Source organism: Crassostrea angulata, chromosome 5, assembly GCF_025612915.1.
Source record: "Crassostrea angulata isolate pt1a10 chromosome 5, ASM2561291v2, whole genome shotgun sequence".
Lineage (NCBI taxonomy): Eukaryota > Metazoa > Mollusca > Bivalvia > Ostreida > Ostreidae > Magallana > Magallana angulata.
Genome location: NC_069115.1, coordinates 35,027,778 through 35,099,866, shown reverse-complemented (window position 1 = coordinate 35,099,866; position 72,089 = coordinate 35,027,778). Strand labels below are relative to the sequence as shown.

The 72,089-nt window shown below is 31.1% G+C and overlaps 2 protein-coding genes across 2 annotated transcripts; both read left to right on the top strand.

Annotated features, from left to right (window-relative positions):
• The first annotated feature begins 45,439 nt into the window (after positions 1–45,439).
• LOC128183015 (ankyrin repeat domain-containing protein 17-like) lies at positions 45,440–49,255 on the top strand. Its single transcript, XM_052851799.1, has one exon. The coding sequence runs from the start codon at positions 45,475–45,477 to the stop codon at positions 47,707–47,709; it is 2,235 nt and encodes a 744-aa protein (XP_052707759.1). The 5' UTR covers positions 45,440–45,474; the 3' UTR covers positions 47,710–49,255.
• A 6,163-nt stretch (positions 49,256–55,418) lies between these two features.
• Positions 55,419–57,935, top strand: LOC128183016 (multiple epidermal growth factor-like domains protein 10). Its single transcript, XM_052851800.1, has 4 exons — positions 55,419–55,550; positions 57,223–57,284; positions 57,368–57,505; positions 57,734–57,935. Exons 1-4 carry the CDS (start codon positions 55,465–55,467, stop codon positions 57,907–57,909), a joined length of 462 nt encoding a protein of 153 aa, XP_052707760.1. The 5' UTR covers positions 55,419–55,464; the 3' UTR covers positions 57,910–57,935.
• The last annotated feature ends 14,154 nt before the right edge of the window (positions 57,936–72,089 follow it).

Below are 72,089 nucleotides of genomic sequence, written 5' to 3'. Positions count from 1 at the left end.
TCGTTTTTTACAATTTAGAAAATACAATCATACTGACTATTAGTAGGAACATGACATTACCTTCCATTACATTACCTTAAATGAAAAAATATATAATTTATGATTAGAAAAAAAGGCAATACATACAACAATGTCTTTATCCTTTGGAAATATTTCGTCATTAATATTTCTCCTCCCTGGTGTTTTCAGAATAGTTTCCATCAACTATATCAAAACATATTTGTCAAATATTTAAAGGAATACACTCACTCTAACCAATATGTTTTTGTATTAATGAGAGAGATTATGAGCAAGCTTAAATACCCCTCTCTCATAAATTCTTTACCAATAATACACGCTATACATAACCGGGAATGCATTAACATACGAAATAACAATTCATGTATTAATAAAGCAAAACTACTGGTAAAGAAGTAACATCATATTTATGGAAAATATTGTGCCCTTCCTAATTATTAATAAAGTATCCTCAAATTCTGTCCAGCGGTTTAAGATGATACGGAATTGCCCTGACTGTCCATCAATAGATAGATAACAATAAAAGGCCAAGAGTAATCGTTTAAGAAACCCCGGGAAAATAATGAAATCGACATAGTCTTTGCAGTATGCACCTCGACACAGTGTGTCCCTGTTTCTTACAAAGCGTAAGATACAGTCCAGCTCTCAAAATTAGTTTGTTTATCGTAATTATATTTTTCAATTGATTTCAAGTCCATGTATTTATGCATGAATGACAAAATTAAAATTAAAATGCATGTGTCATCTTTCATTTTATCAAGCTAAAGCGCCAGATACACATGTACCCCTGCATCTAAAAAAAAAAGTCAAGACTAAATCTAGTAAAAGATGTATTTAAATAAATCAATGCAAACAAAAATCACATCACAACCTACATTTTATCTTGACTACAAAGTAGCATCGATTTTTTTTTGCAAACTCCATGCTGAGAATAAACATACTCTTCCGGAGTAACAAAATTAACATTTTTATTGAAAGTTAAAAAATTAAAAATATCATTTTCTACATTTAATCACCTATCTAGAAAAATGAAATGGTTAAGTAAGATTTTTTTCTTTTATTAATCAAAATGGATCATGAAAGAAAACCAAAAAACACAAAAAAACAGGTCATCATTAATTTCACTGAGTTAGGATGTCAAATAAACACCCGTCCCCAAAATGTGAAAAACTAGTTTATGGTTACTTTCCTCATAACTGATTAATATAAAAAAATCAATATGACAAAATGAATAGATAAAAACAAATCAAATGAAGATGGTTATGGTACGTAGTACCCATGAAAACAATATTTTGAAATATTTTCTAAAATAGTCAAAGTAATGGCTAAATATTTTGTAAAAGTTAATTTTAATCCATTATCTAATAAAATATTATAAATCATACATATCAATCACTCATAGCATAAACAATTAAGGTACAGATGATTTTGATTATTTCAAAAGCTACATTTGAATTTAATTCGCGTGATTTTTGTACAATTTAGCCTTCTATCATTGCAAAATGTGCAACTTGTGTTTCTTTCATAGAAAAGACCTCACATTTGGTCTCAACTACATGTATCCCTAATGTTTAGACTTTATACCCAATAAATTTCAATGTCATATCAAAACGTCAAAGGTTAACTATTATGACGTTATCTAGGATTTTTATTGATTTTTCCCTCCGTCAAATATACTTAAACCTCAATTTATCGAAAATCAATGGTTAAACGAGCGCTAGTTTTACAATATGTTACATCAGAAGTTACCTTAAATTGCCAGTAATAATTCATTTCAGTGTCTTTTTAGTAACAAAAAGATCTGCTGTATAAAAGGCAGCACATTTATTTGTAATATCTTGAATGGTAACTTATTGGCAAAGCAAATCATAACGATCACCATTTTATTTTACTCTACACTCGATAGAAGTTCAGATGGTAGGTTTAGGGTGATGTAGGCAAAAAATTGCCAGGTCGTTTTTTTCATATTTGAAATATTTATGGATTATATTCAAAAGAACAAATTGTTAAATTTTCAGAAAAATTGAATGAGATAATACAATTAACATATCTGTTTTATACTACCTTAAACATTTATCTAAAGACATATACATATTTAGAGAGCCACATATGTAGTTAACTCCAGATAATTTCTGTAATATTTCTGATTCAGCAAAAATCAGCTCATAGTCTGATGAGTTTCGAATCTTTGTTCTAAGACAATATATTTTAAGATCAAATATCACATTAAACATATGTATCTACAAACTATATAAAATTTCAGCCTTAAATGAACATCTTCCTTTTACTGGAATTCTTTGTTTTATTTATACAGATAAGAATTGAAGGGTTTTTTTTTATCATTGTCAGATTAATTTAAGTGCCCACAGTTTAAAAATACGAGATCATAAAATACCATTTTTCGCCATTTCAGCGAAAACGACTCGTTTTCAAGCAGCTTTTCTGTAAGAAAACATTGAGCGATTGCTTGAACAAACAAAATTTTTTGACCAAAGATGGCTTTCTCTAATACTTATAAGTGACAAAAAGTTCGTCCTTGTTCAATTATCTTTATTTCCAATTCAAGATAAGAAAAGAAAAATGTAAATTGTTGACTGATTTTGGTCAGTTCATAAAAAAGTGTCACTTCTGACGTCATCAGATACTGCCAGTGAGTACATATTAATCAAATGAATAGGTGATAGATGTAGACATATTTTACGTCTACTTTTCTAAAAAGTAACACAACAAATTAATGTACCTAAAACACTTTAAAGGGGCATAGTCACAATTTTGGCCAAATTCTGTTTTTCTGTTTTTATTATAAACAATGCTTTAGGAATGCATTTCTAATAATAAAATGAAATTTGAGAGTCAGTCGTAGAGCTATAAGCAAGATACACTGCTCACAATTCTTTGACATGTAAACAAGGCTCGTGCCCTGTTCTTGTTTACATCTGTTCAATATACCAGTAAAAAATTTATTCAAGCTGCTCCGTTTTTATTCTTGTTCACTTTAGGCATAAATCAACAGTTTCTAATGTTTAATAAATTCATTTTAGGTCAAAAACTCGAATTTTCGTAAGCTCTGTAACTCGCATATAACTGAACGAATGACACTCAAACGGTTGCCTATTAAAGGTGACTTTTTCAAGCAATATAAATACTAAAATCGGAATTTTTTTCTAACTAAAGTCGTTACCACGCCTCTTTAGAGAAATGGCGAATTATGGGGGCCAAACTTGACTACTAACACAAACATTGTAAATAGTTCTTTACATTTAAAATTGGTTATAGTTTTGTGATTTACAAAATTGGAAAATCAAGAAGCATGGGTCGGTAAAGACTAATATTCTGTTTTAAGCATCATTTACATGTTATTCAAAATGAAATACATTGACAAAAGCTATCATTCACAGTTGTCCAGCTTTTCTCGTAACTATTTTTGCAGAATTATATAGTCTTGATTGCGTTAAACCAGGTAATTTAGTTAGTGATTAAAAAAAAGATCACATGTAATAGGGGACTGTGGTTTTAAGTTAACAATGGTGACATTACTCTCACCACACAATACAGAAAATCGAACAACATCAGATGTCCTAGCTGAGTTATCATTTCAGATCTTTGAAGTTTATTGAGTAACATATTCATTATACCAAAGTGTTCATATCAGATCTGCTCTTCAGTTAAAATTCGTGCAAATAATTTTTTTATTACCATCACAATCAGAAAAATCAGAAGGGTGTGTGCAATTAATACAGGGTGGTCAATTATCTACTGTATCTAATTTCAGTCCGTCTGCTTTTTAAATAACCTGTTTCTTCAGGTATTTATCATTTAGCCCAACTCGCAGGGAATGATTTGATATGATGGCCCGACCAACTTGGGAACTTTATGTCTAAAATAAGATATAAAGTCAACATGAATGTTGTTAAAGACAACAAACAATAATGAATTTGTATAAAGACAGGTTATAATGTATAAAGATCAATAAAGAGAAATGAATAATCAAACACAATCTAATAAATACAATTATCCCATGTGTTCCAGAGCGTGCAAATCGGTCTAATAATTTAATGATATATAAATATATAATACAAACTAAACAAAACACATTGCTACAGGTTTTTTAATGAATGTGTTTTCATTGCTTGACGTGTAGTAGTTTAAGGGTTTTTCATATACCATCTAGTAGCTGCAATATTTGAAAAATAGACAGTACGTGAGGAAACACAGAAATATTATAATGACTTACCAATTACCAAAGATTTAGGTCACATGCAGGGGCAAAAACACCTGGCATCGACTTTGTATCGTCACAGTAATGTCCTGTTGTTGGCTATCGCCTTACACTTCATATACGTATCAACTTAGGAGTTAGGACGTTAGTTCTCCCTTTTTTTTTTTTAAAAAATATTCCCTTTATATCTCAAACCGAGTGTTTTTATATTGAACAGGTTCAATTTCGTGCAATGTAAAATTAAAACCGATAGCGACAAATTCCGGCTTCTGGTTGCATACGTCGAGTAGGGACCCTTTTTAAGTTTAAAATAATCTGTTTTGTGATATCAGACAAAGTAAAAGGACAGGGGAACGGACGCAGTGCAGTTCAAAATATTTAAATGTATATAACTCCTTGACTTTTTTAGCTTATCAGTTATAATTACAAATAGTGCGATTAGATGTTTAATTGAAGCAAAATCAGAATTTCACTTACCTTTTCTTTTTGCATCTCTTTGATGTTTTGTCCATTCAAATCCAAAACTTTTGCATTTATTTGATTGAACATTTCATATATCTGCATCAAAAAATTGAAGTGAACGATGTAAACACAAAACAAATTGAACCAATTCATCAGTATATTAAACATTTTTAGAGGTTCAAAATTGATAATAAACAATAAATGGATACTTAATATATACGAAACATTCAGGAAGGGTGTACAGTGACGTAACAAACTTTATACAGCATGTCCCGTACGTCAGTTTTACGCGGCAAATTTTTCTCATCTCTACAGACTGTTTTAAATCAAACAATATGAAAATACACCTGGTCAATAAACTATTGTTTCAGTGATTTTTACTTTTGATGCAATTACCACATTTTTTAAAAATATGTGGTATATATTTCTTATATAGGAATATTGATAACCAGATTTTCAAAATCTCAGTTATGAGATTATCTCTAAATGATTATATGTAATTGTTGTAATTGATTTCTTCAGACGAATTTTTAAAACTCAAAATTAAATTTTTAATGTTAATGTCTATTAAATGTAATAATTTTTGCCAATCAAGGCAATCTAAATCATTAACTATAAATGTAGAATGTCCAACGTGTTTTGCAATGACTAACCAAATACGTTGATCATGAGTTCTATATTCTAACGTCTATGTTTCCAGATATTGCTATTAGTGTTCCCAGTCCTGCATTTGTCACACATCCCCAAAACATGGCACTTAATATTATATCCTCATATATACAACCGGTTCATTTCTGTCTGAGTTTCATAAGAAACATTACTTTTCTTCAATTGATTTTCAAATGCTTGCATCACTGAATATGACACCATAGGTCAAGATAGATTATAGTCTGTCGCAAATTATTGCTTCCATCACTTTAGACGAATATTGATAAACATGCATTCATATACCTATGAATGAAATACAATTGAAATCGATAAAAGGGAAAATACTCAAAACATCTATATTGACACGTTTTCAGTTTTCACGAATTTGGAATCTTGAATCTCGTATTTCGAATCTTGAATTTTGAATCTCAAATTTCGTACAAAGGTGATTATGATTATCGAAATATTAAAGGGGAAAATGGTGAAAGCAACAACTCGAGACATATCATAAAGCATGAACAATATTGTGTATTCAGTAAATATCGTCATCAAATCCAAAGCAATTGCTATTTCATAAATTATTTTTTTAAAACGTCATCGACCCTTTTTCTGTTTGAGTCTAAGGACAATTTTAAAATTACTCATAAAATTCACCCGCCTGACAATCGATTACATGAATAACCAACGATTATATATAGAAAACATTATACACAAAAGATGGTAACTAAAGGTGATTGTTAAAGAAAACAACACGGTACAAGGATTTAGTTTTTAATTAATTACAACACTCACATACGAGGGCAATTAAAATTTGTGGACATGGTAACTCTCTGCATGTAACTCTGCGGAGGTCAAATAACAAACAAATGACAACTACAGTAGATTTTAATACCATTTTTGAATCTGCATTCATTGCATGCTCATACCGTTTTGTCAATTTAAGGAAAATTTCCAATAGTTTCATATTTGAATGTTTTAATATTACTAGTTTAAAATTCAGAGGAGATATCTTTGTTAATTAACTAGTCTGCGGTGTATTACTTAAAAAAATGATTGCAAAAAAAAAAAGGACTGCAAAAAAAAGGACGTTGGGCGACATCAATGGTTTGCCGTAACAGGTATGAACATTGATTAAATGCGAACAATATCCTTAATCAGTGCAATCAGCTATGAAAGAATGTGCATATGAAAAAAAAAGGAATCTTAAGAATTAATGAAATGAAAATCCCCAAAAGCTTTAATTCAAAAGTAAAGAGATTTAGAACGATCAATGTCAAAAGATATCAAAAGTACATATATTTACATTTACTAGCAAATTTCAATTTCAATGCAAACACGGAAGAAAAATGTGATTTTCAAGCTTTTTTAAAGATGACGATAATTATACAATTATTTGAAATAGAATAATTTTTCATCACATGTTTATCTCAATATGTGATGGATATCACTTGTGTAATAAATTTTTGATATAATAATTACACTGTGAATTCTTACTCAAGATAACGTCAGAATTAAATATCAATTTTAGGCGCTTGGTTGACGTAGAATGAAAAAAAGTACAAAAATAATTCAGTTGAAAAGTGGAGTTTTAAATGTGAAGCATTTTTAGTGCTGTTTTAGTTAAGGAATGAATTCAATATTTATTTGTTTTATACGATATAAAATGGTTTGGAACAGTTTACGCTTTATAAACCGCGAAGTGAATTCATCGCTTATAATTTAATTATTTTACTCTTCTTGTATAAAAGATAAAAAACCCGGTTATTTGACATTTAAAATGACGTAAACTTATACAAAATTCAAACGTACCGTCAGGCGTATTGATCCGTTTTTGACGTTATTCTTACTATGACGTAAGCAACATTCTTAATACGATATAAAATAAAATTTTAGCCAATCACAAAGCGCGTTACAACCAGAATTAAATAATATAAAAGTATGTCTGAAAATGAAACATTTTTGTTATCTTCAAAGAATTTTTTTACTGCGTACAGTTGTTGACGTCCATGCAGTTAATATGCTGTGTGGCTCCCACGCAAAGGCCCGCCAAAAGAAATCATACAAGTCGTTGGATAAAAATCATAAACCATGGCAAATCATGAAAGATCATATACAAATTAAATTGAGACAAAAATAACATTCAACAATTGTTTCTACTCTAACCTTAATGAATACATTTGATTTCCAAACAGTATTCGTCATTATGTTAAGAAAAAAAAGAAAAGATGACGTGCCACTTTTTTTTTTTCTTCATTTTCATCGTTGATTTGTGTAATACAATAATAAAAATGGATCGTTAACTTTTAAGAAAGTAACACCGTGTTGTCATTTTACCAGTTTCTAATAAAAACATACCGTTTTCTCTCCATTCGCATCTCACGAATTCCTAGAGTATGTGGTTTGCGCATGTGCAATGATATAACAGTACGCCACAGATCGAAGATGTGTGCCTGGATTACATTTTATTTTGTTTTGTATTGGATGTTCCTAACTAGTGCAATGGTTGTCATATTTTATTTTCGAAACGTATTTCTATAATAATCTTTTTGTCTAATGTAACGTGTTCGCATGAATGAAATTATAACTGAAATAGTGTGCTCGGCCTTACATAGGGAATGCGTAGCGATAACCATAACAATAGAAATAGAAATTTATAAGGCGATAGTCGAAGATAAAGGGAAAATAATGTGCGTTAATTAATTCAATGCAGCTTGGACGATTTTCATTTATAACCTAATCTTTGCAAACCGTAGAAAACGGAACTCTGATAGCAAAAACGGTCAAAACTTGCCACTTACATGTATATCTCATATTGAAAAGACATTAGGTTCATCGAACCATCATCTTTTCTGATAATGATGGTATAAAAGCAGACCATCGGATTTCGACGAAGTCGATAATACTTTTCTGAGCCGAGTCATTGAACTTATCAATAACGATTGGATAAAAAGTGTCGATCGTATCGGCAACAAACAATCGGACTTTGGCGCTGATCATCAGACCTTTGCACGACCATCGGACTTTGCCGTGACCATCGGATTTTGGATCTTAAATGGATATAGAATAGCTAATGATTTGTGATAGTATATACTTTTTAACTAACGAAGTGTCACGAGACCTGGCAAGGGATAGCATATAATTCAACGAGATGGATGAAAATCATATACAAATGCAAACCATGAGAGATTGCTTTTTTTGCATGTTTAACCCCTTCTTCTCGGTAATATGATCTCTTTTATGTATTATTATATAAATAGTGCCTGTTTGGGAGGGTAACAGTTGAAATTGACACCCCGATAAAACCATTGTCAACCGACGCGAAGCGGAGGTTAACAATGGTTTTCGAGGGGTGTCAATTTCAACTGTTATCCTCCAAAACAGGTACTATTTATTTTGTTATACTGAATGTCTTAATTTTAAAGAAAATATCACTGCTTTTTAAATAGGAATAACGTAAATTCTGAGGCGAACCGTACGTGCATGATTTTCGCGCATGTAACAATTCGTGATGTTACCCGTTGCTAAGTGCGTTGCTAATGCTGAGGGTAATCAGATTTCAGTATTTAAAATGAAAGTATAACAAAAGTGTAAGCTACACTTCATGATAACAATAAGATGATAAATAATACCCAATAATAACGTTGCAAACATTATTACTTTCTAACATTCGTTTATCAAATAACAAAAGATATTTCGAGTCAAACTCGAAGATTATTTCGAACGCTAAATATTAATCCTGATATGCATTTAAGCAACATTACCGACATTTACATTACATTTATTTGATATTTAATATTCCTTAACTCTTATTATATAAATGATTTTTGTACAGAACACCAAGAAATGGTTAAAAAAAGGAATTCAAACCTCTACGATCAAACGTAAATTGGGTTTTCCATCTCCATTTATGTTTTCATTCGTTTGGATTTTGGAAAACATTTCATCCCTCTACAATAAAATCATTTTTAATTTACGTATTTTCAGAAAAATTTTTGGTGAAATTTTAGCAAGTAAGGGACAGAAGAAGCAAAGAGCAAGCTCCTTCTAGATATCAAAGAGTTCACCTAAAATGGCCCAACTAACTTTTTCGATGGGTTATAAAAAGTTTTGTGCCATTAAAATAGTATCTCTCTTTTGTTAGGCTCTCTAAATAATCAATCATAAATGTGAGGCCGTGAACTTTAAGAACTTCATTATGATTAAAATCATCACTTAATTAAATACTGAGTGACTGTTATTGAATAAAAAATGTTAATGATGTTCTAATATGTACTTTCTATCACCCTACGGTACATGTAGTGATTTTTAACAATTATTCTTATTATTAGTTGTATCTTGACAAGTAGTTTTGGTAACGAATCATTGTTTTCTATAAATTTAAAATAGTTGTTATTATCCTAAATGTGTAAACAATTTTACCTTTGTAAAAAATATATATTTTTTAGAAAGCATGACGTTGAAATGCTATACACGCTATAAAAAAACTTAATTGTTGTGTTACTAATAAAGTTGCGTTTCATTTTTGTCTTGTTTTGTTCGTACTCGTACATAGGTCAAATTTTTGTTTTTAAAATAATAATACACTGTTTTCTTCTCCTCTTCTCACAATATTCTTACTAGAAAGGAGTTGGCCTCCACTCATTTTCATAAATCAGTATGTCGGCGGCACTTGATATACCAGTATTCAAAAGGATGCATTACTGTTATGACAGGAGCTATTTTCTATATTGATTAAAGTTTTCGATCTTTGAAACTCAATTAAATTCAGCATTGCTAATGTAAATATTTATGTTACTTCTAAAAGCAAATAACAAAACATCAAATGCGTGGTCCGCATTTTCATTGTATTTGGTGTAAACTATAGCGTATATAACTTTATAACAAGTCCGCAGAATAAACGATGCAGAACTATAATCAAATATCAAAATCTAAAACTGCTGTTTTAGGAATCAAACATTACCTCAATATTGTCGGACAATGAAAATAATGTGGGGCAGATGGTGTTGAGCACATCCCTTTTTCTGATCCATTCACACCAGTTAAAGGTATTAGCGTGTCCAATAGAATTGAATGACAACTTTTGCATGATACTATTGTGTACCTACATAAAAAAAACGGTGTAATAAATTCATTCAGGGGCAATAACTACTAGAAGGGGGCCTCAGATTTATCGATATAAAAAGAATTCTCCAATTGTACTATAGGCATTGGTAAAATTTCCATGACTTTATATCTTATTGTTTTAGAGGAGTAGCGATAACAGGCATTTCATACACAAGGGGCAATAACTTTGTAAATATTCAAAGGTATGAGCCAAAGGGCTATATTTCAAAATGTTTAAGATGACCTTCTACATCCATGCGTATTTCCTCTCCACCACACTAACAAAAGAAATCTAAAAACTCGTTAATTGAAATGTAGCCAAATGACTTTGATCTTTGACCTTTATTTCATTTTGCTTGGATAAGGCAGACGGATTGTATTTCAAGTGGTACAAAGTCTCAATGATAATAAATAAAAAGGTTTGGGGTGATTTAATGGAAATTTAAATACATTTCGGGGCAATGACTACTATAAAAGGGGGCCTCAAATCCTTTCGGTATGAGTTAATTAAAGACCCCTCTTCTTGTACTGAAGACAATGGTAAAAGTTTAGATTCTTTATCTCTTATGGTTTCAAATGAGTAGCGATAAAAAGCTTTCCGTACACAAGGGTAATAACTTTGCAAGTACGGGGAGTAATCAAGCAAAGGGTTATTTCGTACTATAATTGTAATGGTCAAAAACATGATAAAAAAATGATTCAATATTTCTAAAAATAAAAAAAAGATGTCCCTGGAAAATAAGAGAAAAAATATAAACATTAGAATTACAAATTATTCAAGCAAATCACATTGTTTTTTATTAAACTAAGAAACTTTGCTAGCTTCCTTATTTTTTTTGAAATCTTACATGTAAGTTTTTTAACATTAAACGAATTGACATTGTTATGCATAACTGGTTTTGTATAATAATGTAAACTTATTCATATTCCAAGACCTTTAAAAGATCGTGAAGTGGGTTAACTTATATCATTGAGTTTTTGTTTTGTCATTTTGTTTAAAAGATCATGTCCAATCAATTCAAATGAACATGCTAATTTTAATTGTTTCATTTTAAGAAATTCTTTAAAAATATTCTGATGAGATACCAATCAGCATGAAAGCTGTAACACATCTGGAAACACCCTCAGGTAGTGTAAATTAAACGTTGTGAAAATCATGACCCTCTGGGGTAGAGTGGGCCACAATGGGTAGATTATTTTTTCATAGGAATATATACAGTAAATATTTGAAAAATCTTTTTCTCACGAACTATTTGGCCAGGACTTTTTTTGTCAATTAGAATTAGCGATCTTTGTGACGAAATTGGTCATGAATTCAGCATTGCTATTGTCAACATATATTTTACAGGTAAATAACAATACTTTAAATGCGTTTTCAGCCTTTTTTAGTATTTGATGTAAACGTTAGCGTTTATAACTTTCTCTCCAGACCGCAGAAAAGATGGCGCAGAGCAATAATCACATTTCAAAAAAATAAAAATAAATAAAATTGCTGTTTTAAGAATCAGACATTACCTTAATGCTATAGTACATGTACAATGTTATGCAAATCGTGTAGAGCATAACCCAGTACACGATCCAGTCACAACAGTGACAGGTATTGGCGTTTTCAGTCGAATTGAATGACCACCTCTGCATTTTGATATTTTGTACCTAAAAAATAAACGCATCAGTCTATATTAAGTTGGTACAAATACACCTTGTTTTGTTAATATCCTACATTGCAACAAAATCGAAATGCTGTATTTCTTTCGCTCCCATGACATATGAAGTAGAAATAATACAAACGTAATCCTTGTTGCTGTTGCAAGAATGCCGGGCTATCTTTGACTAAAACGTGTCACGCGATTAATCCCATGGAACGTTCCTGTACATTTAATTTCGACAGAGGTAGATTTTTTTAAATATCGGAAATACCCTAGAAATTACATTTTGTGATTGTCTTCTTTATATCTGTTGATCTGAAGATAAAGGCAACGACATTGTGTCCGAAACTTTTTTAAAATTTTGTTCCATTTAATACACAATATAGGTTTTGTCCCCTGCGAAATACGAACTTTATTTTCATATACATGCATTTCAGTCTGCCTTTTCCTGATTTTACATGAAATGATTAGTCATACATGAAAAAAAAACATTTGTTAAAGCTATTTCAATACTAATTTCATTCTACATAATTTTGGTAAAAAATTCTTTTTATTTCACTTTCTCGTGATAAGTTGTCATAATTTCCTGACGTTAAGAAGCTAAGGAAACAAAGTCAAGAATTATTAAAGCAAATCCCTTGTATGTGATTATACCAAGAAACTATGCTATCGTTTCGAAATGAAAAGTTTCTTCTACATATACGGTAAACGAATTGACATTATGTTTGCATAACTGTTTTTGTGTAATAATAAAAACTCATTCATATTTTAAGACATATAAGAGTTCATTAAAGTGGTTTAAATTTTAGCACTCAATTTCATTCTGATACAGGAATATTCAATGAATGGGAAAATTGGTGTATTGCTATTTTTATAGTTGAAAACAATAAATTTATTGATTTTGTTTAAAAGACCATGCTAAATTAAATTTATTGGACATTTTGATTTACATTGTTTTATTGTTAAAAGATCGCCTTTAGCAAATGAAAATTTACTGCGCTACTCGATTTTTGAATATAAAAGGACATTCAAGAATATATAAATGATCATTTGAAAGAATTCGGAATATCCGTTTTTACATTAAACGACTTAATTATCCTTTTTTTTATAGTATACACACTTTCCGTTAAAGACTAAGACGGCATATTTTAATAACTGTTTGATTGTCATGGAAAATTTGCAATCAAAATTATTTGACAATCTTTTTAATGCACATCCACAGAATTCACATTTTTTAACAAATTGTTACAACTTAACGCTTACTTATTTTTGATGAATAGTATGAAAAAGATGAAAATCAAGTGGTACTAACTATCTGCTTTCACCCTCGAGTTTGACTAACCAGCTTACACTTTGGTTGACGTCCAGTTGAAATGAGACACACATGATACTTTCCTGGGTGTTTTTAAATGAAAATATTGCATTTTTATTTCAACAAAAAACGTATGTCTGCCAAAATAATATTTTCATTTGAATTGCAACATTGAATCCCCGTGAGCTTGTTAAATGTTGTAGATTTTAACGAGATGCATTTTTTTCAATTGTGGTTTATAAACATAAACGCACATAAAAAGTTCAATCGTATGAGTACAATTTTAATGGAGCAAAAAAACACAATATGAAAATGTCTACCGATAAATCAACGGTAACCCTCCTTACCATATTTCCCTACTTGATTGAAAAAAGGGCTTCATCTTTGCTGTACGATGCAAACAACAAAGGGAAAATTACTCTAACTGCTTAACTTTTCTGTTTTATCTAACCATGTAAGTTTATTGTCTATTGCTAATTAAACTATTAATCACTGGCATAAATGAACCTAAGCCATGAACAAATAATAACTCAATCTATATAAACTAACATTGTGCATTTTTATTTCATTTAATGCATTTAAATGAAACACCGACAATGGTGCTACGGTAACATTAAAACAGAAACTGTCTGTTTAAAAAATACCTGTAAAGGTATTTACATGCCGTTCATAATCTTCTTTCGGTTTGCTTTGGAATTTAGACGGGTATATTTAGATTTAACAATACAATTTATAATGTTCCTGTATTACGTGTTTACAAATTAGAACACATTTTCTATTAACCACAAATATACAAAATCATATAAACCAAGTGTAAAAGCAAAGATATTATTTTTTTTGGGGATTACCGATTTTAATTCTGAACGTAACAGTTTTGCTTTCACTTTCGTTTTGAATATAGATAATGAATTATTTTTTAAATCAATTAATTATTGTTTAAACACGATCTCATTAACGCGGTAGGAGTTGTGGCTTATACAATAGACACTCTTCGTGTTTTCAGTTTAATGAAATTGGCATTTACCTTCGATTTCCAGTCGAACTGTTGTCTTCCGGTTAGTTTTATTTTGCTTTCAAAATAGCCGTGGGTTTTTTTTGGAAAAGAAATGTGGTGTCTTTATTTTTAGCTTTTTGCAATGTCAAACAGTGCACGGGTCAATGTCTAGTAATGATAAAGATAATGATAACCATAACAAGAACATCACCTGCATACATGTCTTTTTTTGAAGAGAAGTCTTTTAGACACAATTATTGTTGTCCCAATTGTAAATATTATGGGTTCAAGCGTTAGTAACCCAGCGTAGTCCGTAAAATAGTGAATGCTGGTTTTATCAAAAAATGGTCGTCTGTTGCACATTGTTACATTGTTACACAATATTACACCTAAAAACGTTATAATATATAACCATCAAAAGAATCATGAGAGGTCCAATGTGAGAAATAAATTGTTAAATTGTGTATAGTTAATAGCACATTTAAATACTCTGAATGTTTTGAATTGGTATATCACTAAACAAGGAAGTTGATTATCTACGGATAATACAATACGTTTAGAGGTTTCGTAATACTTGAACAATGCGTCATATTTTAAAACGAGCAGTAATGGAATAAATTGAGGATATAAAATCTGGAAATCATTGATTTATTAAAATGCGTTTTCAGGAAATCATTTTAAATCGTATTGATTAATGCGATTTAACCATTTTTATATCAAATGCATTAAAAAACATGTTTGTAATTTTGATTATCTTCACCCTCGGGATGAAAATCGCCTTTCTTTCAACGGAACTTAAATGCTCTGGGTAAGTAACAGTTTATTAACTTCCAACACATTATCTCCGTAAACATCATCTTCGTTAATAATTTTCATTGAATTATTCACAATAATAGTGACCTTTATCAACGTCTCTGTCCTATAAACTGCCACCCGTGACCAAGTCTGTATGTAAATTAAATCATGATATTACATGTATATCTTCCTTGATTTGGCCTAACATTATTTATACAAAAAGTTGAAAAATAAAATAAAAAAATATATATATTGATCTGGTGCATGTGCATGGCATACAGTTTTTAAAAGTGATAATGCATATAATTAAAGCAATACGACGAGCACATTTCGTATAAATTTATGTTTGCATACTTTTATTAGAGAAGCTATTTAGATGACCGAATTGAAAAAGTTACAGATATGTTGTAAAGTAGAACAAATGGTTGGTTATATGTATTTTTAAGAAGTGAGTTTACCATTCTTTTGTTGACATTCAAAGAAGATTTTTAAAAAAAACTATTATCTCGTTTTGTTTCCATGCAAACAAAAAATGAAAAGGCAGTTTATATAACTTTATAGGTATGTCTATTTTGAATGAAAGGTTATTACATATCACTTTATTTGATGATGCTTTTAGTCCTTAAACCGTCAGAATTGTTCACTTATTTAGGAGCTCGTAACCTAGGCCCTGGCCAAGGTGTAGCCCAAATGATGAAAATCAAAGATATTACAATATCCACTAGATTAGATTTTCTTTTGCTAAGTGAAGTGCATGCTAACGTTGACATATGGTTCTGGGACCGCCCTGATGTTCCCAATGGGGAAAAATGTTTTAAATATGTATTTCCTTAAATTTGTTTTATGGTGTATTGAGTGTTTAAGCCGTCAAAACCCACAAGTATTTAGGAAAACCCACTGGCGTCCCGGAGCGGTTGTACCTAATAAAATCCATGTTTATTTACCTTAAGAATGGCTTGATTACTCTTGATTTGATCTCCAAAATTTATTCAGTTGATTATCTCTTTAAAGTTTTTGGACGACCATTTGTACATATATATGTACAATGGTTGAATTTTTAAACCCTTACCTCATATAAAGATACAAGTACATTGGTTGATTTGATAGGTATCATTTTTGTAATTCTCTTCAAATCCATTTACAATTTGTCTTTTACTTTTTGTTGATGAGATCTCAACTCCAAATCATATATGATGGCTAATCATGTCCCCATGTAATTGAGATAATTGCCAAAGGTCATTATCAAATTACATCATATTTCATTCAAATTACATCATATTTCATTGTAACAATAAAATTTGACTTCAATAGTCTGTTAACGAATCAATATATAAACTTGTATAATAACAACAATAAAGCGCTCATCGATCTACAATCATCGCTATAGCTAATTTCTGTTGACTGGTAACATATATGTTTAATGTGTATACGAGAATATTTATATGCACATTCAGTGTACTGAAAAATGAATGCATACTTGTGTTGTTACATGTTATATCATGCTATGAATATTAAACTGGACATTATTGAATTGGTTCGTACAGAAATGAGACACAGTGACCTCAAAACATAACCCACTGGTTCATTTTTAATCTGGAGTCGATATTTTTTTTTTTTCAAATTCATAGCGAGGTCAATTTTTTTTAATATAAATTACACCTTAGCAAACCGTAAAACAATAGAAGAGATATTAGATTTAATCAACTAATGAATACGTTGATTATTTCATAGGTACATGTAAGTTATATTATGTTTTAGCGACTAAGTAAGGCTTTGGTCATTTTGCTCTCCGCTCCGTTATAGGAAAACATTTAATCATGAAAAAGTGACAATAACAAACCATGAACCATCTCAAAAGTCTATAAAACAAAATACAAATTCAAAGCAGAGAAACACGGACCTCCAAATAGATAGAGGTAGGATCAGGTGCCTAGGAGGAGTGAGCATCCTTTGCTGACCGGTCACACCCGCCGCGAGCTCCTTGTCACAATTGGGGAAGTCATAATCGAGGTAAATGTCAAAATCGGGAAAATGTCATAAAAGGAAAAAACGAAACGTTGATGATTTGCTTTGTTTGTGATGGTCAAAATACAAACCTTGAGCCAATATGGATCATCATTATATTGGAGGTAGGATCAGGTGCCTAGTAGGAGAGAGCATCCTCTGCTGACCGGTCACACCCACCGTGTGCTCTTTGTCGTAATCGACATAAAAAAACCGGAAAAGTCCGTAGACAATGATCTTACTACATGTATAACTGTTCTTATAACAAAACCATGCTAATTATAAACGGGGTAAAATTTACGTCCGTATTGATTTTTTGATGTTTATTAAATTTTGTACATACACAATATCTTAAGGGTGTTGTTTACTCAGGGTTTGAGTTCTCGAATTCGAATTGTTAGAAAGTTCAATGTCATGAGTAAAATTTGTTCTAGACACAAAAAGTGTCTGTGAAATGAATTATTATTGACATAACATTCGATATTTCTACTATATTATGGAATTATGCCAAAACAAAAATAAACTTTTAGCCAAACAGAGGAAATTCGGACTAAATTTTGCAGATTTTGTTTTCTGCTAAAACATTTTTGGAAGTACTCTAATATTAAAAGTTAAGGTTTTATATTGTAGTCTATATAATTTTGCATATTTTCTGGTAGTTTTACCTCATTTATTCATTATAATAACCGTATGGCATGATTTTAAAAAATATTGAAATATACTTAAAAACGAAAAAAGACACTATATCTCAAAATTTTGATCATTGACCTCATATAAATTATATGTCACCAGAATAAGATCAATATAAGTAGTTTAATACTATAAATGTTTTTGTATTATCATCATTCAATTTTTTGTAAAATTGGATCAAAAATGGGTAGGAATTTGAAAAGTGATAGAGGAAATTCGGACTGGAATATTTATAAAAATTGTGAAGGAAACTTACTGCTATGTATGTATTTAGTGTCAGTGCCATTCATAAATTGTATTTCATTTTCAAAAGTGTTGAGCAATTTGTATTATTTTCACAATTAAGAAAATCTCAATCATAGTGTAAAATTTTAAGTGATTTTCCTTTAATTTTCCAAAAATATACAATGGCCATTAACTCAAAAAGTAGGTCATTGACCTACTTTTTTGAAAATGAAAAATAACACTACAATAAAAGGTCTATAACACACAATAGTTGGTTTTTCATTATCATCAGTGGAATTTTTTTTTCATTCTGAGTAAACGTCATCCTTAAGAGCATGTCTACGAGAAAACCATGCAAAAAGTGATGGGAGCAAGGTTCTGTGATCAACTTCATATTTTGTGTGTAACAGTTTGCATCTATATGAATTAATTTGCCACAATTTTTTTTTTTGATGTGGTCAGTCTAAACTTGGTTCTGCAGCACTGTTACTAAAAATAGCATTTTGACCCTTTTAAGAATAAAATTTTGTATAATTCACCAAATTATTGAAAAGAATTCTGAGTTTAGTGTAAATACGAATTTAAAAAGTCATTTAGAGTTAACACTAACAAGATACACTTATGTAATTTATTTTGTGAGAATTCCCATATATTTTTTATGTTAAGTGCAGATAGGTCACGAATCTGGCATGTTTCCAACTTTTTGTAAAATTGTAAAAATATACATTTTTTAAATGCTTAAAAGTCAGTAAATGGCACTTTAAATTCACTAAATCTAGTTATAAAAGGGCATTTATCTTTACAATATATCAAAAATCTGTCTTTGGACTCTCAATAATATTGCAAATATATTGTCTAAAAGTTGGACATTTTTCTACTTTTATAACTCTCCAGAATCTGTAGTTTGGCGTTAGCTTTACATTGTCACATGTATATTATAGGGAAACAACCTGACATATTCGCGAGCCAAACAATATATTTTACTGAACTAAAGGATTGCTTCAACACATTTCAGGTTTTTTTTTTAAATCAATGCCATTAAAACACGAGAAATCATGGGGAAATGGGAATTTGAATATACATGTAAGCTGAAGTGGACTTATTTGCCAGCGCTACACATTAAGACAAGCAGAGTGCCCATTAGAAACACGAATGAATAATTACAGGGGCAAAACTACAAAATTCAAAGTACTGAAGTAATTAAAGCCAGGCTCTTTTGGTGTGTAATTTTACATATTGTTTACTACAGATTGACTCTCTCTCTCTCTCTCTCTCTCTCTCTCTCTCTCTCTCTCTCTCTCTCTCTCTCTCTCTCTCTCTAATTCGATAAACATAGTGATACATGTATTAATCTTTTCATTTTTTTATACTTGAACTGGTGATCTTTTAATTCAAGAAGTAGGACCAAATTTCAAAGCCCCCCCCCCCCCCTCCCCCGCCAAAAAAAAACAAAACCCCAAAACCAAACAACTCCCCCCCCCCCCCGCCCCCCCCCCCCCCCCAAAAAAAAAACCAAGCAAACAAAAAAAATCAAAAGGATCACCTCCATGAAAAAAAAAATGATTAAACATATCTTTTTTTGAATTTTAACAGACGATTTTTTAAAATGTAGAAGTGGTGTGGAACCAATTGCCAATGAATGTCCATCACATTAAATGATCATAGATAGAGATCATAGATAGATAGATAGATAGATAGATAGATAGATAGATAGATAGATAGATAGATAGATAGATAGATAGATAGATAGATAGATAGATAGATAGATAGATAGATAGATAGATAGATAGATAGATAGATAGATAGATAGATAGATAGATAGATAGATAGATAGATAGATAGATAGATAGATAGATAGATAGATAGATAGATAGATAGATAGATAGATAGATAGATAGATAGATAGATAGATAGATAGATAGATAGATAGATAGATAGATAGATAGATAGATAGATAGATAGATAGATTTGGTAATTATTTTTGTCCGACAGTATAAAGGATTGAACTTTTATTGTTTGAGGGGTAGAGGGACCTGATATCAAGCCTGAAAATTTTTTAATAAAAAATATGATACATCATAAATTACACTTAAAATTTGTAAATATCAGCAGAATATCAGCGTTATATAATATAGAGACACATTTTATTAATATTTCGTTTTTTTCAATTTTTTTAATCACAAGACAATAAGAGAGTGAAAAAATTTTGACTTTTTTATTAGACTGCTTCATAACTCTGGGACCAGGTCTTCTTATGATGGATTATAATTAAATAACATCCCAAAAAACAATCCCACAAAAACAAGTTATGATGTCTGTATTAATATTTGGGATAACTTTTTTATACCGGTAGTTTATGCTTATATTTATATGCGGTTTTCGCAGGTTGAGATCCCCGAGGGAAAGGGTAACCTAACACCTCGTTTTTTCCTTTACAACTATATTTTAATTTTAAGAAAAGGTACACACTTTAATTTTTTTCCAAGAGGAGATAAACTGCTAATAGAGAGGTAGGGAGTGGAGCTCTTTATTAATTTCAGATGTACTTACTGTGTTACATTCTCAAGAACTTAAAAAACCCTGACCCCTCCCGGTCATTTCAAGATTCCAAGAAGTCTAACCATAACATCTGAAGGGTAGTTTTTAGATGGCCAGTGAAATGTACACGTATAGAAATGTGATGTCTATTGTAACAGAATCCGATGATAACGATGAAAAATTGCACGAGGCATTCCTAGTGAATTCCAAATTATTTCAACATAGAAAGAATAATCTTAGCGTGACCAGGCTACGCTCAGGTCAAACCGGGTCCGTAGGACATCTGTCATTTTCAACATACCTCATTATAAATTAAATCTTTGTAAAAAAAAATCAGTTCTTGTTTTTGTGGATTTTTTCGAGTAAAATATGATAATCTGTGAAGGAGATTATCTTGGAAAACTTCCCCTTCATCTTATTTAATTGCACTTCAATCACAAGTTTGTATATTTTGATTAAAATTCGTCCAAATGTGCTGCTTACTTATATCGGGACAGAAAATAACACTTTATAGACTAGATACAAGTCTCCATCAAACTTCAATATGTGATATAGTGAATAACACTAACAAGATTGGCAATTTTTGTGCAATTAAAATCATTCAATATCATAACATATATCAACAACACTCACAACATTTCTCAATACTTAGCCTGAACTTGAACTTGTATTAATAGCTTTGTCAACATTCTGACTAGTTTACCTTCTCTACAGAAGAGCGCAACAGGGGAGACAATTCTAACAGTAGTAATGAAATGCAAATGTAATGAATGAGAATTCTTTGAGAAACAATGATAACAACTATTTTTTTTTAATTAAAAGCAAAATAGGGTGTTTTTTCATGTTTAATAACAAATATTGACTTCAGTGGATTAAAATCGCTTGTAAAATAAAATTTCAAAAACCAAAACTTTTTTATTTATTTGAAAATGGGATGTTTTTGTTAATTTATTACTTTTTAGTCCTTGAGAGTCCAAAGATGGATTTTATATATTTGTAACAATACATCAAACAGTTTCTTATGAACACAAAATTTCAAAAAATAATGCTCCATTTTCAGAGAAATTCTTTCTGAAAATTGACAAAAATGTATAATTATCATTTCTTGGCATCCTGCCAATATTTTCACCCTTGGGACTTCATGGTGTAAATAGAAATATGAAAAAAATATGCAACAATAAAAGGTTTGAACTTCCTCTATAAAAATATAGTCTTATTTTTTTCAAATATTGTTTATACATTTTGTAATTAATAACTGAACTTGACAATTTTTCTCTTAACTTTTCTGGATTTTAGAGGCTTATTAACCAGAATGCAATACTGGTCGTTACTATAAATAGAAACATCCAGTGCAAAAACAAACATCATATATCTGACTCTAGATGGGTATCCTTTAAATCTATGATAAAATTATGTTCATTCTTGAGACTTGCTGCCGCAGCTTTTTTTCCATATTTGCATGGTTTCCCGTAGACATGCTCTTAATATTTGGTTGGTAAGATTTCCTTTGGATTTTGCATGACTCTATTTGGAAAGTTTAAATTTTGTTGTCTATCTATTTTGGTATATTTTGGTTGTCAATGGATTGTACAACAGGCTGTCTCTATTTTTGTCGTACTGCTAATAACTTGCTTTTAAGGCAATTTTGTTTTCTTTTTTATGGATATTTGGTTTCCGTTTCCAGTTTTTTCACGTTTGTTTGCTAACTTGAAAGTACAAACACCTACTAATGAGAATGAGTCCTATCTATACTTATAAATGAAAACATTTTGCAAATAAACTACAGAATGTCTGAATCAGAGGCACTGTTTACACATATGGTATTTCAACACGTGTAAGATGATAGTCATACAGTATATGATTAGTAATTATTGAGAAACTGATTAAAATACATTTTTCTTTTCGATAAACTACTCCGAAACATAACATGAGATCTTGATGAGATCTGATGATGTGTTTTGGAAATTCTGAATCAATAAGACTTTGTCTCAAAATATGTACTTGAAATGATAATTACATGTATAATGAACAGTTAACACTGTGCCGAATAATTATGCAAGTGCCAAGGTGGCATTTTTGCACCCGCTTGAAAATTATCCGGTACAGTGTTACATGTAATTATATAAAATGTGAATATATTTAACGGATATTTTTTTTTAAAATATGCATATGAATTAAAATTTGGCAAATGTTGAAATAATAGAGTAGGCCAAATCGTTTCTTAAATGGCGAGTTTAATTCTGGTGTAAATAGCTTTCCAGATGATGCACACTTTTAGGTAAATGTAACAAAGAACGTAGACAGTGTATGTAACATCATAGCGAAAAGTGTAGGGGCGAGATTTAATAAGGCATCGGGCAACTGTGGTGGCAGGGGATAGTTTCGAAGGAAAGACGTGTCAAAATGTTTAAATAAAGGGAGAACCTGAGGTTTGGCTGGTTATTTGATGGGTATGAATTGCTAGAATATTTATTGCATTCATTTTGTGGATAGAAGAGCTCATGTCAATTTCATTTATATTTAACACTTTAATACTGGTGGCTGTTCATCAGATATGGAATGAAAATGCGAAACTGTGGCCAAAATTTTCACTTTCGGTTTTGTGCCTGAAAAGTAGGGTGGGTTCAGAACATGAAATGTCACTCGAAAAGAAGGTGGTTGACCCCCTATCAATTGGTGATTATTTGCATGGTATGATCCTATGGTAGTTTATGGCAGTTGCTTGGGGCTGGAGCGTGGTGCTGGACCCGTGAAAATGTGAAAAAAGGGAAATTTTTTAGAAAATTATGAGACCGTCCCTGGCTATTCTATATAGTGCTATATGTAAGTTGTACTTGTTTTATTCTGAAATATTTTAAAAATTCTCAAGAGTTGGGACCATGTGTCCCCTGCATGCAAACCAATTTTAGCAATTTTAAAAATTCACTGAAAAATTAAATCACATATATGAGCACTATCTGCCTCACATTTCCTCGACCAAAAAAAACCACTATCCCCTGCCACCTGTCTTGGATCAGTCAATGTTTGTTTAAAATAAAATAAATAAGCATGTTCTCTATTTAAATTATTTACATTTTTGGATTAATGACAGTTTGTTAGTGAACCTGATATATCAATTTGTGCACAATGAAAAAATAGTGTTGACAAATCTACAGTATAATATATGAAACCTAGTGTCTAAATAAGGCCTAAAACAAAGTTGTGTGTTTAGGATAACCCGACCTAACCTAGAAAAATGCCCCGATCCTACCATTTTTAGATGTCTATTTTTATCCGATTGTGAATTTTATATTATTTCTATTAAAAAATCTGTTTTTAGATATGACACAAACAAACATTCTTAGGATTCATGCAGAAAAAAAAATATGATAAAATTAAAAAAAATCCCTACCTACCTAACCTAATTTTTTCATCGTGTTACCCTAAACACACAGCTTTTTTTATAGGCCTAAATGATATACATAAATGCATCGGACGTTATAAAGGCCCTATTTTTCTTTTATGTAGGGGGTGGGTATTTTATTTATGAGCAAAATATAAAACGTATGCATGGTGCCTATGGTGTGGATATACGTTTTAAAACGGCGACTATGCATGTGGGGGAGGGGGGTGTGCTTGGACCGATAAACAATGTTTTTGAAATTTTAGATACAGAAAACTTTTTTCGGGACAGTGTTAACAATTAATGTGAAATAAGATACTAGGATATATGAAGTCCAAAAAAGGTAGACATCTTGTTTTAATTTATTTGTTTAAATGGCATATTTGGATAACTTTGTTTATCAGAAAGGTCACTTTAATCTTCGGTTCGGGTGGGTTTATAAACACTTACATAATATATATTACACAGATTTTGTAAAAAAAAAAATAAAATAAAATAAAAATCATCACAAATTAAACCCATTGATGTGTTAAGTGCTTTTTCCTGCGCTTGTGCGTTCTATCGTTCATTGAATGAGTTTGAGTATACATCTGTTGGTACATGCTCATTTGCCTCGACAATAACTAAATTAAACCTTCATATGTCATCATCAATACGTGCATGAAGACATGAAACAACATATTTTTGGCAGATAGCTACAAGTAATCTTTCCGTAATTTCGATGGTCGATACAACGACCTTGTCGGTAAATCTTCCGCTTGATTGCATGCTGTCTGACGTTTTTTATACTTATTGTTAGACCATAATTAATCACCTAATTGTCTAATTTGACTTTTCCGTTTTTCCCGACTACGACAAAGAAAAAAACACGCTGCTTATAGCCGGTCAGCAGAAGACGCTAATCCTAGCCTCCATTGCACCTGATCCTTCCTCTGATATTTTAGACGGCCGTAATTGCTCTGCTTCAGTTTTGTATTTTACCGTCGGACTTTTTATTTTCAACAGTGTTTTTTATCACCACATGTCATTCAAAAAGGCAATCAAAATGATTAACATTATTTAATCTTTAATTTCTGAATTTAAGTTTAATTCACGATCTCTGCATGTCCTTAATCCTTTTAAATTTGAAAGGTCAAAGAAATAAAAATAAAAGCTGTTTTGGCCTCTAAAACAACAGAAACTTTATAGTTAAAAAGAAACAATTGTATATAACAAAAAGGCTTGACCTTTAAAACCTGTATTGGTTTCTGTCTTTAGAAAAAGCATATCAATTTCCGTCCAACTTCTTGATTAAATGCCACTTACTCTTACATGTAGGTGTTACATGTAGTTCTCATAATGTAAAGTGGTTTTGTAACTTTAATTTCAGTTTACAATTGATAATACGATGCCTTTTTATTTGAATGCGTTTACTTACAATCAAGGACATATTAGCAACTATCAAAAGTATCGCGTGACGCGATTTTAAAGGTCGAATATCTTTTGACTCTTTGCGACAAATAATACACGTCGCTTTAGTTTTTCAAACAGAAATAACAGGAAAAGTGATATTTGTAGATGTAGATTTTTAAGTGGCGTTCGAACTTTACCAACATTCAAGGTACATTTATTTGAACTCTTTTCCGTATTAACATCTGCATCTTCTGTATAAAGGGAGGTACCTGATGATAGAATGGCAAGAGGACGAAAAACTCTAACTGACCCACCCAAACCATAATCTATAAACTTCTTCCTGTATTATTGGCTTAAGAAATTTCACCTATTTACACGTTCTTTGCAAAGAAAGAACTGCATCTACTTTGCATTACTTCTCACACAGTTCTACGATTTCTTATTGATGTTCTGGATGTTTTTTTACGTAGCATCTGTCCTGAGTACAAAGCGTGCTTACACTAGAGTATAGTTCTGGTTGATTTTTTTTTTACATTTAGTGAATCATACATTTTTTCCATAGATATCTCTAATTCAAAGAGCAACTGTGCATCTAAGGAAGAACATCGAAAAATAAGATACAAAATGCACAATTCTGAAAAAAAGTGTTTTTAAGGGCCATTTCTAATTCAAAAAAAAAGATAGAATCGAACCAGGGCACAAACACATCAAGTGTGACAAAGCCAGGGCTTAAATCCATTGAGCTATCCAGGACTTCCAATTAAAGATTTTAATAAAAGCCACTAATATTCAAATCAGTTTCCGAAATATTTTTTCGGTTTTTTGCAAAATTCGACGAAAGGACCGGTGTTCCCTTAAAAAATATATATGATTTCTTTAGGGGCAGACCGGCCCTGAAGGAAAATAGGCCAAAAACCATGCAAATATAGACCATTTTATTGAGACTAAGGTTATTTTGGCCAACTTTGAAGATTAGTAATAAAATTGCAATAGCAATATAATAGGTTCAAATTGATCACGTAATTGTCTACGGACTTTTCATGATTACGATAAAGAGCACACGGCGGGTGTGACCGGTCAGCAGAGGATGCTCACTCCTCCTTGGCACCTGATCCTACCTCTATCTTTTCAGAGATCTGTGTTGCTCTGCTTTGAATTTGTAATTCGTTTTATGGATTTTTGAGATGGTTGACAGTTTGTAATTGTCATTTTTAATTACTCTAAGATATTTGTTTCCATGGTAAAATGGTTAGTTTTTTACCCTGCTCCGTTTTACAAAAAATCATTTTTAACACGTGTTTTAGTAATGTGTATCTATTTATAATTATGTTCTTAGCATATTGTAATGGAGTGTAATTAAAGCATAATCATAATTTCAAAGCTTAAAAAGTTGTTATTCATGATATTTTCCCCTTCGTATTTTTGTTGTCCCCCGCTGCAACGCGGAGATGGGACATAGAAATGCCGGGCGTCCGTCCGTGTGTCCGTGCGTCCATGTGTCCGTCTGTCACACTTTTTTGTAAGCGCTCTCATGCCTACAAATTTTGACGGATTTTCATTAAATTTATATCAAATGTTTATACCACTATTACCTTGGTCAAGTTCGAAAATCAGCATTGGTCGATACTTTTTGTTGGAGTTATGGGACTTTGCAATAATGACTCTGTTTTATCCAAAAATTGACCTTGTAAGCGCTCTCATGCCTACAAATTTTGGCGGATTTTCATTAAATTTATATCAAATGTTTTTACCACTATTACATGTACCTTGGTCAAGTTCGAAAATCAGCATTGGTCAATACCTTTTGTTGGAGTTATGGAACTTTGCAATAATGACTCTGTTTTATCAAAAAATTGACCTTGTAAGCGCTCTCATGCCTACAAATTTTGACAGATTTTCAATACATTTATACCAAATGTTTATATTACTAATACTTCGGTCATGTTCGAAAATCAGCATTGGTCGATACTTTTTGTTGGAGTTATGGGACTTTGACCACAATAATGACTCTGTTTTATCCAAAAATTGACCTTGTAAGCGCTCTCATGCCTACAAATTTTGACGGATTTTCAATAAATTTATACCAAATGTTTATATTACTATTACTTCGGTCATGTTCGAAAATCAGCATTGGTCAATACTTTTTGTTGGAGTTATGGGACTTTCACCACAATAATGACTCCGTTTTATCCAAAAATTGACCTTGTTAGCGCTCTCATGCCTACAAATTTTGACAGATTTTCAATAAATTTATACCAAATGTTTATATTACTAATATTTTGGTCCAGTTCGAAAATCAGCATTGGTCGATACTTTTTGTTGGAGTTATGGGACTTTGACCACAATAATGACTCCGTTTTATCCCAAAATTCACCTTGTTAGCGCTCTCATGCCTACAGATTTTGACGGATTTACATGAAATTTATACCAAATGTTTATATCACTAATACCTTGGTCAAGTTCCTAAATCAGCCTTGGTCGATACTAGTATAGATCTACTGCTTGACCGGCGGGGGACCCAGGAATTCTATTCTTGTTCTCTGTTATTTTTCTCGGGACAGGTTATAATTATTAGATACATAGATACATTTCTTTGATCTTGCTTGATTAATATACATTGCAATCGAGAAATGAGTGTTAAATAACAGTATTCAATTTTTCAAAAACTGAAACAGTATTGATTAAATTCTCTTAGACAAAATGTATCAGTGTCACATGGCCAAAAATGCTCAACGCTAAGGGCTTTTTATAATGCAAGCCGTTTCCCTCGTCTCTTTCAATCAGATTAAAATTTTCACAAAAACTGAAAAAAGTGATAATTTAATGGACAAAAAACTAGTGATCACAACTGATTTATCTGACGGCCAGCTGGCCACCACGTAATTATGTTGGTGGCCGCAACATAAAATGTAGAATTACCTGTAACAATGTTCTGGGGTTTTGACTTTTTGTTCATTTTTATGCAAATGCACAGTTTTCGAACCTGCTAAATTAGTTTAAAGCATCAATTTTATTCATCTGTATGCAGAACAGTTTTATTTAATAAAGTTTCTGTAGTACATACACAACTCAACGTACTGAACGTACTTATGCTAAATCGAGGTTTAGACAGAATGATACCTAATGTATATTTTTTGAATGATCAGTATTTCAACACTACATGTATTTGTTATTTTTATTGTAAAATCATCATTAAAAAGATGTGGAAAAAAGCCGAGGCATAAAACCACTTATATCTATTTGAAAAATCCCCCGTTCTTTTTTATTTAAAATAACGCTGTGAAATGATGTCACTGTATTTAAGACAAAGTTTGAAATAATTACTAATTAAAATTTTACAGTCCATAATGCTTCGATCAAACCATCGGAAATGATAAATACTCTCTAATGTGTGCGTATATATGAGCCAATTTTACAGGATAATGCGTAAATTTAACACTTTTAAGTGTAAAATGTACAGATTAAAGTGTGAATTTTACACTTCAAAGTGTAAAATTTACTGATTAAGTGTAAAATTAACAGATTAAAGTGTACAATTTAAAGATTAAAGTGTGAATTTTACACATTAAAGTGTGAAATTTACAGATTCAAGTGTAAAATTTACCGATTAAAGTGTGAAATTTTCAGATTAAAGTGTGAAATTTTCAGATTAAAGTGTAAAAAATTCATATTAAAGTGTAAATTTTACACTTTAAAGTGTGAATTTTACAGATTAAAGTGTAAATTTTACAGATTAAAGTGTAAATATTACAGATTTAAGTGTAAAATGTACAGATTAAAGTGTGAATTTTACCTTTAAAAGTCTCAAATGTACAAATAAAAGGGTAAATTTTACACTTTAAAGTGTGAATTTAACAGATTAAAGTGTAAATTTTACAGTTCAATGTGTGAATTTTACAGATCAAAGTGTGAATTTTACACTTTAAACTCTGAATTTTACAGATGAAAGTGTAAAATTTACAGATTAAAGTGTGAATTTTACACTTTAAAGTGTGAATTTAACAGATTAAAGTGTAAATTTTACAGATAGAAGTGAATTTTACAGATGAAAGTGTAAAATTTACCGATTAAAGTGTAAAATTTGCAGATTAAAGTGTTAAATTTACAGATTAAAGTGTAATTTTTACATTTTAAAGTGTGAATTTTACAGATTAAAGTGTGAATTTTACAGATAAAAGTGTAAATTTTACACTTTTAAGTGTAAATTTTACAGATTAAAGTGTGAATTTTACAGATTAAAGTGTAAATTTTACACTTTTAAGTGTACATTTTACAGATTAAAGTGTGAATTTTACATATTAAAGTGTAAAATTTACAGATTTAAGTGTACATTTTACACTTTAAAGTGTGAATTTTACAGATTCAAGTGTAAATATTACAGATTCAAGTGTAAATATTACAGATTGAAAGTGTAAAATGTACACTTTAAAGTGTAGAAAATACAAAAAATGTGAAACGTATATGTAGCACTAATACGCTTCCGTAGGTAACAGTTTTGAATATAAAATACATTGTTATATTCAGTAGTGTATTCTCATTATATAACTCTATATTGACGAATATTCAATAGTCGTAATATAAGCTTGTCCGAAAAATGTTGACCGGTCAATATTTGTTTTTGTTTAATATTGACCGGCTAGGAATTATACGTAGAGGATATTCTCTCTATTTCTATTAGTTGTGTCAGATTTGTTGATTTGTAAACGGTGACGTAAATAACTCATCGAGTGTTATCAGTCAAGTCAATTACACAACGGACGACACACAATACGACAGATTGCTATCATAACGAATATAGGATTATAGCGAGTTTCTGTGAAGTGAAATCAGGTTGAACATCTGTAATTTAATTCCTATTGGCGGCATAAAATCACCAGTTGCCGTTTGATGGCGACGATATTTTGGAAATGAACTTAGCGCTAAATGGAATTCGTGAATCCTATGTTGAGCTGAGGAAACTACGGCGATCTGTCTTCAAATACTTCCTTTAAAAGTTTGATTTGCTTCTTTATATAACAAAACAAACGATGACTGTGTTTTCGGGCAACATTGATTATATCCCCTGAGGGACGAAATATTACCCAATGCGAGGTCTATAATCCTATTTTCGTTCTTAGAGGAGTTAATTATTTGATTTATAGTACTATATATTGTACCATATATTTATACTCATATTTAAAACAAATCATAATAACAAAAATAGTTAACATTACTTTTTTTTACGTAATTCGGGGAAAGCTGCTTTATTCTCAGAGACCTATTTTATATCAATGTTTTAATAATATAACTTATTTGCTCTTAAGTTAAATATACTTTATTCAACTGACCTTGAATATTCAGATATGGTAAACTAAGTGCCAGAAAAAAATCATAAACGCATTTATCTCAACACCGAGAAAACCTTTATTTATAAAAATCATGATTATATTTCTGATTTTGCACATGAAATATGTTTACCGTTTGTATGTTACTGAACATTTTGTTTTTTCCTGCATATGTTAGAAAAACAAACGCTCTTTTGGATAAATGAAAAAGTGAGTTGTAAAAAAAATAATACATACATGTATTTTACTTTGATGCTAAAGATATTGATTAGTGAAAACTATAATGCTATAAATTTAAAGTTTAAAAACTATAAATGACGCTTTTTTACTTTTATATCAACTTGATTTTTTAGGTTAATTAATTTCTTTAATTACAGTTTTAAAGGCTGCTGCTCCGGGTACGTTTGGGATGAAGTAATAGGAAAGTGTTCAAGTAAGAAACAATAAACTGCAGGAAGGTTATTGAAAAAGTTTAACTAAATACGTTTTGTTGAAGGTTGTCTTAAATATGTTTGGATCGTTGTTTTTAAGGCCTTCACATATTATTCCAGATGTTTTAATGGTGTTAAAAATGCTATAACAAAGTTCAATTAATTGCAACTAGTTTAGATAAATCTTCCTTTTAAGATACCTTTAAATCATAATGTAGGGTTTAAAATATATACTATATATATAGTACCAGCATGTCATGTCCTGAAATCGACGATGCAAAAACATATAGCGAACAGGGGCAACTATGAAAATGTTTGTGACAGGACAGTACTATACAGTTCAACATTAAGACAAACTGAAATAAATCTGAAACTGTATGTTGTAAGGGCGACCTTTAAACTAAAGGGTTAACCTAGTACTGATACAAATATAAATATGGGTTTGGTTAGACTACATGAACAACTATATTTCACCCTTTCATAAGGAAGTTTAGAATTTCCCGCTGGATGATAGGTATTCCCCTTCTTATATTTAGCATTATTCATGTACCTGTACCTTGTAATACCTTGTATTAACAGGGATTTAAGGAAGATAAGTCCATTGCTATATATACAAATTTATTTTACTTCTGTAGAATGTACCATAGGCTATTTCGCAAAGGACTGTGAATTACGATGTCCATATCCAAGTTATGGAGAAGAATGCCAAGAGATTTGCAATTGTCCTAAAGTAACCTGCAATTTTGTTTCAGGTTGTTCTAAAAGTATAAGTTCAGGTATGAAACTCTTCAGTTATCAATCATAATAGAGACACCATTCTTGCAAAAAAAAAAACTTACATGTAGGTTATGATATCGATTGAGCATGTTTTATTATGCTGCCGTTAATTTTAATCTTTAAAAAATGCAAGCCGAGCAAGTTTTCTTTTGTGTGGTCTGTATCCATAATCCATTAGTCAACCCTTTATTTATAAACACTACCTAATGTATCAATAGAAATTGAGTTTTCTTTATGCATTATTTTGTAAAAATTATGACTAACTTCAGCAGCTGTTATTTTTTGCATAAATAATCAAAAATCAATTAATTTGCAAATCTCTGATATACGAGATATGACCAGTTAATCTGCAAAACAAAAGTATCCCATCTTGAAATTTGAAGGACGAGTGACATGTATCAGTACAATACGGGTACCTGATATGCAGTTTAATGCACACAATTGACTAAGTTCAACAACTGGTATTTTTCGCAAAAATAAACAAACAAAAAAATCCAAGTTATATACTAATCTCTGATATATGTTAAATTGATCGGGCCCGCCCGCCCGCCTTTTTTACCTTTCAACAACTGGATGTTTCTAATGGAAAATCCGGTTAAAAATTGAGACTTTGAAACTAAATTTAAATGCAAATGGGCAGTCAATTTTTTTTCAGTTAGGTTTCTTTTTTCTTTAGAAGAAAAAACATTTACAATTCCACGTACCACATTTAATGCAACGAGTTTGCATTTGACGACTGTTCCTTTTGGGTTACTCGAGGAAGATGATACAGACAATAATATTCGTATTCCGTATAAATTGCTTTTTGTAACAACGTTCCCTTTGTGCATCATCTTTGGAATTGTCATTGTTTGTTTATCGTTTCAAAAATATCGAAACAGAAGAGACATTGACACCATGTACATTGAAAACAGCACACCAGCACATCAAAATGTTACTCATGTCTACGATGTTTGCACTGAGGAAACCGAACATGAACGACGACAAAGTCAGAGGGACAACTCACCGACGACTACAAGTGAAAACATTTATTTAACTGTTGTAGAAAGAGGGGATTCAAATGTTTATGATTAGAGTTATTCTGTAACATGGTTAGATTGCTTGCCAATGACTTAAATATTAAAAAAAAATAATCATGCACTGTGGATTTGTCATAGTTTGATATGATCCAATATTCGTGGATTTCTCTGAAGAGCAGATCAAAACGACATGTCGAATAAAACAAGAAACATAGCAATATTAATTTTATGAATCTTAAATACTCAAGATCATTTTGTACTATGAGCATCCTATATAGCAGAATACAAATTTCAGTTCAAAAGTTTACATTGAGAACAACCAAACAAATGTGTGTGGGTGTGTTTGTTTCTTTATTAAATTGTCTTTGAAGGAAATTTTTAAAGTGTACATATTTTACAAAGATATCGTGAGCGTCATATATTCGCTAATGATAAATGGATGTGGACCATATTTCCACTTGGTAATCTTTTAAAAAGAAAAAAATTACATCGAAATAAAATTATTGCGTCATAGCTCAAATTGTAAAAGATAAACATATCATCATATCTTTAAGAAAAGAACAGAAAATGAAATTTAGATAAATCATTGCCAATATTTTCCATAAATTATGAATAATGGAATAGGTCTGTTAAAGAAAAAAAGCATTATTTAATTTTGCTGGAATGGTAAACAGAAAATGCCAAATTTTAATCACACTGTGGTTTGATTTGTCAATTGAGGAGTTTAACATATAGGACGGAGATGTTGAAGGAATTCAGAGAATGAACATTTTACGTCGGAGTATGTCTGATTGAGTCTTGGATAAGTCGTTTATGGTGCTAAAAATAGGTGTTTATTTGGTATGAATGTGTCAATGAGTTAAATACAATGACTTTTTGTTTATGTAGCTGCAATCTGCCGTTCTGATACGCTAACATCTGAAACAGCCCACTTAGAAGTCACGTCCAAACGACCTTTCGATAAGCCATTCAAATTATGGCTAGCAGAACTCTGCCAGCAGATGATTCCCCATAAATCCGTGCGGTTATATATACATTTATCCAAGATGGCTGCTCCGTGTAAAGAGACGTACACTCAAAAAAAAAAAAACAACAACTTATAGTTTATGCAACATGTGCATTATATTTGAGTTCACATTATCCAGACAAATAAAGATTAACATTACCAACCAAGTATCCTTTGGTTTGAGACAACTGGGACCAAAACATAATCCAAGCTTTGAGGTAAATTCTTCTGGGTCGCATGTTGAGTGACGTTGTTGATACTTTTTGTTCGACCATAAATACTCACCTAATTGTCTAAGTAATATTTCGCTTAATCGATTACGACAAAGAGCACACAGCGGATGTGACTGGTTAGTTTGGGAACCTCAAACCTCAATGGCACCTTGTCTAATCTCTAATTGTTTTAAGAGGTAAGTGTCCTCAGACCCTGTTTTGTATTTCCTCTGAACTTTTTATTCTATACACTGTTTGAATTCGTCATCGCCACTTGTCACCCTTAATTACTAGTAACTTCTTGGATCAATAATGTCCACATAAACGTCATTAATATTCAATGAATACCAATATTTGGTCATAATTTTGAATTCTGTGGTATACACTGTATTGTACTTGAGAAATGTGTGAACGTAGGTCTTATGTAGTAATTATTGAGTCGAACAATATGTTCATTCTGGGTCACTATGTTAAACAATCTACATAATGGACACGAGAAGAAAATAACAAACTAGGTTTCAATCAATTCATCATCATTCATTTTATAAATCGTACTTCACTTTTTTAAAAAACAAAACTGTAATATCAGATTAGTACCATGTGCATATCTCACCGGAAAATGTTAAACAAATATTGGTAATTAAATTATGCATCAATTTAGACCGAATTTTAATCAGATATCACTATGAAATACATGTATCTTGAGATCACTTTTTTTAACAAAACTGTAATATCAGATTAGTATCATGTGCATATCTCACCGGAAAATGTTAAACATTGGTAATTAAATTATGCATCAATTTAGACCGAATTTTAATCAGATATCACTATGAAATACATGTATCTTGAGATTACATACTAAAAAAATCTAAACTAACTTGAATTCTTTTGAATAAATCATAGATAATATTGAAATATAATATTTAAAAAAAATCAAATTATATGCATTTATATTCCTTTTACATATAAGAGCAAATAAAGTTAACGTTACTATGGGTAAAAATTAAGTTTAATAGCACAAGTATTAGATTTTAATTTTTCAAATTTCGCTTGGAAATGTTCCCTCAACTAAAGAGTCTGCAGTCCGAAGTCCGCTGTTGAATGTCTGGGTTCCGTAAATGTTCAGTAAGTCATTTAATGTTTGACAAAGAATAAAAACTGATCATGATTGCATATAAAGAAAGAAAATCTATCTATCCATCTATCAACATTCTGAGGTTCATGTTTTCCAATGAAGGGTTGTGAATCTAGTGCGGTGCCAAATTAATCATATAGTTATTAGGGTAGGGGCTTTTAATGCAAGGTGCGGTCATTTAGTGTTATTGAATATAAAGTATACATGAAGGAACTTGGACTGAGTTTCGGGGGGGGGGGGGGGGGGGGTAATGGAGTTATCTTCCCTTACTTCTTTATAATGGAGTAATCTTCCTTTGCTTCTTACATGTGTAGTAGTTAATCAGTAACGATACACGATATTGTGTCAAACCACATTACAGTATATAATACTGTAGAATCATTAGATTTCGTGGTGGCTCAATTTTTGTGGAATTCGTGGGTACCTCTCATTAACACTGTGGCACGAATTTACATCCTCAACGAATTAATTAATTAGAGTAATAGTCACAATTCCTTTGTAGGTTTAAAAGAATACACGCAATTACGTCCCCACGAACCTGTAAAGTTTAAGCAATCCACAAAAATTGGCCCCACCATATTTAATGATTCCACAGTATCCAAGATCATTAATTATGATCTTAATATTATAAAGGTGGTCTCATAAAAATGGTGCTTCATTAAGGTGTTGTCTAGTCTCGGTGAGCTTCATATGGGTCTCTTGTTTTATACTGAAGTCAATACAAGGTCGAGATCTTCGAAGAATTGGGCATAATGCTTGGCTGCTGTTTGTCGGTCGGTCAGTCCACCAACACTTTCCGTTAATTTTCTTCGCAGAGGATAAACATATTGAAATGAAATGTTGTACATGTATACAGGTTAATCATGATACATGTAATATCTAGGTCAAATTTGATATTTGGTAAGATCGAGCGGCGTTCGAAAAAGTTATGCCCCTTGGACGTAGATAATTCCAGTCATTTTGCAGTTTCCGCTCACTTACGTCACACAGGATGCACATGTTGTAATGAAATTTGGAATACAGCTTTGTTCTGATATTATCTAGGTCAAGTTTAATTTTAGGTTCAATTGACCACTTTTTGGCAAAGTTGAACGCCCTGGTATTTTGGAGGGTGGGGGTAATCTTTACAATTTGTTTAGTAATATCTACACGCACACGCACACACACACACACATACACACACACACACAGGCTGTTTCAAAATTGCATAAACTGCTGGCAGAAATTGATTCTAATCTAGATCTCTGAATTTCATCAAAAAGGAGTTGACAGTTGTTACTCAGGTGAGCAATATGGCTTGTTGTTTTATCTGCGGATTGAGTTTTTCTTAGTTGCTTGTCCACTTAAAACGTGGCATTAACTAATTTTTATTTGATTGTGCTAAACAATATTATTTATCGTATGGATAATTTCCTCACAAAAGCAAAGACATTTCTACTTGTTTAATTTTAACTTAAAATGATTTCAAGATATATCAAATCTGTTTTTTCGTTGGTCGTTAAAGATAGTCGAGTTTTTGAATGCTTGTTAATTTCCCAGTACTTAAAAAAGACGAATTCAGGCGCTTTATTTCCTTATATATGTTGATTGTATTTAACAACGGCGGAAACATTTCATCTTCTACTTCTATTCAACATTTGCGTATCAAATCATAATTTTGTTGTATTTTGTAAACTACATAACTGCTTTTATTTAATAAATAAAAGATACACTATTTAATCAAGTTGAAAAAAGCCAGCTAAGGAAATTAAAATGTCCTTATTTTGAAACATAAAATGTTCAATGCAAAGATTATGCTACATGTACAAAGTTTTATAGATTTATCACCTTCTCAGTATTGCAGTACTCAGTATCTAATAACGAACATTCTTTACAGTAACATTACAAATTTTCAAGCAAAATCTTATACACGATCCATATTTTACTCCCGTCACCAAAAAAATCCTAGATTATTAAACTTAAACTAGTGGGTTTTGTTTTTTTACTACAAAAAAACCCCACATGTCTCCCCTTCTCCTCAAGAATTGTAATATGGGGCAACTTTAATAAGTGAAAAAAAATGATGTCAGCTATATTTGCTATATCATCCATATATGATACAAGTCATTATTGTAAGGAATATATTCATGATAATTGACCCCGAGATCCAAAAAGGTCAAAGTCAAAAAGTTTAGTTTGGTTCGCTTTTTTGCTAGATCATCAAACTACGTTTGAAGTTTAAAGTCTCTCTGTCAAAGAATTTTGAAGTAATGGTCTGAAATTTTTTTTTCTTAATTTGACCTTGAGTTAAGAAAAGGGTCAATGTAAAAAAATAACAACAGTATGTCTCATGGTATTTTAGTTCTTTGTTTACAGTTTGAAGACCTTCTGTCTAAGTATATTTAGAAGTTGAACAATAGAGTGTTTTTTCTAATTTGACCTTAAATAAGAGTTTAAGGTCAAGGTCAAAAATGTTGGTTGGGTTCAGCTGGATTATAAACCATCTATCTATGATACAAGTTAAAAGTCTGTTTGTTGAAGGACTGTTGAGTTATGGTCCAGACAATAATTTTTATAAAACGCTTGATCTTGAAAAATAAAGTAAGTCTAGGTCAAAAATGTTGGTGACGTGCACTACATCTCAATACCACCTAACTATGTTTGAAGTTTGAAGTCTTAATGACAAAGGGCATTTAAGTTACGGCATGGACAAATTTGGATGAAAAAGATTAGAAGAAAAAGAAGAATAAGAAAGTCTACAAAAACAATTATATGTCTCTCCTTTGATATATACCGGGTGTATATATATATATATATATATATATATATATATATATATATATATATATATATATATATATATATATATATATATATATATACATACAAAAACGTCTGAAGATTGAATGAAAGCGCTAACGTTTTACTCTGTGTTGTCTTTCGTTTTTCAAATTTTCTATATATATATATATATATATATATATATATATATATATATATATATATATATATATATATATATATATATATATATATAATATTAAGATGTTAGTGACATTTTATGTCAGGTTAATTCCATTTCTATTTCCATTTGTTAATCTCCGAATCGCAATTTTGATAAATCACTTTTATCACAAAGAAAGCAATAACTTTTGTAGATAATTGTTTAACAACATGTACACTTTTATTTTTTAAATTACAAATAAGATACAAATGATTCCGTGTAGGTAGATTGACTAGGAATGAAAAAAAGTTACTAATCGCGAAATCAATGCTAAACTTTGGAAGAGAATATTGATTCCACGAAATTGTTAAAATTTTGCTGACCAAAAAATAAAGCAAACAGTCCAACAATGAATAAAAACCTTTCAACGTTCGCAAGGTTCTATACAACAACACTTGAAATAACTAGAACAGCATGACATATATAACCGCACATAAGAGGAAAACTATTCTTAGTTTTTATGGATTGTGAAAACTACTTAAGGAGTATCGGGGGAGAATGTTTCAAACAATGAGAGTTAGATTTATGAATAAAGTATGTGCTTAATATAGATATAAAATAAATTGACCGGATATTTTGCATTTTTATAATGCACAAATTTTGGTCTTGTCTGAATCATTGAGCAATTGACTGAAGCTCTGCACATTGCTAAACCCGTTATCGGCTATTCGGTCGTTATTTTACATTCATACAACTGAGTAAATTGTTGCAAATGATCACCGTGAAGATATAAAAACTGTTAAGTAAAATGTTCACATGCCCGATAGGAAAGTAAGTTTAAACTTTCATTTTCCCAAAATCATTTTACTTCCACGGGCAATCGGACAACCGTTAATCTCTCTCTCTCTCTCTCTCTCTCTCTCTCTCTCTCTCTCTCTCTCCATATATATATATATATATATATATATATATATATATATATATATATATATATATATATATATATATATATATATATATATATATATATATATATATATTTAAACACTCAATTATATTCGTTATTATTGATTTCTCAACATTTTAATGTTTATTCTTAAAAATTGGGAATTGTACAAGTATTTGTTATTGAACAAAAAGAGTATATCTTTGAGGAAAACATTCAAACTGGTAACATAAAATAGTTAGTTTCAATTATACAAGTATATTTGTTGACTTTTCCTGCCTTTTATATGTTTACTTCCTCTAAAATATGTTTTATCAAAAGACATTGTAGCAAAGAATAATTTGTTCTTTCTCTTGGTTAAAATCATCATGATATACAATCAACGTTTTTCCGTATGTGTTGAAAAATGGTAAACGTTAAGGAAATTATCGTTTATTTGGGGTTTTTTTTAACACGTTTACACTTAGTTAGTTTGTATATAACCACATTAAATTTTTAATCTTTGAATAGGAAACGGTTTCCTCTTAAATAGATACATGTTCCTTACATGTATATCATTGTCAACAGTTAAAATACAGCTCATAATTCATTAATTAATTTTAGATTTTTAATTCATAATAAACCAGGAATTTCAAATTTAACGCACGAAAGATGAAAACCAAGATATTATTTTAAAACTTGACACTTGATATTCGCTTAGTTATGCAGGTGATGGTTTTGAATTCTAAGAGCATGTCCAAGCATAATCATGACATGCAACTCAAGCTCTTGATTTTTGTTTCTGTCTGTCTTTAAGGTGCACAAACAAAATTATGAAACTGAATTAAACTACAATTTGTAAGCTGACATATTTCTGTTAAGAAATTATTGATGAATTGTAATCAGCTAAAATAAATAAACCTTTTAAGTTGCATATTGTCATTGTGCTGGACGTTGTATGCTACTTGCACTTTCTGATTTCAATGTTTGTATTAGATTTGATAGCTTGTTCAAGATCTTGATTCCAAAAGCCGCCACTGGCTGATTTTAGAAATTACGGGAATGTTTAATTCATTAGAAAGTGCTGCTGCTTTTATGAAATCTATAGATTGAATTAATAAATACGTAAAATATTAAGCGAAGGTCATATAAATTTCCACCTGAACTCATTTCTTTGATATTTATCCTAATAAAAGAAGATCCTTATACAAAGTAGCAGCGCTTTACAGAATGTACCAGAAAAGTATAATTTAATTATCGTTTAATTTTTAATTCAATCAAGGGTATGACATTGCAATATTTAAATTTGTTTATGACCTCCAATCGGGAGAACTATCAACACAAGTCACGTGACTGTTAACTCAGGGGACCACACTGTCATACAAAGTAGTATTTACTTTACTCTTTCATTCTATATTACATTTACATCATGATAAAATAACTTTACGTAAATATTTTGTAATAACAGATCCATAGTTTTATAAACGATTAAATCCGCTGATATTTTCATAGTAAGCCTTAACAGTGCTGCGCGATAAAAGACTCCACTTTTAAAACGTTTCATTGAGGTATGAAGCCTTTAATATTATTGGTCAGGACTGCATCACGCAGTAATCACATGATCATGATATCATTTGGATTTCGTCTCATTACAAATGACATAAAATTAAGCAGTGGTAAAGAGGTCATAACGTTCAAAGGCACACCTATGTAAGTACTATAGTTTTTTTTTAATTTAAACATTTAAACGGGAAACAAACTAAACTGTTTTTGTTCAACACATTCTCATCATGAACATGGCTTAAAAAGGCATTGTTTGTCATATTTTTCGTTACCCGTGTCTATTTCAACAACCGATATGTATATATATATATAACGCTTAAATTCATGTTAAAAAATAAATAAAAATTAGGACTCCTTGCAGAGCTTGCTCTTTAAATTCTGAACAGGGCTTTTATGTAACGAATGCTAAGGGCTTTATATCCGCGTGCTATAACTAAAATAGCGTACGTGTATTTATCATATACCCATCAATTTAACTCTTTCCCTCATACTGTCTGATTTCTACTTGGTGTTGAAATCATGGAAAAAAGTACAATGCAATTCAATAAAAAGACACTTTTTTTACAGGTAGGTAAATATAATTTAAGGGGATTTAGAATGTCTCTATCGAAAGACGTATCTACCCAGGAAACTACAAATTTTGCTCGTGTAGAAAGGATTATCTTGGGTCCCTGCACAGATGTATTGCGCGCTGTTCTCACAAAGGATACAACTCCACCTAGCTTGATTAAAAAAGTTAAAACTTATATTGATCTCAACAAAAAACCAACTATAAGCAAGCAACAAGAAAAGCTAATAAACCAAGGAAATTACTTTGAATTCGACATTACATTGCTATACTTACTGTTTCGAAATATATCTTCTATCAAACCACATTCAAAGCAGTGGGGAAACGAGCCCGATCTGTCAGATAGAAGTGTATCAGCAAACATAGAAAGGATTCGCAGTATAAGAAATGATTACTTCCATAAAAGGCACCCTTCCATCTCCAAATCAGATTTTGAACGGGAATGGAAAAACATTTTTCGAATTGTAAAGGAGTTAGGACGTCCTCTTGGATCCTCCACTGATTTCCTGGACGCTATGACAGAAATAAAGATGTGCTCAATGGACCCTGAAGTAGAACAAAGCTATATACAAAAACTTGGAATAGTTGAAAATCTAAAAGAGGATGTAAACATTTTGAAAGGTAAAACACTTTTACAGAGACACATCAATTTGCATTGTTACACTTATTTAATATGATATCTAATTATCCCTTTATTGTCAAATCTAATATATAAATATTAAGCCAGAAAATTGAATTTATAACGCACTAAAATGTAAAGAGTTTACTCTATTATCTTTATTTGTTTACTCTTTTATCTTTAGTTATTTCCTAAAACAAAATACGAATCATATTTTTATCAAGATATGTAATATATCGGTATATCGTTTTATGAAAAGAAAACTTAACCCACTACTCAAATACACTCTCTCATCAGATACAGTATTATTGTCGTTCTTATCATTTCAAAATTGAGAACGTTGCTTGCAACGCGATCGGTAAAGTAATATATTTACATGTAAATTACAGTAATTTGTTTTTGAAATGTCGTATTAACTACTTCTATATTTTTATCCTGCATTTATAACATACATTTAATCTATTATCAATGATTGTTTTGCAGAAGAATTAATACAGGTGAAAAACAAATGCGTTCAAACGCCTTCGATAGGTAAGTAAATGGAAAACAAATGAGTACAAATAAAAACAAAATTGAATAAATACGAAGGGAGAGCAGTCTACACCTCATTTATGAACTACATTTATATTTTGATACACTGTAAAGCCGTTAGGTCATGTTGTAAGGTAAGAAGACAGAATGTGCATTTTGCGCCAATGCTTCGATTTAATCAATTTAGCATTTGGAGAAGTGGACCTCTTCTAAAAGAACTACATCAATGTACAAACAATCAACTTTTCGTTTATTAAACTGCAAGAATACCCGTACGCTTTAAACAATATTTTTCAACATGTTTGCGTTATATCACTGGATTTAACTTGAAAAAAAATCACGCAGATTCATATTCAAAAAGTATGACGCTTTAAGGTTTTGTCAGCACGTATTTTTTATTCTCCACATTTTGTATATGTACAACTAGTAGAATTACATGAAATGCATAAAGAATGACGTAATGCGCCTAGTATTTGATAATTCTCAAGTTGCATGTACTCGTTTAAACGATTAACCTCTTTTATGTTGTTTTATGAGATTTTTATCTGTTAGTTTGATTTTTTGCTCAGCTTTTTATATGTTAAAAAATATTTTCTTTCTTATATATATCTTAATACACATATTTGCCAACCACTAGGAAAATAGTTGCTGTCCTCATATAATTGGTGTTAGTGTTGAGAATAATTTCGTCAAAATTCTTTCCTCTCTGTCAAGGTTAACATACTTTTACGTAGTGCGTTTGAAGGCTGATCTCATGAGGTCTTAGGTAATACCACCTTCTCTCTACTTTTGTCTTCAATGAAGCAAATTACTGTCTGTGCGTTTCCCTCGGTTTATTATGTGCAAATTCTTTGAAAAAAGGACTTTGAACTTTTCATTCTTGCACGTTTACTCACTTTGTCTGCAAGCTACTTTCATAAGAAATACAAAGGATATGTTTAAACTTTAAAATAGTAAACAAAAGTTACAAATTAAATTAGTCATTAATAACGCTGAAGAAGTAACAAGTATGTGCTAATTAATAATTATTTCATGTTTTACAACTGTTGGAAAATAATACAAAGCAACTCGTTAGTTGTATTTTTCTGCTGACTTTTTATTTAATTCAAATATGAGGCAAAGAAAATATAATTGATCCGGAATACCCCCAAAAAATTGATGTAAATATTCTAAATTGGTTGAATCGAAAATAAAATGTTATTATAGTCCAATAAAGAACAAGCTAGAACCCAAGCCCCCAGTTTATTTTTCCTCGGGAAAAATTTATTTTACTTAGTTTCATTAAAGAACTTATAGTACATGTAACACAATCATTGATTTAAAAAAAAAACTATGATCAATGATTGTTAAAAATTCAAACAAAAAGCGCTTAAAACGAACAATATATACGCATAATACAATAAAGTGTAAACCAGACACGAAGATATATATCAATCTCAAAAAGAAGCATTTGAATTAAATATCATGTGCGTGACTATTTAACCCCTGAAAATTCATGAATGCATTAAAATTTACTCTTAAAGTTTAATAAAACAAATTATTGAATAAATTTTTATTTGTAAATATAAATTTGAACGCTGTAAAATTAAGATAGATAATGATAAATAATGCACATGTATAAATATTTAAAGGATATAAAAAAATTATTTCAGAGCTGCACGAAAATGAAATTTCCAAATGGAAAGAAGATGAAAGTGTTTTTCTTGAAACACACAATTTTCCAGCTATGCTAGAACAAGTAAAAAAACAATCGTTTGTGACGATTGTTGGTGTGCCGGGCTCGGGAAAAACAGTCACTGCCCGCCACATCGCACTTATACTCCAGACAGAAGGGTATGAAATTTTACCAACAAGAGAAATACGAAACATTGAAACTTTTTGCAATCCAGAAATACCACAAGTTTTTGTTATTGATGATGTGGTTGGAGTTTTTGGATTAAACGCCGGAGAGGTTGATGTAATGTTAAAGTACAAAGATTTACTTGAAAATCCGTCCCATTTAAAAACCAAAACTCTTATGACTTGTCGAGAGGCGATTTACAGAAATGAAAGGTCTTTAAACTCGTTTTTGTTTAAAAAAGAGAAAGTCATTATGCTGCACAGTGACGAAAATGCATTAAATGATAAAGACAAATTTGATTTATTTGAAAAGTACAAACTAGACAAATATATGTTATCTTCAGTCGATCTATCATCGGTATCAAACATGTTTCCCTACTTATGCAAACTGTTTTCGAGGGAAAAAGAATTCCTAAGATATGGACCAAAATTCTTTATGTGTCCATTGTCTTGCATTTTAAGGGAACTAAATGAAATGCGAACAGAGAACAAAATACAATATGCTTCGTTGGTTCTGCTAATGGCATCAGGCAGCATACTCTCAGAAAAAATTGTAGACAACATTGACAGTGAGAATTCGAATTTTAATGAAATGAAATGTCAATTTCTCAGACGATGTAAAGTAAAGCATAACACGGATAACTTTGAAATAATTGACGCTTTGTCCGAAATGGAGGAAACATACACAAAAAAGCGGGGAAATAAGTTCACCTTTATTCACAACACCATGTTTGAAATTGTTGCATATCATTTTGGACTTAAATATCCGGAGTTAATTTTGCAGTATTTGAATGCTGATTACATTGCTCATAACATCAAAGTAGAAACCATTGGTATAAATAATGAAAAAGCACACGAAGACCAAACCTTCCAAGAAGGAAGTGCAAAACAAGAAAGTGTTGTTGACTTAAATATAAAATTGGACGAATCCTATTATAAATTGCTTGCTGAACGTTTATTTCGAGACGTAGAGAATGGGGAGTTGCATGCTGTTTTCGAGAATGAAGCGTTGAAAAACTCGTCCGTTGTTTCCCATTTTATCAGTGTTATGAACCAAAGGTCATATTCAGATTTGTATTCCATATATCTTTCACAACTGAAAGAAAATTTCAAAATAAGTAGACATGAACTTGCAAGAGCTTGTGTTCGTGATAGTAATCATGTTTACATCCATATGCTTCTATTAAACGAAAGAACCACACGATCAAATTATAAAAACGATGTCAGGGCAATTAGCTGGGTAATTTATCATGGCCATTATAAAATTTTGAAGTTTATAATAGAAAATATTATGAAAGAAAAAGGAGAAATAACAGACCTTTTTCAAAATTCTTTTAATAAAAAGCGCCGACGTCATTCAGTAAGTGAGGGTGACACTGACAAGAGTGCAGTATCTGATGATGCAAGCGTTTTAAACCGTAAATCGGAAATCCCTTTTCGCATAATAAGGAGAGCTAGTGACACAAGAAGTGAACCGATGACTGAAGAGCAATGTCGCCTGCTTTGTCTTGGTTGTTACAGTGGTGATCTAAATACCGTACAATTATTACTGGAATACATTCAAGATGATGCTATTAACAAGGAAGAAACACACTGGAATATCAAACCGCTGGTAATTGCGTGTAAATTAGGGCATTCAGACATTGTCAATATATTGTTAAATGCTGGCGCAAATGTAAATCAGAATGATGCAACGCATACACCTTTAACAGCTGCATGTGAAAATGGGCATTATGATGTTGTGAGAGAGCTGATTAAAGCACGGGCTGATGTCAATAAAAAATATATGCATAAAACACCACTTACATCAGCATGTTACATGGGACATTTAAATGTAGTTAAAGGGTTGTTAAAAGCAGAAGCTGATATCAACTTAACTGATGAAAACTCAACGCCATTGGCAGCTGCTTTAAAGAAAGGTCATTTGAGTGTTGTTGAAGTGTTAATTAACGCAATGTTCAACGTCGATCTAAAGGCAGACGGTAAAACAGCTTTAACAACTGCATGCTGCAAATGTAGTTTAAGTGTTGTAAAAGAGTTAGTAAATGCAGGGATTGATGTAAATCAAAGAGACAAATATAAAACACCACTTAATATTGCATGTTTCAGTGGACAACTTGATATTGTGAAAGAGTTGATAAAATCAGGGGCAAATGTTAATCTGAACGATTTATCCTATACTCCACTAGCCGCCTCATGCGACAAAGGGCATATAAGTGTAGTTGAGGAGTTGATAAAAGCCGGCGCCAACATCAATGTCAACTACAGATACAACACACCACTAAGAACTGCCTGTTATAGGGGACATTTGAGTGTTGTCCGTGTGTTGTTAAAAGCGGGAGCTGTTGTCAATCAAAGAGAAAGAGATAAAACACCATTAACAACAGCATGTTATAGGGGACATTTGAACGTAGTAAAGGAACTGATAATTGAGGGCGCTAATGTCAATATGCATGTTACATGTGACAAAATATCAGTTATATCTGTGTGTAAAAATGAACATTTGAGTAAAAACCCACACATGGTTAAAGCGTTGGCTGATATTAATCTCAAAAGAGTGTTCAAAACCCCATTAACAGCAGCATCATATATGGGACATTTGCATGTAGTTCAGGAGTTGATAAAAGCGGGGGCTGATGTTAATCTTAACACACCAATAACAGCAGCATCTTACATGGGGCATTTGGATATAGTCAAGGAGTTGTTTAAAGCAGGAGCCGAAATCAATTTGAGTGATGAAAATTCAACACCACTGGCAGCTTCATATAAACAAGGTCATTTGAGTATTGGCGAAGTGTTAATAAACGCAATGTTCAATGTCGATCTAAAGGCAGAAGGTAAAAGAGCTTTAACAACTGCATGCTGCAAAGGTAGTTTAAGTGTTGTGAAAGAGTTGATAAAAGCAGGAACTGATGTCAATCAAAGAGATAGACATAAAACACCACTAAATATTGCATGTTACAATGGTCAAACAGACATTGTAAAGGAATTAATAAAGGCAGGGGCAAATGTGAATCTGAATGATTTATCTCATACCCCACTAACAGCATCATGCGATAAAGGGCACTTGAGTGTAGTTGAGGAGTTGATAAAAGCCGGCGCCAACATCAATGTCAACTACAGATACAATACACCACTAAGAGCTGCCTGTTATAGGGGACATTTGAGTGTTGTTCGTGTGTTGTTGAAAGCGGGAGCTGTTGTCAATAAAAAAGATAGAGACAAAACGCCATTGATAACTGCATGTCTAAAAGGACATTTAAGTATCGTTAAAGAATTAATAAACGCGGGTGTTGATGTTAATTTAAAAGGAGACAAATCACCACTTAATATTGCACTTGAGAACGGTAATTTGAGCATTGTGAAAGAATTACAAATAGCTGGGGCTAAAGATAATGGAGACTATTGATGTAAAACAGCATTAACAACCTTGCAAGCAATTTGAAGCTTATTAAACTTTAAGTAATATTGTGGTTGTATCATAGAACTTGTTTTAAGGATAGATAGTTATTATCATAAGAGTAAAAAATTGCATCATTTATCATTGCATTATGTATTTTACATTGAGAAGTTTATATAATTTATTTTATTTCATTTCAAAACTAAATTTTTTTCAAATATATTCGTTTTCGCCCTGTGCGATATATACCGAAAATTTACCTACCCGAATTTTATAAACTTCAGGGATGTCTCATGAAATTTATTTCACACCCCATTCCGTCAATCATCGGCTATTATGGCGTAGAGTTCGGTTTGCGTCGCTAAACTTCGATGTCTGAGTAAGACGTCAACAAATTACTTCGATGTCCACATGATATACAAACAGCTGGTGCAAACTGACAGGAACGTTTATACAAGTAAACATTGATCAATATGTTGATAATAATCATGCATCGTATGACATTTTTAATGTTTCTTTGATATTGATTTTTGTAAATATAGGATATTAGAATCATGACATAAGATATTTATATCGCATTCGATATTAGCCCTTGGTCACTGTATATGAGTCCTAGAGCCTATTGGCTCGTGTATTGAATTACAGTGACCTCTGGCTAATATAGGATGCGATATAAAAAAAAAATGCCATGTAATAATCTCTAATATTTTTTTTCGTATATGTTTGGGATATTCTTGTATATGAGATCTGTTTGATTGATTTTTATCTGTAAAAGGAAATATACACGTTCAAAATGTGTTCTTTTGATTGTTTTCCTTTATAATAGACTTGAATTAAATGTATGTAAATGAAGAGTTCGAATCTATGTATCTCAGAGAGTGCATATTTAGAAGTATATTAGTTTATGTGTTAAGATAAAGACACAGATAGCCATGATATAAAAAAATATAGGAACTCGATGGAAGTATCATGCTGTAAATATGCAAAAGGTCACACAAATAAGATATGGTTGTTAAGTCATTTTGGCACATCTTTTACAACATACTCTTATACCATGGCATTTCACACCATTGACATATCAGATACTTTTTGAGGTTTTTCTCAATGTATCGTGTAAAGAATAAAAATTGACAGACGGATTTTAATGCAAATATTTCGGTAAATATCATAACTTATTTAATTCTTTAAATGAAGGATGTGTAATTTTTTCAACTTCTCATAGCATAGCATAATTACCAAACTAATAATTTGTTTCAATTACTCTTAGCATAGCATATTAGAAATACTAAATCGTTGCAGACAAATATCATTATATTCAAATCGCTGCTAAAATATGAATGCTTGAAATGACAGTGCAAAGACATTTACATGTACTCACAGTATTAAAATATTTGAAACCATGATAATAGGACTTAATAGGACAGTTGTCTCCTCGAGGTTTTCAGAAATTCTTAAAGTACCAAAAAATGATGCTAAAATGTTCACAAAACTAGGCTATTTGTGTAATTTATATAAAATTGAAAAGACTTATAAAATGCATATCATCCTGATTTGTTTGTAACGGGTTAGTTAGTCAAATATGTACGTACATGCATATGTTAATTATAATAAATTACAATAAACACATTTGTTTCGTTCTATAATTTCTAGGCAATGTCATTGGCTTAACATGGTGTTCAAGACCAACACTGAGCTAGAGACTCAAGTTTTTTGTTAATATTTTTTTTTCTTGTCTGCACTTGGCGTCGTTACCTTTTCACATTTTTCATCTAATTCAGCAGAACTAAACCAAATTTGCCGTAATGTATTCTTTTAAGAAGACCTTTTAAGTTTGTTCAAATAAAGAGATAATCTCCCTTAAAAGGGAAAGAAAAAAAGAGTAAAGGTGATATAAAAAAAATTCTCAAAACCCTAGTAGCCTGCAATATCCAAACTTAAACATTACCTTTCTGTTCTATAATAAATTTAACGTTTTTTATCATAATTCCCAAGGGACAGGAAAGATCCCTAACAGAGTTCAAAGTTCATTATAACATTAAGTAATCAACAAAACAGATGAACCGACTGGCTCTATACTATATGTGCAAATGTATAGAGGAAAGATATAAGACCAAATTCAATGTTTAGTATTGCTTTCACCACTATGTTCAGAATGAGGCGGAGGGCTGGGTTGAGGGCGGTGAATTATAGAACTGTATATAGAAGACATTTTATTAAACTAAACAGCTAGTCACGTTTTAATAATTTCGTTTATTAAACAATAACATGTTTTCGTGGTGATTCATGCGGGATATGAAGGTGGCGACATTGTAATTTTTATTCTGCAATGGTCGCTACCTTCATAACCCGCATGAATCATCAAAGAAAGCATTTTATTGTTAATTGTTACATTTTTCTTCTAACAAATTAATAAACTGATTGTAAAAAGAAACTAAAATTGACTAAATTACTGTTGACGTACATCAGTACGTTAGTTAAAAGGTCTCCTGTAGGAATCTTAGTCTGACACCATCATGCTTATTTCATGCAGTCCGTAATTTTTCTTAGGTCGTTGTACGGTCTAATCAATCGATAAACAGGGCGTGTAGATTTTGTAGAGCTATGAATTAACAATAAGTTTCCGTAATAAATAGAGGTAATCGTACTCGGAAAATTTAAATATATTATAATAAGTAAGTATAAGGATGTTTGAAATGTTAAACCATTGGAGTCAGAAAATACAGCCTTATTTTGCTTGAGGGGGAAGTAAAGGAAACAAGGTATAAGATTATTACAATTGAGTATGTATTGATGAATTTATAGTGCTCTATTACAGGTTAGAACATATTTTTTTTCTTAAAACGGACGTCAAAATCGGGGTCAATATTCCCTAATGCATAAACTGTAGTAAGGACAATTGCAAGATGCTAAGTATTGGCCTCGTATAGTAGTTCTCATTGATTTCTTTGGTGGCATTAAATGTATGCGTAAGTCCAATCCACATTTTGCAAAAGTTGTTCCTCTTTGCAGGGTCAACCCAAAGTTTAAAAGGGAAAAACCAATCTTCCCTTCTTTATGCAGCCAAATATGGGGGCGCTCTGTGAAGAAATCTATCGGAATTTAATTTATTCCTTCGATGTGTAGGTTGCTCCAGCCTGGGGCAATCCAAATTCACAACGGAAACAGATTTTTAATGTCAGATGACAAAGTTTAAACCCTCTAAACTACAAATGCTACTGTGAGATATATATGGCTCTATCCAAGAAATGGCGGTCAAGGGACATAACTTTTGTAAAGTGTGGATTGGTCTATATCATCTACTTTGTGTTTGTCAGTTTTTTTAGACAAAAAAAAACTTTAAAATTTTAATCATTAACGAGCATACACTCAAAGAGATTAAATATTGAATGACAGTCATGTTTAAACAAGGCTAAAACGGTATAATTTTTTTTTAGAAATGATCAATCTCTATCATCTCAGATGAATAACCTATGATAGCGAATTCTTATCTATGAATTGAAGGACATTTTCTTATATAATTTAGAATCCACCTTCTAAATTACCCGCATGACATAAAGATACACCTGAAACTATTGTTAAATATAGAAACGAAGTTGAACGTAGTCTACTGAGACTGATCTCATGACAAGAAAAGACATCAGTAACCTGTCTAAAATATATTTACTACGCACGCTGAAATGTCCATTCCACCAACACTCTTCATACAACCCACACAGAATGGACCACATCAATCAACCATTTACAAACTATAAACTGAGCGGAACAAACGTACATGTATATTTTGGATGTCGAGGGAAGACCCCGAGGAATGGAGTTCGAATCTTATACGAAAATACAAGAGATTGAAACGGCAGTTCTGAAATGTCCTTTAAGTTAACGAAGAACACGAACTGTGCATACGCAATGTATACAATAATATTGACAAAGCGGCGGAAGTTGATGTACGTTTGTTTTTGAAGTTGACTAAACGCAGGAAGCTCAGATCATTGCGCATTCACCCATACACTCGCGACAAAGAGGGTGTGATCCAAACAAATCCGTGTGGTGTAGTTTAACCGTTCACATTATTTTATAAAGATCAATACACACCTCTAGAAGATCACATTGTTGACCAAGAACAATTGCCAAAAGCTCACGACCAGAGCAAATATTATTTAACTTTACTACCAGCTTCAGGTGGTCAATTCAAATCGGATATAATGTCTGCTATAAAAACGTTAAAGCCTAACATAAATGCCGGGAGAGGATTTTGTTACTAATAAACACCTCATGCATGCAGTTACAACACTTGCCTATTGCCTTTTAAACTGCTGTTTTTGATCACATTTATATTCCGTTTTGTTGGAAACGTGGTTTCATAGCCCCATTGCACAAAGACGGAGCTAGGCCGTAAGATTCCTGCAGCAACTGTAGGCCAGTCGCTTTACTATCATATGTCTTTAAACTTTTCGAAAAAATAATTCACAATCGCACATATCTATATTCTACAGAAAATACATTTCCATATGCGCAACAACAAGGTTTTCAGAGAGAATTAGGCTGTTTGACAGCATCATTTGATCTTAAAGAAACTATTATACAATATTAAGAGCAAGGTTGTAGCGTATATGTATTTTTTTTTATACCGTCTGGAGATCTGGATTCAAACTACGCAAACTTGGCATAACTGGAAAAATGATGGTCGCTAATCAACCAGTGTCACCAGAATGCTGTGAAGTTAATCGTATTGAACCTAGACCCGTTCATAATGCTTTCCAATAGATCAAGGCGTTAGACATGGTGGTGTCCTGCCTATCTTTATTTATCTTATTTACATCAACGACTTTTTTCAAGCGTTACATTTTGGCAGTCCAAACACAGGTATACATAACATACAGCAGATGGCACTACTTAGCAGACGACTTGTCTTAAAATTGCTGTCGCGCTGATTCATTAGGCTTCAAAACCTATTAGACATCGAATATAGGTACGCATTCGAGTGGCAATTCACGTTCAACGCATCCAATAAACCGTGCGTGTCGCAATTCATTGCACAAGGAGCTAAACCAGATACATGTAACATATCCTGGCATCTTGGTCCAGCGATGGTATAATGCGACCGTCTTACAACCATCTAGGGATAATCATAAATGAAAAATGTATACTCTTTGACCGAATACATGAGATTAAAAAAAAATTAACAAAGGGCGAAAGTCCTATTCCGCACTATCCGACCATGGTATAGCATTCCTAAACCCTAGAACACTGACTTATCTGTACATACAGTGTAGTAATTGTGCTACCATCGGTACTTTATCATATGGTTGCGAACTCTGGTACAATATGTCATTAGAGACAGAAACCAGCTGAATACAATTATCCTAGGCCAATTGTTTCGTCTCAGCTCAAAAAAGTTAAAAAAGAACATTTTCTTCATGAGATTTACTTTTTTAAACGATCTTTTGACAAAATAGTTTGGGTATATACTGGATATTCTGAATGTTCTACAATTGTTTAATCTAACTGATCTTCTGTTGACATTTCTGGACGAATGATTCCTTGAACAAACTTCCTGGAGAAATATTGAACGTGACAAAGTGACTGCATTACATGTTTGCTAGAGTCAAACACTTATGTTTCACGATCATGACTTTCACTTTTCATATCATATCAGTATTGTGATCCAGGGGATTTTACTATAGTTTGAGCACGCATTGCGCTGGCACTACTCTGTTTCCTTTGCACTGACAGCTTAAAATAAATCTTTATCAACATGATTTCTTTTTATGAAATCATTGATGTTTTATTTCAATGAAAGCTCAAAATAGTTAATATGATTATTCTTATCAGTGTTGTGCCGATGTTGTCAGGAATTACCATTGGAAACTGTACAGGTGCTTCAGTGTTGTCTTGAAACCACTAATTTACAATAATATTGTATATCCGCTAAATATTGATCGTCATTTGTTTCGATGTTTACATGTACAAAGCTGGCAAAGATGGATTAATCGGAGATAACTGTAAACTGTGTCCTGAAATGTACTTTGGTTCAGGCTCTACATTACAATTTAATTGTACGAAAGGTCAATGGTACCACGTTACTGGATGTTTACAGTCTCCTTCTAAAGGTACATGCACGATTTTGTTTAAATTGTTGAAATTAACTTCATTCTATGTGTAAGACGAAACACAACAGAAAGGGACGATTTTATCTAAAAATCCTGATAAAAAATTCATGTTAAAGAGGCATAGTCACGATTTTGGACAAATTCTATTTTTCTTTTTTTTTTCTTTTTTTTTTTACAATGCTTTCGGAATGCATTCCTAATGATCAAATGAAATTTGAGAGTCAGTCAAAGAGTTAAAAGAATGACACAGAGTTCACAATTTTTTGCCATGTATACAAGGCTCGTGGCCTGTTTTTTGTTAACATCGGTTCAATATACCAGTAAGATTCTTTTCTAGCTGATTTGTCTATCTTTTTATTCATTTTAGGCATAAATAAACAACTCCTAATGAATAACATATTCATTTTAAGTCAACAACTGCAATTTTTGCGCTAACGTTCAAAATGTTAACAGAAATGTTTAGATAGCAAAGAATTGTAACTCGCTTATAACTGAATGAATGACACTCAATCTTAATTTTCATTTTAAAAATGCTCAACTGAAACATTGTACACATTAAAATCGAAAAAAGTAATTTTTGAGTAAAAGCGTGACCATGCCTCTCTAAGTTTAAATTGTAACTCCTTATGAGTCAAGGCGGTCAGAATTCCAATTTGGATTAACAATTTAACGCTGAAAAGGTCTCACATTTTACATAAAATTACCCTTTTTTTTTTTTTTTTTCTTTTTTTTTGCCTTAGTTAAAGGGGCATGGTCACGATTTTGATCATTTTTTTTTCTGTATTCATTATTTACAATGCTTTAGGAATGCATTTCTAATGATCAAATAAAATTTGGGTACCAGTCGATCAGTTTTAAGCAAGATACAGGGATCACAATTCTTCGTCATGTAAACATGGCTCGTGCCCTGTTTTTGTTTACACAGGTTCAATATACCAGTAAAAAATCTTTTTCAAGCTGATTTGTCTATCTTTTTATTCATTTTAAGCATAAATAAACAGTTACTAACGATTAACACATTCATTTCAGGTCTAAAACTGGAATTTTTACTTCAACATTCAAAATGAAAACAAATAAAAATGAAATTCTACATAGCGAAGAATTGTAAGCTCTGTATCCCGCTTATAACTCAACAACTGACAATCAAATTTTGGTTGCCTATTAAAAATTCCTTACTGAAGCATTGTAAACATTAAAACCGAAAAAGTAATTTTTGACCAAAATCGTGACCATGCCCCTTTCAAATATTTAGCATATCTATTGCACAAAGAAAGGCGAATCGGATATGAGTATTACTCTTTGTTCTCTATTTCCTTCTTTCTCTCTTTCTCTCGGTACAAAATGTACATTTAAAAAATTTACTTTTACTGACTGAAATATGTTTTGTTGTAACTTCAAATTATGCAATATCTCACATTAAGGTTTTAAGGTTTCAAATTGATTTGTGTGAATAAAGCTGGCTTCTTCCTCGTGTGCCACGTACTTAGACGTTACGGAAATGTCTTCAATTGAATGGAAAGGAATGGGAAGTATGCAACAATTTGCCCAACTTGATATATACTTAAAATTGATTAAGAGCTCTCACAAATATAACTGATATAATCATGAAGAAATATTCTCTTACATAATATAGAATATTGATACAGTGTTTTCCAAAATGTTATATGAAAAACGTATTATGGTACTCATCTGGATTTGCCTTCTTAATTTTATGTTCAATGTTTCAGATTTGTGCTATGTAGGGTAGGTATTTTAACATTTTTTCTTTATATTAAAGAGCAAGATGGAAAACTTTGAATAGAGTCAAATGACAGATGATTGAGTGTTAAAATGAACTGAACAAGTTTTCATAAGAGACACATTTAACAATAGTGTAAATTATCATGTGATTGAACAATGTGATGTTAAAACAATAAAAGACTGAGTTCGTAATGATAAATTTATTTTATTAATTGCAAAATTCGGCCAGTTTTGTACAAAGCTAACAAACTATGACTAGTATCCGACAAATGTCATCATTAATCAGTACATACGATTGTTTGGTTGTTACACGATAGCCCTGAGAAGCGATTTATTGGCATGATTTACAATTGTAAACTTGCAAAATGCATTTCAATTTTTTTTCTTAAAAAATGCATTATCATGTAGTCAGCTATTTCGTAGTTACCTTTTCACACTCTTCAGTTTACTAATCATAAAGTGAATACTGCTGTCATTCTGGGAAATGTTAAAAGAAGTTAAGAAAACCATGTTCTGACTCGATCATTTTAAACACTAGTGCTGCTAAAGTTTTACAAGTACAAAAACTGACAGAGAAAGTTTAGCTAATCAGAATCCAACAATTCGCTCATCTTAGTGAAATTATATCTTAAACATATTTTTTATCGCATGACTATCATTAAGATATTTACTTGTGTGTCGAACCACTTTCATTTTTCCTTAAAAGTGTACAAATTTTAGCAATGCAGTGGGTTTTTTTCAAAATGAAAGAAAGAAGTGATCAAGCTCGCATACCCTACGCTCTCCTGTTAATGGACAATTCTATTCATAATGAATGGTAGGGTACCTATTATTCAATAAAGGGGCATATTTCGCACAAAAACATTAGATCAAAACTTTCTGATAATATGCACATCTATACTTTTCATTAACATTAAAATTCTAAATCACAAAAATCTGAAGTTCCAAACAATATTATGCATTCGGATTTTTCTGACAAAATGCTCATACATATTGTGTTCTACCTTTCTAAAGTTTCACGAAATTCTGTGCGGCGATTCAAGAAAAGTGCGTTTACAAAATGTTAATCACTATAATCAATACATTGCTAAAGTTCAAAAGAGCCGAAATTTCGGGGGAAAAAACCCCGGAATCTAGTATTATGCACATCTACACTTTGTGTTCTAAATACCTACAAACTTTTACGAAATTACTTGAAGTGGTTTAAGCGGAGTTGCACTTACTGAAAAAAAAACGGAACTGGCGGACTGGTTGACTGACTGACGGACGGGTCAAAAACATTATATCGCTCGCAACTTTTTGCGTGGGGTATAATGAAAGATGCACTTTGATTTCTATCTTAAGAAAAGTGTACAGCTACACGTACAGAGATTAGATTGTGTGAACATAAAGCAATTTTAAAAAGGAAACTATTACGTATCGAAAAACTAAGAACTGCTTACAAACCTTATTAGTCACAATTACAAATATACAATACTTAAGTTAAATGATACTTAGCTCTGAGCTCGAGAGACATACGCTAAAAATCAATTAATATCGAATTTTGTAATGCCTAGATGATTAGTGAAAATGACTGTTTATCTTAACATTGAATATATAATTAAAATAATTATTGTCTTATATAATGATTTCAAACATTTCAAAGAATTTCATTCTTAATTTTCATTTCATATAGATCAGGAGTCCTACAGTGCTGTTTTGGATATGTTTGGAATAGGATAGAGAACAGATGTATCCGTGAGAATAATCTGATTTTTTTTTTATTAAACCTCTTTTTTTATTATGATTCTTCTGAATATATATTTTTTTTCAATGTCTAGCATGTGAGGATGGTTATTTCGGACAAAACTGTAGTGATCCCTGTCCTCCACCTAATTTTGGTCAAACCTGTCGATCAAAGTGCAACTGTACTGATGACCAATATTGTCATCATGTGCGTGGATGTATTCAACCACACGGTAAATATCTGATTATTAAGTGGATTTGTCGAGTTTTTTTAGCAACACAATTTTTTCATACATGTATCAAGTTCATTTTTAGCATCCGATTCGGTAGTTTACGCGCAAGAAAATGTTGTGTAACAGCATTGTTGTTCTTAAATTTTGATCGCCTTTGGCTATGTATTTGTTTGTATTTGCATGTACATGTAGATAACATAACTAAAATACGGTACAATATTATTCAAGGTGCAGTTGGTTCCTGTCAAAAACCAATATTTAAACCAAAAGAAGACTCAAGTTTCACGTCTCTTCTGTGGGCTGCAGTAGTTTGTCTGTTTATCATATCTGCAATTTTTTTCACCTCTTATATGTACATTAAATTAAGAATAAAACCATATGTAGATGTGACACAAGCTTTGTAAGAATAAAAACTTTCCCCACTTGTATATTTTTTTAGTATTATTTATTCATGCGGCTGATTATAAAAGCAATTAGCGTTAAAGAGAAAAAAACATTTCCAATTTTAATTATCGTTACTAAGCTTTTGCGACATTTTTGAATTCCGATCAAACCATTTTCTATTATAATTTTTTTTAAAAAAAGTGTCTTTGTTTTAAGCATGTTGTAGTTGTGTCTGACACACAATACGGAGATTACATGTAGAGATACCATTTTTTTATTTAATCAGAACTGCATATTCAGGAAAAGCCCATCAAATTGAATGTTTACACTACCGTTTTGAGTGACGGACATGTAATTTGCCATGTCGCGTACAATAACAGCGACCGCTAGGGCTAGGTTTGTCTGTCACTTTAATAGGTAATTAGGAAATTGCTAAGATATGAAATACATTGACCAATACTATATTCAGTTTGAAATTCATGAAGTGAATATACGAACTAAAGGATTTGATTTTAATCAGGTTGCGATGACCAAGAGGTCATAAGATACTTAACTTGTGTAGACTTCATTGCTAATCTAACTGTATATTACAATAAACTTACCTTGAATTAATGATGACTTGTTCGAGAGGATGTTTTGCAAATGAATAAATCCATTAACTACATGTACATGTATATGACTTCTTTAGACCCTACGTACATTGTTCGCGTCTACTTCAGTTGTTTCAGCATCTGTATTCCATGGATAATCAACTTTAAAGCTAATCTTCTTTAATATGCAGTTCATTAACAGGTTATATAATGACTCGTGCACCCATGTGACTAGATCAGATCAGATCAGATCACGTATTATCGTTCATTTTAATCAACACTTCAAAATGTTGTACTAATAAGTTAAGAAAACTGGATGGCCGTGGCCATTTCTATACTTTATATGTATTCTTACAAAGATATATAAAGATATCGGAAAACATCAAGATTTTAAATTAAAAATAATGAACTTATTTCTTAATAACAAATTACATCGAAGCAAAACATTTTTGAAAATATAAGGTGGATATGATATTTAATTTGTTGACCAACGAGCCTCATTAACCAAGATCAACTAAATTTAAGTGATTGCAAGCTGATTTAAATATATCTTAAAGTTGATTTAAATATATCGTATATCTGATATTGAACATCGGCCCTGATACACGTGGTCCGGACTAGGTCTGACAGCAGCTTGCCCTTGGGAATCTCTGTCCGTCTTTAAGGGCCTATTTCGAGAGTTTAATTTTTTTCAATGCAAGACCATTCGCTTTCTACACAACCCTGAATAGACCAAATCTCTTCAAGAGATTCTGCAAATCATGAAACATTTTAGTTAAGAAATAAACAGCAATTTAAAAAGTTCACCGGGATATGAAGTTAGTTGGTCACGTGATCAAATCATTTAGAGCCCGAAGGGTTTCTCAGCAGATTTGATCATGTACCAACCAACTTCATATCCCGGTGAACTTTTCATATTGCTATTTATTTCTAAACAAATAAAAGACAAGAATACCGTTTAAATTTTTGATCTCTTAAAAAGTTCAATTTTTCCCAGCGATGAGAGAGTGGGGAGAATTTAATATGTGTTTGTGGTACCTTATTCGATTTAATGGTGTGTTTTTGTATTGATGATGTTCATTTCTTCCTAAATTATGGATTTCATAATTTGATAAACATTGACTTTAGGCATCTTCAGGCATTTTGTTATTTGATTAATAATTTTTTAAGTTAAATCTTACTAATCGGCTGATATCCGACATTCTAGCAAAAGTCAATCGTTATATTTACTACATGTATCACGTGACCTACAAGGTGAATATCTGAAATTGTACAACATTTGACATGGTGTAGACCCGGAATTTTCAAAATGCTTCGGTAGCTTTGCATTTTTATCTACCACTGAAATATACGTTTTTCCTTGTTTTCCGTTACTGGGATGCCTTAAACATGACATTTAAACAATCATCGTTTTGACCTAAAATCAGCATCTATCGTATGGTATGTTGCAACCACTATTGAAATAAAACCACTATTGAAATAAATTATTTCAATAGTGGTTGGTAATGCATTTCATTAGAAAAATCACTTTGCAGCCACTATTGAAATATAACCACTATTGAAATAAATTATTTCAATAGTGGTTGGGAATGTATTTCATTTGAAGAATCACTTTGCAACAACTATTGAAATAAATTATTTAAATAGTGTTCCGGGATGTATTTCATTTTGAAAATCAATTTACAGACACTGTTTAAGTACAACTGCTATTAAACATAATTTCAATCCCAGGTTAGAATGAATTTCTTTATTAATATAACTTTGAAAATTTATATTTTTTTCTTTACCTTTCTCTTTCTACAAACTTATCATGTCGTATGAATATTGTATATTATTTGCACAATAGTGAACATCTTGTAAATTGCCAGAACTTCTATTCAAACACCCTGCAGCTGTATATTGAATAATTATTTATTGATAAATATAATTAAAAATATCACTATTGAGATAAATTATTTCAATTATATTGGTTGGGGTTGTACTTCATTACGACCAATATTGAAATATATTATTTCAATAGTGGTTAAGAATGCGTTTCATTTCAACCACTATTGATATAAAAGTATTTCAATAGTGGTTAGGGATACATTTCATTTCAACCACTATTGAAATAAAGTATTTCAATGGTGGTTGATGATGCAGTTCAGTTTTATGTCTATTATTATGTCTGTTTGTAACACTTTCCTTTCTGCTAGGGGAGTTTCTGAATATAAGAATTATGTCTCATGAGATGATAAATTCCTTTTGATTATGATGTTATTTGATTTACCTCTATATGGTCATGTTTCCCATACCACCTGTCATCTGGAACCGAAAGTGTTATGCACAGTCGGAATAATAGGCATTATAATGACATACATCCCTACCACTATTGACATATTTTATTTCAATTATGGTCGTAATGAACCGCATCCTTAACCACAATTGAAATACTTTACTTCAATAGTGGTTGTAATGAAATGCATACCTAACCACTATTGAAATAATTTATTTCAATAGTGGTTGTAATGAAATGCATACCTAACCACTATTGAAATAATTTATTTCAATAGTGGTTGTAATGAAATGCATACCTAACCACTATTGAAATAATTTATTTCATTCAATATTATTCATTATGAAGTACATCCCCAACTACTATTGCAATTATTTATCTCAATAGTGATATTCATTATAACATATATCTATAATGACATGTAAGCTATAAATCATTTTTTAATATGCAGGGGTTTTAAATAGAAATTATTGCGTTGTCCTCTGGTACAAATAATTTACAATTTTCATAAAACATGATCTATCTATATAAAGAGAAATAGGTAGAGAAAAAATATGAAAACAATTCTATATGTTAATCTGCGAGGATTGGTTATTTCTGCACAACAGTGAAAATCCTAATATAAATACATTTATTTTACAGTCTTGATTATCATTACCGTAAACTATGCAAGTCTTTAGTATCTTTGTTGCAACCACTATTGAAATAAAACCACTATTGAAATAAATTATTTCAATAGTGGTTGGGGACGTATTTCATTAGAAGAATCACTTTGCAACCACTATTGAAATACAACTACTATTGAAGTAATGATTTCAATAGAAGTTGGGGGTCTATTTCATTATAAGAACTGCTGAAATAAATTATTTCAATAGTGGTTGGGGATGCGTTTCATTTTAACTACTATTGAAATAAAAGTATTTCAATAGTGGTTAAGGATGCGTTTCTTACAACCACTATTGAAATAAAGTATTTTATTAGTGGTTTTGATGCATTTTAGTTTTATATCTATTATTCCGTCTGTGTGTAACACTCTCCTTTCTGGTAGGAGAATTTCTTAATATAAGAAGTATGTCTTATGAGATGATGAATTCATTTTTATTTATGATGTTCTTTGATTTACCTCTATATGGTCATGTTTCCCAAATCACTTGTCATCTTGAACCGAAAGTGTTATACACAGTCGGAATAAAAGGCTTTGAAATGACACGAATCCCTACCATTGTTGAAATGTGTTATTTCAATAATGGTTGTAATGAACCACATCCTTAATAACTATTGAAATAAATTATTTCAATAGTGATTGTAATGAAATGCATACCTAACCACTATTGAAATAATTTATTTCATTCAATATTGGTCATAATGAACTACATCCCCAACCACTATAATTATTGAAATTATTTATCTCAACAGTGATATTCATTATAACATATATCTATAATGATACATCAGCTATAAATTATTTGTTTAATATGCAGGGGTATTGAATACAACTTCCGGCAATTTACAACGTTGTCTTCTAGTACAAATAATTTCATTTACAATTTTCATAAAACATGATGTATCTATAGAAAGAGAAAGGTAATGAAAAAAATATGAAAACAATTCTATATGTTGAACTGCGAGGATTGGTTATTTCTACACAGCAGTGAAAATCCTAAAATTAAGTACATAATTTTCATAGCCTCGATTATTATTACCGTAAAATATGCAAGTCTTTAGTACCATAATCGTGTATTTGAAATTGAAAGTGTATATGCATGTTTATTTGCGAGAGTTTGTTATTTATTTCTGCACAGCAGTGAAAATTGCAACATAATTGTGAATTTGATATTATTCGTTAGATTTCTTGCATTTCAAAATAGTTTGCATAATTGATATACAACTTCTTTCTTTCCATTCCCATCTACGATTAAAAAAATAAATGTAATAGTAGTTGTACTTTAATGGTGTCTGTAAAGTAGTTCTAATAATGAAATACATCCCTAAATTCTATTGAAATCATTACTTCAATAGTAGCTGTATTTCAATAGTGGTTGCAAAGTGATTCTTCTAATGAAATACGTCCCCATCCACTATTGAAATAATTTATTTCAATAGAAAGTTTATTTGAATAGTGGTTGCAAGGGGATTTATCTAATGAAATACTTTCCCAACCACTATTGAAATAATTTATTTCAATAGTGGTTTTATTTCAATAGTGGTTGCAAGGTGATTTTTCTAATGAAATACATTCACAACCACTACTGAAATAATTTATTTCAATAGTGGTTTTATTTCAATAGTGGTTGCAACAATGGTATCGTACTAGCCTCTATCATCGACGATTTATAATATATAAGTATGTCGCTTTGAAGCATCGCTATTTTAAACATTTACCAAATATAACACTATTTTCAATCATTCGGAAATATATACTGCACGCGTACAAATGATTCTGATGTAATATTTATTCATTTTATCGTTCAATTTAAGTGTTTATTCTCATTACGTTTACATTTCCTTGTTTTATATGAATATTTTTATTAATGTGCAGAGTTTTAAAGGGAAAACAAATTGAAAAATTATACTCTTTAAGAATCAACAAGGAAGACGGAAACGATTGCAGCATTTATTCACATTCATTTCACTGCAAATATGTTGATAGTCGTCAACATATATCTTGTGTTTTTACATATTATTTATACTTATTCACAAGTGTGTCAAGGGTAAGTTTATATTATTCTACTAAGCTGACCAGAAACATTTTTTATTCTCACTAATATATTTTAAGACAAAACAAGATGCAAATATGAATAAAGATTACAATAACTATAACAAAAGGAAAATTTGGTTTTGCACGTATGTAGTTTGATTGTACTTTAAGTACATGTAGCAGTCGAAATTTATCCATTTTCTGGTGTTTTGTTTAGACCAATTGGTCCGATTTGCTGTTTTGGATATGTTTGGAATGAAACCCATAGCAAATGCACACGTTAGTATCTTTTGATGAATGTTGTTTTTCTAACACCAAGTTCACCAGATTAGCCTGTGCTTTTTTGTGAAAGAAAAGGTTTCTGAAAGGCATTTTGCTGCCTTTCCAAGCCCCTCAGTCACTATTCAGTTGACATAATGGCACAGCTAAATCCTACGGTTATAACTAAACAAGATATTTTTCAAAAGGTTGTATGGACGGGTTCCAGGGAAAAGACTGTAGTGAACGATGCCCAGCTCCTACGTATGGAGTCAACTGTCAGTCCATATGTAACTGTAGTAATGACAAATGTCACAATGTATATGGATGCTTTCGAACAATACCAGGTGATTTTTGCTTAAGATTGTTGACTTTTGAATTTGATAATATTATATCCTAACATGTAATTTCCTATTCATTTTATCTATTACGTTTTCAAAGAATGATATTTAAACATGTTTCTAATACAAAAAACATATTTTATTTTGAAGAATGTGAGACTGGAAGAATAGGCAGGTATTGTGAAGTAACTTGTCCATACCCAAATTACGGAAAAGAATGTCAGCTAAAATGCAATTGCGAGAAGGATCAGTGTGATCCTGCTGATGGATGTTCAAGTAAGGAAGCTTAAACAAATATACCTTACCTAAATTAAGGATATCATTAGCTAAAATATTTAAACACACATCAACCAAGTACATAATCTTCTGACTTTTTAACTTATCATAACTATATAATAGTTACAGTCATATCTGAGAATATTGTCAGAAATAAAACAGATCAGTGATCTAATGTTTACAGAATCGCAGGTTCTGTTGAAAATTCAAATAGATACCAAAATTATTTTTCTTTCAGGGGGTTCATAAAGTAGGGTTGGCCGGGAAATACCAGTGCTGGGAATTACCAGTGGTAAATACCGGTATTTCCCGTCCCGGTAAATACTACTGTTTTCCACTAAACTAGGAAATACTGGGAAATACAAATTTATAATCTTTATTTCTTTAGTTTGTTCAATGTAAAACTTATGTTTATGATAAAAGATATTAACAGTAAGCATCAAAAACCAATTTATTATACTTCCCCGTTTCACTGTCAGTTTATTAATCTTAAATTCACCAGGTCACCTATTCCAAAAGATTTCTATATATAGCTGCTAGTGTACAAATTTTGGTCCATTTTTTTTAACTTCAAGTTTTGTGTTTTACAGATTTATAATTCAAAGCACAAAATAAACTGTTATAATTAGTGTAGGTGTTGCAAGTAAAAATTCAATAATCACACATGTTGTTTTAATAAATAATAACACTTGACAGTTTTGTGCTCCTGTTTTGGGGAGATATATACTTTGAGTTGGGCTAATTGGCTTCTTCCCAGGTGTGTTGCATACTGAGGCAGTGACACAGTCACACTTTATTTTTCCCAATTTTCTTGCCCCATTTTCATATTCACCAAATAACCAAAAAAAGGAACCTTTAATTTCATGTTTATGATAACTGTGTAGATGCACCTATACCTGATTAAAGCCTTAAAAACAAATTACAATGGTATATGAATGAACCATGTTTTGAGTATTCATAAGGGATAACCAATGCATTACTGACCAGTTATAACTTGTTAAAATCAAAGAACATTATAAAATGTCATTGCTGACAAGGTGTACTATTGTCTACATCCCTACAGATTTAATTAAGTACTGTAATATGTAGTTGTACTTTATTTCGCAGTATTTTCTCGGGAAATACCAGTAATTCCCGGGAATTACCAGTATTTCCCACCGTCCTGGGAAATATGAGTATTTCTCGCTTTTTTGCCAACCCTGTCATAAAGAGAAATATTTGCAATATGAATGTAAACATTTGTATTATGTTAAATGCTGCTTTAATAACGATGATAACACAAATCAATCCGTTGTGCAAATTAATACTTTTGTTTTCTTTATAGATTTGACTATCACACCAAGTACATCGTATCCAAAGGAAAATACTGGAATTTCACATTCAACTTATTCAACACATCTATTCAGAAGATATAGTAAAAATCTGACATTTCTGTCCAATTACTCTTTATAAATATACAATAGGAAATATTTTGATTGACGTTCATTAAACTATGTTAAAAGCATTTTTAGAGTTATAACCTTGAGCGTTTAAAGACTTCCAATTAAGAGTTCCAATCTTTTCGAATTTCTTTGTCAACATACGTTTATCATCTAGTTGCGGGAAACAGTAAGATTTTTAATTGATGTCAAAATTAGTTTTGTTAAATCGCTATTCTGTGATACTTTGTTTATACAGGGTGTATCATTATCAAATAAAGAATCACTTTCACATATATAGGCAAACTTTTAAAGTTAACTTTCTTTAACGTCAATTTTACTTTTTATTAGGGCCCCACTCTGTGGGCGCCTTATAGTGATCAGTCTGTCCGTTCGTCAGTCCGTCCGAAATCTCTTGTCTGGAGCATATCTTCTTTTCCCTTGGCCCAAAATGGCTCATTCTTCACCAACAGAGTGCCTTTGGGTAAAGGGTGTGCAGTGACAAACACACATCTGGCTTTTAAGCTCGTATTTGCAAAAAAAAACCCACATCCGAATAACCAGCAAAAGTGGCTGCTATAGGGCATATGCTTGATACATTTATACCGTTTATAAATTCGTTGCCCCGAAATAAAACTCGTTTCCACGAAAAAAAAAAGTCGTCACAACGAATAAACTTTGTTTCCACTTTAATTTGTTCTAACAAAATGAGAAATGAATGGCTTTGAGAAGTGTTGGATTCTTTGAAATCAGTGAACGTCTTTTTATGTTTTACAAAATGCAGTGCCTCTATAAACACAATCATCTTATGTTTTTTTTGAGGAATATATTATAATTATAAATATTATTATAAATGGTACATAAGACATAGTTTTCGAAAAATTCCTCCAATTGTCATATTATTTGAATATATACGATTCGTGGAAATAATTTTTTTTCATGTCCATGATTTTGTGGAAACAACTTTTATTTCGTGACCACGAATTAAATTCACGAGTTATATCAGCCACCGTGACCAGCCGAAGTTTCGGCAGCGATAGTTTTATTTAAAGTAATTAAAGAGTTGCTTCGAAATTCCCCAAAGTTTGCTGTTCAATCTTTTATAACATACCACAGAATAGAGATTTAAAACGTCATACCATGTATTTCAATTTAATTGATGGGTTTTTGTTTTTTGCTCCTTTTTTATGACTTTATTTCTGGCTGTGATCGCCATGTCATAAAGTTATTTAAAGAGTCACGATTAGTGATTTCTTAATCATTTTTTTTTCTACAAGTACACTTATATCCAATATCAATATCACCTTTCTTCTTCATTGTCATAATGATTTTATTATTTTAATCAACAGGTCTGTCAACACCCTCCAGTTCCAACGATAGTTCAGAGAACAGCTTTTGTAAGACATCTACTGAAGGGTCAAATGCTTTGCTTTATCATGCTACAATCAGCTTAACAGTTGTCGCAGCTGTGTTTCTTATATCGTACCTTGGTTTAACTATTTATCAATGTATGATCAGAAGTTCTTTATCAAGTACGTCGCTATATTCTGAGGAAGTTTAGCTGACATGATACCTCTTTTATTATTGTATTTTATTTAAGAATCGAAAGCTAAAGTTTATATAGTTGTAATTGTTTAATCATTTAAGGACATTGTTTACTCAGGGTTTGGGTTCTCAAATCCGGATTGTTAAAAAGATCAATTTAATGAGTAACATTTGTTTTAAATACAAAAAGTATTTATGAAATGAATTATTATTGACATAACAATCGATATTTTTACTAAATCATGGAATGAGGCTCTGACAAAGTTTAACTTTTAGCAAAACAGAGGAAATTCGGACTAAATTTTTCAAAAAAGTAGGTCATTGACCTACTTTTTTGAAAGTGAAGAATAACACTTTCATGTAAGGTCTATAATACACAATAGTTGGTTTTTCATTATCATCAGTGGATTTCTTTAAATTGAGGATAAAACATTGTTGATTAACAAATATGATACACATTTTTTTATGTTTTAATAAAACATCACATTATAAGATAAACTTTAGAGTAAAAATCAAAATGAATGTAAAATTGTAAGATGAAATACATATTTTAATTTAATTAAAAGGCTGATAGACTAAGTGACTATTTATCCATTGATTGAACAAATTTGTCGTATAGGAAACCTCAAAAATTGTAAAAGTTCACGGAAAATACACACGTTTAGTATTTGCATCTATTTATTGCAGCAAAGTGGGCAATAGGAAGTAACCAATTACATCTGGGATTTTGTTTTATTTCGATACACGATATTCTATGTCCGCGATTTAAAGTTATATCTAGCAAGTAATTTTATGAGTAACGGTTATTGTTTACGAGTATTTCAACTTTGACAGTTCAATACTAGTTTTGAAATCTACTGATATTCCAAAATCTTGACTTTGTCTCTACTACTGCTGTTCTTAACCACTATCATCATATGCCTTCTCTCTCCGCGTTTTAAAGGTTGGGGTTGGGGGTTGTCACCTATCTGCGAAGGCTTAGATAAAAACTAAATTCGAATGTTGTTTTAAATGCATATGTTCATATTTGTTTTACAATGTTTGATTTTGTGAGATCACAAAATGAAAACAATTTTGCAACATCATCCCGCTCCCCGAATCTACGCATGATGACGCGCAGAGTTATACCCGTGGTCTTCGTAAGGAATGTTTTGTCCACTTTAAGACATCCTTTTGAATGATAAGCCAATTGCAACCGATATATGCAAATTAAAAGCAGAAAACGTGGATTCGCTCAATTAATTTAACAGCCTAAAAAAGCTTACATTCAAGAAGATTACAATGTTTAAATAAATTATTGTTCCGATTCTAGATTGTTATAAGTCATTTTCATCGATAATAAATTAATGAACACTGAGATAGAAAATATAAATGCTCATTGGCAGAAACAGTCAAGCATTCTTAATAATTATGTCGTTTAAAACAAAATTACCTTTTCTGCAAATGCAAATTTTCATCGATAATAAATTAATGAACACTGAGATAGGAAATATAAATGCTCATTGGCAGAAACAGTCAAGCATTCTTAATAATTATATCATTTAAAACACAATTACCTTACCTGCAAATACACTGGTATCAAAGCACAAGAAGCGAATCCATGATTTTAATATCGTTGTAGAGATGGTAAAATATTTATACTGAATTGTTTAGTTTATTTATTCCTTAAACGAAGCCTATGTTTTTTCGGTGCATTTTATTAATCACTTTATTGAAGTTTACACGTTTTAAAAGAAATACACCCTAACATATTGACCAGAGAATGTGTTGTAATTAGCAGAGAACATTGAAACATAGCGGAGAAATGAGAAAAATTAAATTATCTTGAATTTGAATTTCAGTTTCTGTATGTAAATAACGACTATTTCTCGGACACTGAGATTTACTTTGTTTGTATGCAGTATGTAGATGCATTGTGTACGATAAATTGAAATGGTCTGCTCTCTAAGTTGGGCATTGCATAAAATGATCAATTTCTTGTATGTATATTAAAAGAAAGAATTCATAACAAAACTGTTAAACTTTACGGAAATAATTTTATTGCTGTCGTTAGCTGTAATGAAGTCCTTACATCTGCATGTGGTTATTATCAATATGATCTTCGTTTGCCAACACTGTATTCCCTCAGACACAAATCTATGTGACGGGTAAGTAATGTTTCTTTCTTCTAATGACTGATTTTATTCATATCAATTTGAATTTACTATGGAGTGCAAACTTGTAATTATATTAATGATTGAAAACACAAAATTATACGTATGTTGTGATGGATATATTTGGAATGAAACACTAAATAAATGCATAGGTTTGTATGTTTCAAATATTACATTGTATTAGTGAATCTTGGATGTAATTCTTATTCAAAAAGAAATTCATTTAAAACAATAATGAAAAATTTGCATTTTAAGAGTGTCTCGAAGGATTTTATGGAATGAACTGTAGTCATCGTTGCCCCGTTCCTACTTATGGTGGGAAATGTCAATTCTTATGCGAAAACTGTAGTGTTGACTCATGCCATTATGTTCATAATGTCCTCATTCAGAAATTGGTAAATATAATGTCAACTTCTATGTAATTTTGTCCATGTCGATTGCTAAGCCTGTAGATTTCATTTCATACTGTTAACAATTATTATGCATTTCTTCAATTATTAAATAAAGAAAAATGTTGCTTTTTCCCTGAGGTATGCAAGCTTTATCAGCATACATGTAAGCAAACAAACAATTTCAATCATGATGACACAATATTTCATGCAATTAAAAAAATATTTTAATTTATGAAATCTACGTACTTATTATAAGATAGACTAAAAGGAAAAACATGTAGAAAATCGTGATGTATTTTTCTTTAAACTGTTTTATGTATTTTTCTTTTCTAAAGTGAAATTTAGTATGCATAAATAAAACGGACATTGGTATCTACAATTTAAAGTGAATAACAGTTGACATTTCTAAACTTAAAAAGAATATGGGATGAATTGTATATTTAGGTTAAGAAATGAAAACCATAATTGTTAATAGCTTGCATACATGGAAAACTGAATAAAAAAAATGTGATGAAATGTATTATTAGGTTATGACATAAACAGGCAAAGTTTTGTTCCACATATAGTCGGAAGGAAACCCGTTGCAATTTCAATTCAAGCTTATATATTCTCCTAAATAGCTAAATACTGTTGAGTGATATCTCTAACGGAAACTTTTCCCGATGCATTTATATATATTCTATCGCGGTACAAATGACAAAGTGCGCCTTTCATACAATATTTAAACAAAATATATTTTTTGATATTCAGATATGCAGGTTACTACCAGCCACAGTAATACATCTATCGCCTCAACCCAGGTCAAAATTCATAAAGGAAATAGAGGACACAACATGCAAATTATAGTTGGTCTATTAGTTCTAGCAGTGTTACTTTTTGTTATATATATATTACTTATTAAGTATCAATATTAATGTTAAAAAATGGGTTCTGTCGGAGTAAAGGACCGTGCAATTGTGTAGATGTCTTAAACATTCACAATTACTTATGTGTTTCATGATAGATTGATGATAAAATATTGTGTGCAGACTACTCATTATGAATAAATATAATGTATGTAGAGTCTTTAATGCCACTCGCGTTATTACTATAAACGAAAATTGGTTCTTTATATTTGCAAATATTGTTCTTCTGTTTGCATTCCTTGCATTTCTTGCAAATCTAGCAAATTTAGCCAATGACTTTGGCATGAATCCTTGTCATTGTAATTGATGTTGTATTCAAAACATCTCCATCAAATAATTTTTTTTTCCAGTGAATGTACAAATGTGATAACAGCATTTGACAAAATAACACTTCTTGTATGTACAATTCTACATAGTTAAAGAATATCGGTTTCTATATAAAAACCTAAAATTATCAATATCAATAGATTTTCATCGATATCAAGCGTTTTTAAAAGTTTATCTATTAATGGAAGTGAGCGGACCCAATCTTTTTAAACGGTATTCAAAATAATAAACAGCTTCAGAAAATAACCTATGAAGCATCTTTCCAATCAAACTTGCATTTATAATTTTATTGTATCTTATTATGATGCCTCTTAGATTGTAAAGTTGAACATTCAAAACCCCAAATTTTCGGTGATTGTTTGATGTGTTCTCGCTTAATATTAGCAATCATATTATATAATGAACGTGTAACTTGAAACCGGAAGATAAATACTGGAAAGATATATACATTGTATACTACTTAAAGATAAATAATACTTCTTCTGATCGTTTTTTTTTTTTTTTTGTTTCTCAAGTTAAATAACACTGTTTGTTTTAAAACGCAGACAAAATGTACAATTCATATTAAGAAAGGAGTCTTTGCTGGTTCTCGACTTATCGAACGTAAATTTGATTAAGAAGACAGAAAATGAAAATAATATATTTTTGTTTCGTTTTTTACTATTTTACAACTTGGCATAGAAATAGTAATCAATGATGAGAATCTAACAAGGACTATATTTTTCGCGAAATATTGGCCTAGGAAAATATCACATGTTTCGCAATTCAGAATTGATTTACATTAAGGATTCTGTTTTCGCAATTTTAAAACATTCACATTAATGTTGGATTTCTTAGCTTATGTGAACTAAAGAGAGAATAATTTGGTTTCAGAATATGTTTTCAAAATATGATTTGCCAATCAAATTTATTTACATGCTTACAAGCTTTATAAAGCGCCCGTTCTATACATTGATTTGTTTGAAGAAAAAAAAATCACTAACTTCAGTTTTTCTCTCTTATTACATGGTCAATATGTTAAC

Bases quoted from the DNA above. Each gene is read 5' to 3' on its own strand.
- LOC128183015 (XM_052851799.1), top strand. From the start codon at position 45,475: ATGCTTCTATTAAACGAAAGAACCACACGATCAAATTATAAAAACGAT.
- LOC128183016 (XM_052851800.1), top strand. From the start codon at position 55,465: ATGTTATATGAAAAACGTATTATGGTACTCATCTGGATTTGCCTTCTT. The intron at 57,285-57,367 runs GTGAGAATAATC...TTCAATGTCTAG, and splicing joins GATAGAGAACAGATGTATCC to CATGTGAGGATGGTTATTTC. The intron at 57,506-57,733 runs GTAAATATCTGA...ATATTATTCAAG, and splicing joins TGGATGTATTCAACCACACG to GTGCAGTTGGTTCCTGTCAA.